Source organism: Dasypus novemcinctus, chromosome 11, assembly GCF_030445035.2.
Source record: "Dasypus novemcinctus isolate mDasNov1 chromosome 11, mDasNov1.1.hap2, whole genome shotgun sequence".
NCBI classification, from domain to species: domain Eukaryota; kingdom Metazoa; phylum Chordata; class Mammalia; order Cingulata; family Dasypodidae; genus Dasypus; species Dasypus novemcinctus.
The window spans coordinates 23,752,905-23,824,993 of record NC_080683.1 but is presented as its reverse complement, the minus strand read 5'-3'; the positions used below and the strand labels follow the sequence as shown (position 1 = coordinate 23,824,993).

Genomic DNA, 72,089 nt, shown 5'->3' with positions numbered 1-72,089 from the left:
AAAGTTTTCTCACTAATGGCATTAGGTATAAATGACTTTGATTTCCGATTTCCCCCCTATACTGTGCTTTTAAAATGCATGACATGATTATGTATGCAATGGGAATTGAAAATTCCCTTAATATCCATGAGCATGTATTTATACAGTCTTTAAAATTTAGAATTATATAGGTTGCCTAAGCACTAGATTCAAACACACAAACATAAATGATGGCATATACATACATACACATACATGAAGATATTGCAAGGAGAATGGAAAGTAGCAGTGAGTACGGAAGTTCAAGGATGCAACTCCCTGGAAATCCCATCTATAGAGCATGCGTATGTTTAAATTATTCTAAAACTTCTAGTAAACTATGCAATGACTCAGAATTGGCACACAATACATTAAACCCAAAGGATATGTTTTGGTTTGAAAATTGGTTTCTTGTGTCATTTAAAATTCAGAAACACATTTTCTATTCCATGCCAATCTCATTCTATCCCCATTATTATGTAAAATTATTTTAATGGAATGAAACTATGTAGATCAAGCTTAACTTTTCATTAAGTTATAAACCCTGAAAGCAAGATGTTATAGAATGGAAACACTGATATTCCACCAGGAGAGTGGAAGAAGTAGCCTTTTTAACATGTTATTTTAGGGGCTAGAAAAAGAACTCCCGTGCCCAAAAACTAATGAATTTAGTTACCAATCAATTTAGCAAACACATTTGAAGTGCCTCCTATTTACTAGTTGCTGAGTCAACAAATGTGAATAAATCACAATTATTACTCTCAATAGGATCACTGTGTAATGAAAACAACAGCTACAAAATAATGTGTTAAGAGTAATAATAGAGATCTATGCAGAAGATTATAGGATCAGCAAAGAGAGTTCCCTAAACCTCCTGGAAAGGATGGGGAGATTAGGGGTGACTTCCTGAAAGACTCCCTGAGATGAGTCTTAAAAGATGAGCAGAAAACAACCAAGCAAAGAGGAGGGAAGACAGCCTTACGTATAGGTAGTGGCATACATATGAGAACAAAGGTAGAGCCAGCATGTTGGGTATAGGCTACCAGAGATCATTCAGTTGTTAGACCATAAGGAGAAAGGCAAGGAGGAGCAAGGGATATTAAATGCCAACATCTCTGCTCAAGCAACAGACTGTTTTAAGTCCAGTGCGTGATGGATAACAAAGCCTATCTTGATAGAACTGATGTATCGGCATCTGAAATGCAACAAGTGGTAATAAGAGGCTTAAGACATTAGAGATAAACTTTGCTCCTTTGTCATTTTGGTTAGGCAAGTCCTAAACAGTTGTAAAAACAGATGAACAACCTTTCCATTAACATCAAAAACAGCATCCACAGATGATTAAGCTTGCCTACAAAATAAACAGTGAAGCCACAAATACACATTCAATCTCAAAACAATCAGCAGTGTTATAATTAATACAAAATATTCTTTTGATGGGTTCTATTCATTCTCATCATAGACAAAATTGTCAAAGGTATATAATTTCATATCCCTCAAATCATTATAATGAGACAAATCTCCCTGGATATCATATTCCTTAATTTTTCCATGTTAAAAAAAAATGACAGTGCATGAAATTACCAATGGTAGACAATTTCATTTGTTATCTTAAATTCTGGTGTCAGTCTAATGATAGATATAGAATTGAATAGACATAATGATAACAATATTTACAACAGATTCCATTGGAAAGCCAATCTATGCCTGATATCTAAGAATATGTGATAATTTTGCTCTTACTTGCCATCTAATTTTTGTAGGTTGCCAGGGTTCTTTTTTAACTATTTATTGTGGTAATGTAAACACAACTCAAAATTTCCCATTTTAGCCACTTTCACTTGTACAATTCTGTGGTATTAATTACATTCACATTGTTGATACCATAACCACCATCAATTACCAAAACTTATTCAACATCCCAAAATCTCTATACCCATCAAGCAATAACTCCTCAGTTTTCCACATGCACACTCCTGGCACCTGGTAAACTGAAAACGACTCCCTTTCTCTATTAATTTGCTTATTATAGGCATTTCATATTAAGTGAAATCACACAATATTTGTCCTTTTGTGTTTGGATTATTTCACTCAACATGCTATCTTCAAGTTTCATCCATATTGAAGCATATATTACAACTTCAATCCTTTTTATGGCTGAATAATTCTCTTGTATGGTTATACCACATTTGTTCATCTAGTCAGCTCTTGATGGGCATTTGAGCTGCTTACACCTTTTGGCTATTGTGAATAATGCTGCTGTGAACAATGGTGTCATATACATAGAAGTGGAATTGCCAGGTGATATGGTATTTCTATGTTTAACTTTCTGAGGAACCACAAATAGTTTTCCAAAGCAGCTACACCATTTTACTTTCTCACTAACAATGAAAAATGTTTCCTATTTCTCTGCAGTCTTGCCAGCACTGGTTATGTTCTTTTTTTTTTTTAAGGCAAACTCACATTTATTATGTCTGCAGAGATAAGGAGCCAAGGCCAGTCCAAAGTGACTCAGACCTGACTCCCCGGGCTGCAGTTTCACTCTTGCTTAAATATCCAAGTTACTACTTAGCATTTGCTTTGATTATGCATTAGTTTTTATACATATGGATGAACACACATAGCTGGTTATATAATTGTATGATTAGTATGTTCAGGAAATCATGCTTGCACATACATTGCATGATCAAGAAAGGGACGGATAACTCCACCCCTGGGTAAGAATTTTACTATGTTAATTAAGCAAGTTGAAGTGAGGACAGCAAGGGGCTGCTTCTGCGCAGGTCCAGCCAACTGGTTGAAGCTGGTTTTCATACTTCATTGCTTCAGCAGGATATTCTTGACCACTAAAAGCAGAATTTGGCCCAAAGAGATGGTTGCATTTCATTACCTTCTGATTTACATATAATTCTTTTCTTTGTATCCAGAGATGAGGGAGGATGAACACCCCCTATTATTTTTAATAACAGCCACTCTAGTGAGAATGAAGTAGCATTTCATTGTTTTGGCTTGAATTTCCTGATAACCAGTGATCTTGGGCATATTTTCATGTGCTTATTGGCCATTTATGTATCTTTTTTGGAAAAATGTCTATTCAAGTCCTTTGTCCATTTTTTAATTGACCTGTTTGTCATTTTGTTGTTGAATTGTAGCAGTTCTTTATATGTTCTAGATAGTATACTCTAATCAGATACATAGTTTGCAATGGTTTTCTCTGCTTTGGTAGGTTGTTTTTTTCATTTTCTTGATAACGTCCTTTGACATTATGGGTGGCTTGGAGTTATACAGTCCAGAAAAACATGTTCTTAGTCTTAACCCATTCCCATGGGTGTGGACCGATTATAAATAGGACCTTTGAAGATATTATTGCTTAAGCGGTGCCCAGCTGAATCAGGATGGGTCTTAATACTATTACTGGAATTCTTACAGTGAAGACCAGAGAGAGAGAAGCAACAAGAGAAGCAAGAAGGAAGTCAGTGGAATCTAGAAGAGAGAGACAATGCTCTTCTGTACACTACCATGCAACAGAAAAGCTAAGAAACCTCAAAGATTGCCAGCTAGTCAGAAAATACCAACCCTGGGAGGAAGCAAGCCTTCCAACCTCTGAAACCAAGAGACAATAATGCTTAAATTTGTACAACGTTTCTATTTGGGTTGACCGTAAAAGTTTTGGTAATGGATGGTAGTGACTGTAGAACAACATTATAAACATAATTAATAGCAAAGAATTATATATTTTGATGTGATTAAAAGGGGAAATTTTAGATTGTATGTTATCAGAAAAAAATCTTTTTAAACATAGGACTGTATAAACAGTGAACCCTATCGTAAACAACAGACTATAGTTGAAGTACAGTTATAAAAATGTTCTTTCATGAATCATAGCAAATATACCATACTAATACAAAGTGTTAATAATAGGGTGGTATATGAGAACTCTGTATTTTATGCATGATTTTCCTGTAAACCTAAAACAAAGAGCAGATATAAGAGTGAGAAAAAAAGCCTCTTACCAGTGTCTGTGTACCCAGTTGATCGCAAGGCTCAATTCTATCTCTGGCCTTCCCATATTTCATTTGTTCAGCCTTCCTTTGTATTCCTAAAGCCAGTAAATTCCTTTTATGTGCAAACTAAAAAAAAAAAAGAAAATCCTATTGCTAAATCAACTCATTTGTTTTAGCAGGCAAGAAACTAAAACACATGAAAGTTAATTTTGATGAAATTCGTTTTATCTGTTTCTCCTGTTGCTCAAGCTTTGGAGTTTTAAGCAGGCCAGAACTATAAATATAGGTAATCACTATAGCCTAGTACTGAGGAAGAAGGTTTGGGAACTCAGACAGACCTAGATTCAAATTCATCCTCTGTCACCTTTTAGCCCTGTGACCTGTACTTACCTTCCCTACGCTTGGGGTCAACAAAAAAGACTCCTCTCAGAAGGATCCTCACAAGTCCTGCCAGAGTCAAGCCCCAGAAGTCCCAGGAGTGGCCAAAGCAACAGTCCAGCCTATTCTATCCTTGCATTCACTCTCGCTACTTCCCAATACCGGACCCCTCTCCTGAGCGGCTCCCTGGGACCCAACACTTAAATAAACTACCTCCATCCAAACCTCTGTCACAGGTTCTGCTCTCAGGGAAACCCAGCTCGGACCACCCCTCACGTATGTGAAGCCCGCGGGCCTTAAATACAGAGGGCAATCAAATGCTGCGTTTCTCACCACACCAGTCAGGTCCCCAAAGAAACTACGTCCTCCTTCAAATGGTTGGAACAGAACGAGAACTTCTGTACTTGGTATCTCTTATGCTTCTCAGGACATTTGGTTTCCTCCAGATGTTCCGTAGGAAGCCAGGAAAAACCCCTCTCAGGCCCACCACTTTGATTTCCTTTCTTCGTAGTGGGAACACGCAGCTCCACGCATGCGCACACCTGAAAGACCAAGTCACACGCCCCACGGGGCAATTTTAGACCCCTGCAGCGGGGAGTTGCAGGACAGCGTGCCTCTCTTCTGCCTAGAGTGAATTATACACGGCTCTTGCGAACAGTTTCCACCTTGCACAAACCCCGGCTGCACACCATTTGAGTGCTTTCCCTTCCTCCTGGTTTTGCTCTTTCCCCTTCACACTTACTCTTGTTCCTTGGGTTCACTTCCCAAAATAAGCAACCCGCTTACAAGCCCTCCTCTCCGGCTTTTCTTTTGGCTTTTCTTACCTAGGCTAAGAAAATGCCTGTCAGCAGATTATTGGGCACAACAAATAGCCTGGGGGAGTGTTGTAGCCTCCGGCTGTCCCAGAGAGTAGGCCTAGGGAAATCAGGTGGCTGGAGCCCTGCCTGACTCTTTTCAGGAGTGGTCAAGCCTTCCAGGCCTGAGCTGGCCAGGCTCACGAGATGTCAATATCCCTTTAAAATATAGCTAAAAGCCCTCATAGTTGCATTTCAAACATGGTATCGGCACCCAGATCAAGCTGTTGCGCTATAATCAAGGTACATCAGCCAGGTTCATATTGAAAACCTCCCATCTTCAGGTACTTTAGAGGCAAACTGAGAAGTTAATGACCAAAGTAAAAAAAAAAGTCTCATCATAAGAGGTACCTCAGACTCCATTACGTATTATCCCTGGGGTCTATTACCACATCAAATCCCTACCTAGGGGCCTCTAAATAAAAGGAAAAAAGCAAGATTCATTACTCTGAAAAGTGTTGGTGTCAATATAATATTACAGATATTATGGTTTATATGTAGTTTTATATACTTACAGTTATTAATAGAAACATTCATAAAGGACTAATAAAGTCTTTAAGTGATTTAGACAATCGAGAATAATATGGTAAAACTGAAATTTAAGTACAGTAAAAGTACAAAAGAGACAGAGAAAGGATATAGCTCAGCCAGCAGTGGGTTGCTTATTAGCCCCTCTGAATCACTAACTGAAGCACAGCAGATGGTCTGTTTACAAGCAACCGTCTTAGTGTGCCAATCTGCTATGACAAATACCACACAATGGACAGGCTCAAACAGTGGGAATTTACTGACTCAAGGTTTTGAGGCTAGAGAAATCCAAAATGGGAGCATTTGCAAGGCTAGGGTCTCACCCCAAAGTCTATAATATCCTGATGCTGTCTGCCAGCCATGCCTAGAGTTCCTTGGATTGTATTCCTATCTCGCATCACACGTGATGCCATCTCCTTTCCCTTCGGAATTCCATTGACTTCCAGCCTCCAGCTCTTCCCTTCCTTCTCCTCTCACGCCTGGTTTCTTTCTCTTTATGACATCAGTGAAGGCCCACCCTCATTCAGCTGGGCCACACTTAACTAAAATAACATCTTCAGAGGGTTCACAGCCACAGGAACACAGATTAAGACTGAGAACATGTCTAAATTGAGGTGCATAATCCAGTTTACAACTGGGAATTAAATTCGTTCACCACCACAATTCAGGACAGAGGGCTGTGGCCTTGAAGAAAGAAACAGGAGCCCCACAATTCAGAACCAAATACAGCTGCATCACTAATAATGTACGTCATTCACAGCTGCTGTGGGATATAATTTGTAGAACAGTTAAAGTAGGGGCAGTTTTTATTTGGGTTAGGGGAGTGGGATTCAAGCAGGGAGGGATTTCGTAAGTTAATATTAATTTAAATGTCTGTAATTTGCCAGGTATTGTACTAAGTGATTTACACGCCCTACTCATTTAGCCCTTTAGAATATCCTTACAAGGTTAATATTATAAATATTGTAAATATTTTCCAGAGGAGAAAAATGAAGCTTAGAGTTTAAGCAACTTTCCCAAGACCCAACAATTAGTAAGTGGTTGCATCAGACAGGCCTCTCTGCTTTCAGAGTTCCTGTTCTTTTTCACAACATCAGTCTGCTCATCTTTCTTTGCAGGAGTCATGGAGAATTATTGCCAAAGTTTTAATTTATATCCCAGCTTTCATACATGGAGAAATAAATGCTTTTGCTACAAGGATGCACAGGTGTTATGTGTAGCATCTAACTAGCTTTGTAACAAAAAGAACAATGTTTGCGTGCTCCAATATTGGCACCTGCTTTTAGAAATGTAGGCCTAATTTCTGAATTGAATTAAATTACATGGAAACAGCCTGAAATAAAACTGATTTAATGACTTTTGAATGCAAAGAATTTTGGCGAACATTATAAATTAAAGAAACTCTCTGAAGAGGAATAAATAGCCAGGGCTGAGAGAGAAAGCAAACACAGAAAAAAGAAGTGGCATTTCCAGGCAGAGACTACACAGGGAATAAAATTTAAGCTTCAGGTCTTCAATGATTCTTTCTACCTCTAAAACCACTCTCCAGAATATGATCTGGAGGGCTCTCCGCTCTAAGCCAAGCTCTTTGGAGACAACTCTGCATCTTCCAGCTGGATCAGCTTCTTCCCTTTCTTAAAAAGTCTCAGCTCGTCTTTGAAATATTTTTGACATTAAAATACAATTCTTTCTCCTCTCTTGCCTTTTCTCTGAACAGCAGTCCATAATTATTCCCTCACCCACCATCCATAGCCCCCTAGAATATCTGCATGTATAATGTCTCATGCATGTGCTCAACAGAAAATGTTTTCTGTGCATAGAGAAAGTCTTGGAAATCTGACAAAGTCTTCAAGTTTCTATAACAGAATTTTAAGCACAGTATCTTTTTTTCTGCATTTACTATTGACCCCAGGCATCTTCTGTGGCTTTAACGTCTACAAAATTATTATTCAATTTACATTCTTAGGGTTACATGAATGCCAGTTCCTCCCAAGCACTGCACTGCGGTTGGCTTGTCCTGGGATACTTGAGTTGCCTTATTCCTATTTCTCTTACAAACTTAGTAAAGACTTTTAAAGTTCATGATTTTTATTAGCCTCTTGGATGTCATGTTTTACAGAGTGCCTTATCCATGGTCTGGAGTTCTATCTAAAGAGTGTGCACGGCCACCTGCCTCGTTGACAGAAGCAGCTTTGCTTAGGGTGGTAAACCAATTGGGAAAAGCTCCAGATAGAGGAGAATTTATCACAATAATAATATAGTATGAAGTTATTTGCAAAGAAATATATTACCAGATAAATAGCCAGTGTGGATATCAGGGTGGATTAGTCCTGTATGCCATTTAAAGAAAGAAAACTATTTTGTAATAGGAAAATTATTTTTATATCTCTGATCTCACCTGCTGCATTTCCCTTCCTTTCTGCTGATAATTTCACACACTTTTATGAAGAGCAATTCCAGACTCCATTATTGTTCCAAGCTCTGACATTCTCATAGAAAATGAAAAACTGCCATAACCTTCCCTCCTGCTCATAAAGTCCTAGAAGAGGTGGATCAGACCTGAGAATCTTCTGACTTAAGGTATTTTTTATTCTTTTACATAAATCCCTGAGGCAGGAATAAGGAAGAAGTATTTCAAACCCAATACTAAATATTTCACTTGGAATTGCTCCCTGAGAAGAATGGAGCAGCTGCCAATTAGCATATCTGTAGATCCTCTGAACAAACTCAGTAATATTTTCATTAATAAGTTGATAGAACAGAGCCCTCAGCTGTCACCTGAGTACATACCCCAACAGAATTTTTTTAAAAGGGCCAGGTGATTATTATTTCTTAGAATGCATACCTAAGACAGAGAATCTCAGAGCTGAACAGGGCCATAATGCCTAATTGGTCTGCCTCCGCTTCCTCATTTTATGGGTGAAGAAACCGGGGCCCAAGGTGGTCAGGAAAGCTGTACAAGGGCATGTGGCCACTCAGAGGCAGAGCCACTGGAACCTAGGTATCTTGATCCCTGGTCTGGAGCTCTTCTCACATTGATAAAATCATTTCTTTTATTATTTTATTATCTTCATAGCTTAGAGATTTAAATAGTGATTTGATTTCTTTTTTCTCACAGGTTTAATTACACCTAGTAATGACATATCATTGTTCTTTCAGGAACCAACTGAAACAACTCTAATGTGGCAATGTTACTTTTTTAAAAATGATGAGGAAATGTTAACATCATCATCTTAACACTTACTCTATACTCTCAAAAAAAATCTTACAATAAGAAAATAGGACAATATGTTGGGCCATAACAGTATTTTGTTTCCATTATTTTATATTATTCTTTGATTCAGGAGTGCAGAAAGCCAGCCCCACCCCACCCCCACCACCACCACCACTTTTATCTGGTCCTCACTTCCATGTGTAGTCTTTGACCTGTAACAGGAATTCTTTTTTTTTTTTTTTGAGATAAATTGAATTATTTCATAAGCTTTCTGTGGTGAACAACCACCAAAAAAAAAAAGCCATATATTCAAGAATGTTTTGAACGTTCTTGAAAATTTGAGCAGCAGTGAATTTAGACAGGCAAGAGCTAATGTGAGTCTATGAAAATCTTTTGGGTAGTCTTGAGCTCAGCAGCTCCTCCCTATACAAGTTTCAGAGCAGCAAAATTTTGGGAGATCATTTAAGATAAGCCAGGAACAAAACCAAAACAAAGATGGTTAAGTGAGAAAAAAAAAACCTTTTAGTTAAGACAAGCTACACTGCTTTGCACTACCATTGAAAACCTTTGCAAAGAAAAGAAAGGGCTGGCAACCAAATCGATGGAGTATGCAGCCAATTTAAGTCAAACTAGCCTCTGACCCTAGACAGTCAAGAAATGATTCTCTATCTATAGTTGCCCAGGGCACAGTGAGCACCCATAGCTCCCAATCTCCAAAATGCCTTGACAAGAAAGGGAAGCCAACCAACCACAGTATTTATCCGACTCTCCGAGGTACCCTTAAAAAAACAACTCTAAATTCCAGTATTCCTGGGACTTTGAAACTCAGAATGAGACCAAAATAGGTCAATGTCAGAGACAGTCTTTCCAAGGTCCTAAGAAGAGCAAGGGAGTCAAACAGGGAAACGGAAGGGGGTAAAATATCCTAGTGCAAATTTGCACCTATCAGAAGAAAACATCTATTTGGGCTTCAGGTTTAAAAGTAAAAGGAGTTTATCTCTGGACATTTCACTCAGTTTTGCCTACATAATAGGAAGTTCTTAAACACTTAAAACAATTTTTACCTTATTATTTCCTTGGGTTTTGGGGGGGAAAGGGAAAATCTTACCAATTAAATTATCAATCTCCAGGAAAAGAATTACCATTTATTATCTTGTTGGGTTCAATTAAACTTCTGCTTGTGCTCCGTATGTCATTGTTAGAGCACGCTCAGATATATCCTTAATTGCCACTTCAATCTTCTGATACTTCAGACATTGCCCATCATCTGCTCCAATTATTATAGAAATGGTCTTATTTATAGCTGTCAGTGTAGACAGAACTCTTTATTGGTAGAAGTTTTAGTTATTCTTTTCTTTAAATGTATTTGCACCTCTAGAATGCTAAATATTCTATTATTACTGTAGGAAAATAATAAAAAATTAATATCATATGGTTAATATCATATTACCAAAACCTAGGAAGGAAATGTGTTGTACAAAAACCCTGGCTCGTATTTTTAGATTAAGAAATTATATCTGTGAATTCTAATAGTTTCCTAATTACCATTTGATGACAGACTTGAGACTTCAAATCAATTGGATTTTAGTAGCATTGGGACTGAGATGCTGTGTTAATAGGAACAATAAAGTAGCCCCCTCTCTTAACAACATCCTCTCCTTTTAACTTAGTGCCAAATAAACTCAACTCCTGGGATGAAGATTTAATAGGAAAAACAAAAACAAAAATTTCCCAACAAATAACAGCAGCAACACTTAAAGCACATCAGGAATTAAGATTCATGTCAGCCACTAGATTAGTAATGAATAAATAGGGCTCACTAATTTTTACTGTGCTTGCAGTAAAACAGACCACACAAGCCTTCTCTTCTGGAATCTGTAAGTCAAGCTTTAAAATCCTCACCTGGCTTTTAGCGCCTGTAATGACTTAGGAGTCCAGGGATGTCTAGAGGAAAGGGAACTCAGCATTTCCTCAAACACACAGTTGAAAATAATTTCCCTCCTGTTAGCTACTGTGACCCAGAGGACAGCTGCAGGCCCAAACACCCGAGGTATTATTCTCTACTCATCTATTATCTACATTAGCTTTTTTTTAATGTGACTCATCAATTACCCCTATACAAATTCATCCTCCAGCCCTAATGATTGATATAAATGTTCCCCATTCGTGATAACATAATTTACAGTACTAACTTCCTTTCATCTACAATTCTGTATGGGTTTTTGACTTGTACTAAGATCCCACATCACTTTAATTTTTCATATTGAATTCATTTCAAGAGCCGCACCCCGGGATCTCCTCACATAACATCTCATTTTCAGGACAATCTGTAAACACTGTGGCAAGCTGTAAGCCAGCATCATAGGAGGCTATGTTTATGGAGACCCCAAGGAACTGCTGCTGCTAAAGGGAGAACCTCTCCTACCATGTGGCTGCCCCCACGTTTGTGACAGCTCCTGCTAACGGCTGAGTTCTGACTGATGCTGGTACAGAACTAACTCTGATATAGTAGAAATCACTGTTTGGGGGAGGTTTGGACAGCTGTACAATCTTCTCAGAGAACAAGGCAGGGACCAGAGGGTTTATACAGAGTCAAGAAAATCGAACACCCTCCCTCCTCAACCCCCAAATTTTCACCAGCATTGTACTATCCAGTTGTGTATTGTGTTATGATAGAAGTTTTGACAGCAAAGAATTTCAGGAGAGACCCATGGATTCTGTGCATTTGCCACTTCTTTCTTATGGTTCAATTCTAAAACTGTTAGTTTAAAACAACAACAAACAGGCATTCCTTGAGATATTGTAATTTGGATCTATCTCATGAAATCACTGGGAACATATGACAGCTATTTAAGTGGGCATGAGACAGTTAAATAACAAAAGCCTCTCAAGGCAGCAAGTGAACAGCTTTTAACCAAAGGCTGCTGATGTCATGGGGGTCGCTGATAGCAAAACACAGGAAGTAACAATAAAGTAAATTACTTCTGAATAGTGGGGGAGACTTTTTTTTAACTAGTGCTCAGCCTGAAATTTGCTCTGTTTTTCACACCTAAAATCTGGGAAATTTTCTCCATTGCTACAGCAAAGGAAAGACGTTTCTAGTCAGCTGTAAAAGTAAGCAAGTACCAAATGGAAAGCTAGTCACATTTCCAGCAGTGACATGAATCCTTAAAAAACAAATAGCTAAGGCCACAATGGTGAGTCGATAAGGATTTTGCACTTCAAATGCTAAACTTTCTTATGGCAGATAGACTGAGATTTCTCCTTAATCCCTAACCCTGACCAAAGTAAGTGACCATGGGCCACTGTAAGAAGGAATGCACCACCAAGGGCACAGATCAATGTAGACACCAAGTGATAACGACAAAAAAATGAGTATCCAGACCTGAACCTAGGTACATTTTCTAGTCACTGCTGCTGCTTCACTGGATTTACTAAGAAGAAATTGAGAAAAAACACAGAACCACAATATCCTTATTTTCAAATAGTATCAGGTTGTGTTTTTTTTCTTCATTTATAACTGTACTTAAATTTCATGATTTAGAAACATTTATTTCATTCTATTATAAGCATGCAATTGTTCTTAATTTTTTGTGTCTTTATAAAGTATCTTAAGTATTTTAAATAACCCTATTTGACCATGTTTAAACACAGGAAACTTATGTTTTCAGTCAAGATCTTTGTGTCCAGGTAAGCATGTTTAACAAAATGATGTCTGATCTAGGCCTAACCCTATGCAGATATATCTCACTTTATACCTTTACACAAAAAAAACATAGTATTATCTTATATATTACAAATATGTGAGTTTTGCTGTTTGACCAAACAGAACCTTCAACACTACCCAGCTTTTTGCATTTAATGTGAAGAAATATGACATTATCTAAGCCTGTTACTCCTATCCATCAATGAAAGCTGCAAAGCTATTAGCTATAGAAATATAGCCTAAAAACATATTTCAGTGTTCTTCTTTCAACAACAGAAAGTCCACTCTGAAAAAATAAATGACTTATCCACCGTTTTAAAAATGTATATAAAAATAATTTCAGACTTACCTGAGTATTGTAAGAATTGAATAAAAACACCCATATTCACCCAGATTCACCATTTTACATTTGTTATCTTCCTTCCTCCTTGTCTTTCTCTCCTGAACCATTTAAGAAGTATACATCATACCCCTTCCCACAGTACAGTTATCAAATAAGGAAACAACATGGACATAATTCTATTTCCAACATATAAATCCATATTCATATTTCATTGATACTACAGTAAATATGATTTTCTTCTTTGATCCAGATTCTACTCCAATATCACAAATAGCGTTTAGTTGCAAGTCTCTTCAAACTTCCTTCATCTAAAACAGTTCCTTGGTCATTCTTTGTGTTTCATGACGTTGAGAGTTTTGAAGAATATAGATGACTTATTTTGTATAACATCCCTAAATTGGGGTTTTATGATATTTCCTTGTTAATCAGATTCAGATCATGCTTTTTTGTGTGTGCAAGAATACAATGTAAGTGGCATTGTTTCCTCAGGATATCAATCTGGAGGCACAAAGTGCTGGTAGTGGTAGCTAGGTTTCTCCATGACAAATTAGCACTTTCTCCTTCAGAATTAATAAGTAATCAGAGGGCCATACTTAAGACCATAAAAATATGCTATTACTCATCAAGTTGTACCCATTAGTTTTAGAATCCATTGGTAATTGCCCAAGTCGATTTTTACAATGATGGTTACAAAATAATGATTTTTTCACTCTATTATTCTGCCTACATTTATTCCTTGGCATCCAACTATCAGGAAGACCTTTCCCCTCTCTCCCTTGGATTGATTGATTGATTTGACTTATGGATGCTTATATTTTCCATGAGTTATAACCCATTATAACCCATTACTATCCTTACTCATTTTGATAGGTAAATTGTCACAAATTTGGCTAACCTGGGCGTTTTCATACTGTCTCCTTTATCAAAGTTACCTTAACTAAAGTCCTAATTAAAAATAATTATTGGAATAATGAAAATGCTCTAAAAATAGTTGAAGTGCTGAATGCATAGCTATGCTATTATACTGAATATCACCAATTGTACACTTTGGGTGGATTTAGGCTGTATTAATATATACCAATAAAACTGATTTGTAAAAAATTAAATTATAACATTTTTAGAATATGTATTAAAAAATTAAAAGAAACATGCCCAGGGTTCTGGGGAGCACTGGTTTAGTGTGATAATCATTGAAATTATGTGGGAGAGGATAAAAAGGGTTTGATTTTCAAATAAGTTTGGGCCGTTCTTGTTAAACAAGGATAAACAGGCTTATTTATTACATAATTTATCTGAGCACTTAATATGCTGTATTAGTCAGCCAAAGGATGCTGATGCAAAATACCAAAAATCAGTTGGTTTTTATAAAGTGTATTTATTTGGGGTAGAAGCTTACAGTTACCAGGCCATAAAGCGTAAGTTAGTTCCTTACCAAAGTCTTTTGCCACGCGTTGGACAAGGTGGCTGCTGATGTCTGACGGGTTCAGGCTTAATGGGTTCCTCTCTTCCTGGGGCTTGCTTCTCTTTATGCTCAGGATTCCTCTCTTCCCAGGGTTTCTCTTTCCTCACATCCAATCTCCTCTGTGTACTTTCTTCCCAGGGCTCCAGCTCAAGGCTCCAACATCAAAACTCCAACTGCAAAACTGCAAATCTGTCCTTAGCCATGTCTTTTATCTGTGACCTACTGACGTGGCCCAATCAAAGCCCTAATCATAATTTAATCATACACAGGTACAGATCAGTTTACAAACATAATCTGATATTGATTTTTGGAATTCATGAACCATATCAAACTGCTACATATGCTAATATGCATTATGATTCTCTGAGAGGGATATCCTATTAATAATTTCAAGTCACAGAAACATTTTTCCATTGACATTAGAATTAGGTTCTTATTGTTTGTGAATGATAAACTCATTAAATCCAAAAGGAATGTTTCCACTTCCAACAACTAAAGTAAAGTTCTATTGGGGGTGGGTGATGGAGTGGGGAGGCAAATACAAAATGTTGACCCGAATCTAACATGTTTTGTTAGGCAAGCATCCTTAATGTTAACCAGAGACTCCCTCTAGGATCTACTCATTACCCACAAATAAAATAACCTGATTTCTAGACTAATATCCCTGAAAGGACAAAGACATGGAAGTTTTCTTAGTATTATTTGAGTCCAAAATAAGCATCAAGCATGCCTCAAGACAAGATGAGAGGGCAGTGGAATTGGCTCAACTGATAGAGCGTCCGCCTACCATATAGGAGGTCCAGGGTTCAAACCCAGGGCCTCCTGATCCATGTGGTGAGCTGGCCCACGTGCAGTGCTGCTACATGCAAGGAGTGCCATGCCGTGCAAGGTGTCCCCACATAGGGGAGCCCCACGCACAAGAAGTGTGCCCTGTAAGGAGAGCCATCCAACACAAGAAAAGTACAGCCTGCCCAGGAGTGGCACTACACACACAGAGAGCTGACGCAACAAAATGACACAACAAACAGAGACACAGATTCCCAGTGCTGCTGACAAGAATGCAAGCAGACACAGAAGAACACACAGTGAATGGACACAGAGAGCAGATACTGGGGTGGAGGGAGGGGGGAAGGGGAGAGAAATAAATTAAAAATCAATCTTAAAAAAAAAAAAGATGAGAGTTTTCTCTAGAGCAACCAACCCACACACTAATAAGTAATGGATGAGCTCTACTTTGGTAAATGTGTTTTCCTTGATGTTTGAACAGTGGATCTGGAACTTCAGTGTATCTTGGAATTCCCTGGGTGCTTGATCCATGAGATTCATATACTCTAACCCAGAGACTCTGATTCTGTGAGGCCCAGGAATATGCATTTTTAACATTGAGTCCCAGGTGATTCTGATGCAGGTGGTCTTTGCCACCATTGAGAAACTGCGCTGCAGGTTCATCTTTACTACCAACAAGGCTGGGGACAATAAAACATGTCATTCATTTTCCTGCTCTTGGCTTTGTATGTAACCTTAGTCAAGTCAATTTATGCTCTCTTTTCCTACACAAAATACGAAACGAGGGGTCCTTTTCACTTCTTTTTCATTTCATAAAGGAAAAAATTCAGCTTCCAAGTAAACTAATATTTATAGAGCTACAACTGGTGGCGGACTTGGCCCAGTGGTTAGGGCGTCCGTCTACCACATGGGAGGTCTGTGGTTCAAACCCCAGGCCTCCCTGACCCTTGTGGAGCTGGCCCATGCACAGTGCTGATGCGCGCAAGGAGTGCCATGCCACGCAGGGGTGTTCCTCACGTAGGGGACCCCACGCGCAAGGACTGCGCCCCATAAGGAGAGCCACCCAGCGCGAAAGAAGGTGCAGCCTGCTCAGGTGTGGTGCTGCACACACGGAGCACTGACACAACAAGGTGATGCAACTAGAAGAGACACAGATTCCCGTGCTGCTGACAACAACAGAAGCAGACAAAGAACACACAGCAAAATGGACACAGAACAGACAACTGGGGGGTGGGGGGGGAAAGGGAGAGAAATAAATAAATAAATCTTTAAAAAAAATAATAAAGCTACAACTGAACACTTGCTCATATATCAATTCGATTTGCCATCACAGCAATCACAGAAGGTAAGTGCTGATATCGTAAGTTTTTAAATGTATAAACTGAGACATAGTTTCTTAAAGCGCAAACACCTAGTAAATACATTTAAAGCCAAGTGTCTCTAATTAGCTAGTGCTTCGTACTTCAAGAGTCTTGCATTTGTACTCTTCTTCTTGGATACTTTGACACATGTATAAACCTGGCATGTCAGGACTTTGCTTTATGATTCACTAAAGCAAGAAAATCATTATTTCTCAGAAGTAAATACCATCTCTATCCAATGGGTAAACGACAGAATAGCTGGCCTGCTTTGCAGAGACATAAAGATAATACAATCATGTAAGAAAAAAGGGGTGGATGGATGGAAGGAAGGAGGGAATGGAAGGGAAGAGAAGGGGAGGACAGGAAAGAGAGACAAAGAAATGAAGAGGAAGAAAGGTCAACTGCACTTTGATGATACGTTATTTTTTATTTCTCATCAACTTAAACCAGCCTAAGAAATGGCATTTCTTTCCCTAATTTGATTCTACATTCCTCTGAAGGTAGAAGGCTGTGTTGCTTCACCATTTATATTCTCCATAGTATCTAGTACATTGCCCTATATGTAGAAGACTTTATTAACTATGTTTAAATTAATTGAATCATTTGGTCAGGCTTATAAAAATATTTGCCAACAAGATGTAAAGTTTCTGAATCTTTTTTTGGAGTTTGACATTTCCCTTTTGTTTAGGAAAACCATTGCTCTCTAAATCATATTTCACTGTGTTCTGAGATCTCTATCTTTGAGGGGTCAGAAAGGCCACTTCAGAGTAGATTCAGCCTTACTACATAGATCACGTCCACTAAGACAACTGTATGAATATCCTGTTTGTCCATGTGTAATTGCATGGATATGATCAGTTGCAAATACTCTTCTCAGTAAAATATATCCTCAGAGTTTCTGGTGACTTTCTTCTCTCATTTTCATTTCAGTACCATCTCCATCCCATTGTCCAAGGCACAAAGAATATTTTATTATTAGTTCTTCCCCTAGATCCAAACAGGAAATTACTTGAATTCATCATTTATATTTTGACTGAAATTCATTCACACTAATCTAACTATAGGTTTGTGTTTTTTTATTTTATTTTATTTTTTTATTTCTCTTCCCTTCCCCTCCCCCACCCCGGTTGTCTGTTCTCTGTGTCTATTTCCTGCGTAGTCTTTGTCCGCTTCTGTTGTTGTCAGCAGCACTGGGAATCTGTGTTTCTTTTTGTTGCCTCATCTTGTTGTGTCAGCTCTCCATGTGTGCGGCACCATTCCTGGGCAGGCTGCACTTTCTTTCGCGCTGAGTGACTCTCCTTACTGGGCGCACTCCTTGCGCATGGGGCTCCCCTACGCTGGGGGGGGGTGGGGCACCCCTGAGTGGCAGGGCACTCCTTGCGCACATCAGCACTGTGCATGGGCCAGCTCCACATGGGTCAAGGAGGCCCGGGGTTTGAACCGCAGACCTTCCATGTGGTAGACGGACACCCTAACCACTGGGCCAAGTCCACCGCTCATAGGTTTATGTTTTAAAACCTTTCATCTGTAATAGTAAATGGAAAAACTATGCCTCATGTCAAGGAAATTTCTGGCATCAAGAATCAGGCAGAAGAGATATTTAGGGGGAAGGAAGCCTCTTCCTTGTCTCAGAATCTTATTAGATGTCTGGTTGACTCTAATTTAAACTTTGTGTTATAGGGCTAAATTAGGAGCCTAATTTAAGGGCCAAAACTTAATATTTTAGGGTCCGATATATTCAGAAAGAACAGTGGTATCACTAACCATTCCATTTACTTGCTCATTCCTTAATCCCTTCTTTCCTTTATTCCTTCTCTCTGTCCTTCTATCTTGCTTTCCTTTTCATTGTCATTCTCTTCATTCCTTCTTTCTCTGTACAAACAATTTTTTCTTTCATACTTCTAAATCCTGATACTTAGATGCCAGAAAGCAGAGGTCTTTCTCAAAAAGCAGTGCCATCTCCTGGACTATCACCCCAGACCTGGACATAAACTCCCTTTAGGTACAAGAGGACTGGAGACAAGCACACACATCACTTTAAAAATCATCCAATTCATTCTTTCCTCATCCATCTAAATTACTGTAGTCAAATTAATAAATGCGTATTTTATGTTGTAATTTTTAGGACCCTATAGTGTGGCAGGATGTCCATTGCAAATTATTAAGAGAAGACTTCCAGAGCGTCGGTTGAAAATCTCTTTTTAATTTCTGGTCCCTGGACAATTCTATTAACTTTTCCCAACCTCTCTTTACTCAGCTGACAGTATGGGGGCATCATATTCCAGCATACTTGTGGAGGATTATGTGAAACAAAATATATAAAAAGAACCTATAAACTTTTAAAAGCTAAAGAAATATAAACTATTGTTGTCATAATACCTTTCAGAAAAGATTTGTCTTAGAGTTTGCATAAGGCTCAAACCTAATCTGCTTGTAAATGCATTGGTTGTGAAGATGCCGATTAGAAGAAATACATACAGTGTCTCAACTGGAAGGATAAAATTTCAAGATACTGAAAGTATACTGATTATCTTCTTTGTACATCCTGGGAGCCCTATATCTGAAACTGAAGATTTGGTTGACTTGGTGATCTTTTTAAGGAAGAGGAAGAAGGAAATGGAGAAGAGTGGCCAATATATATGTTTTGTACATTTACTTTACTTATTAAATCCAATTAAAAACACAAGATAGAACATCCCTCTGACAGTTGTGACTAAGCACTGTGAAGATTTCTAAGGCTACTTCTACAGTATTCTTGATGACCTAGTGTCTTTTGATGAATGTTAAGTGTTAAGTTGCTTGTTTTTCTTCCCTAAACAAAGAGCCCAAATGCATTGTCTGTGCTTTGCTTTCTTTAATGCCACTATTGTGCAGGGATTGGCTCAGCAAGCTAGAGGAATAGCATGTGGATTCTGAATACAAAAAGGCAGCAGTTTCCACATGCAGCTTCGAAAAGACAAGGCTGTCCTCACACCCTGCATGGGATGGAATGAAATCGTGTTTTGTCCAAGATTTTAAAAAGCCTGGCTTGCCGGTCCTTAAAGGAGAAATATATTTCCTACAAAGGTGACATCTGGATTCCCTTCCTGCTTCTGCTACTACTGCTGCTTTTACCACCTTTTTCTATTTCCCCATTTCTTTGTTACAACTGTCAAAATTCAAGTGCAGAAATAACATTTTATAGTGCCCTCTTGCACTAAATAGTTCGTAGGAGGAGGAAGCTTATGATTTCTCTAACGGATATAGTCATCTCATTTTAAAGGGTTTAAAGGCCTCACCATTTCTTCCAGAAATTTTAATAAGCATATAGAAATAGCCAGCTGGCTAATCCCGGCCATATCCCTCCTCCCAGTTCATTTTATTGAAAGATCCTGTGGTCAGGAAATATAAAGCTTTCAACACATTGACCACAGCTAGGATTATAGCCTCATATGCTAGAGCTTTTTCCCACTGTCTTTTTCTGGGTGTGGGCAATACCCAGCAATCCTCTCACTGGTGTTGAAGTCACCTTCACCCTTCACTCACCGGGGAGAACTTCGAGATTGACTGCACTAATGAGGGAGTCTGGAATTGAGACATTGCATGTAAATCCATCAGTGTGATTAAACTTAGCATGCACACTATGTGTGCTGGGTAGTTTCAAAGAGCCTGGCTATTAAATGGCTTCATATTTTTATACCTTTTGGCACCCTCATAAAAGGACTTAAGGAAACAGAAATTTTCCTCCACTGCTACAGATGGACTTAGGCAAATCTATGCTAAGAAGCTGTAAAATAATTTGAAACATCACTGGTTCATTGATAAATCAAGTCAGTAGCTCTGCGGAATGCTTTTAAAGGTATAAAATATATACATTAATAGGGCTCTATGTATATATAAAGTTATATATATGGCTACAAAATCTATTAAGTTGCAAATAAACTGCAACCTCATTAATTCAGACTCCCTTAAATCAGAATTTCTGATTCTACCAAAGGTCTGGCTGAGCAAAAGTTTGCCTTTACCATAACAATGGAGAAATGATCTGTGGAACAAATTCCCAGTGTAAATAAAGATTCCAAGGAAAATACATAAACTGTTTAAGAGAATACAATATTTTTAGTAGCCTCAAGCACTAGAAGAGCACCATTTACATAAGAATCATTGAGAGTTTAATTATAAAACATTCTTATGTATTAATCAGAGTAAGCACATTGAGGACATCTCAAAGGAATATTTAATTATTCCAGGTGCACTACTTCTGTATACTTGAAAGAGGTAGAATGCTATCTTTTTTAATATTCTATAGTTCAAATTTCTCACAGATATAGGCACGTCTTTGTCCAGTTGACATGAATTAGTGCCATTAAAATATACATAATGCTACAAATCCATTAATATGCTAGTGTTTTGGAGTGGAGGATTTTTTTGGAATTGAAGTACTTTAAGACAACTTAACGTTTGTGTATTTGTGTGATGTGCATGGATGCATACTTAAATTCACATTCACACACTGCAGTAAGGAATGGTAGAAAGAGGACTGAACTTATCCGCTCTCCCACTTTCCAATTAGGTGAGCTTTGGACTCAGCCTGAATCTGGGTTTCCTCCCCTATAAAATCAAGAGAGACACCTTTGTACCCATCTTAAATAATCTCAAACTTGCTGCAAGAATCAAATCAAATGATATTTAAATTAATAAAAGTACTTCATATAGTGAAATGCCAATGTAAGTTATAATTACTTTCTCTATATAATGAATATGTATGTTTGATTTAAAATGAAAATCTCACAAACGAGCTGGGTTTAGGAAATACTGGATGGGCCCATCCACAGGACAGATAAACCTGCTGGTTCATCTGCTTTGAATATAGCCAGGACTTAGAGCAGTGGCTAGCATGTAGAAGGCACTCAATAATTATTTTTTGTACTATATTGCCTCTTGGTGAACTATCAGATAATTTTAGATAGATCAGCAAATGCAGTAACATCACATTTGCCCTCAAGGACAAAAGACCATAAATTTCACAATGTAAGGGATCAGGTCTGTCTTGTTTACTTATGTATTCCCTGATCCTAGAACTCAGTAAATGTTCAGTGAAAATCTACTGAATGAATGAACAACTAGCACGTGCCACATTCTATCTAAATTGACTAAGGGAAGTAGATGTGACTCAAGTGATAGGGCCTCTGCACACCATATGGGAGGACCCAGGTTCAATCCCTGGGGCCTCCTGGTAAAAAAGAAGAGAAAGCATGCCCATGTGGCAAGCCAGTGCCTGTGTGATGAGCTGAGTGCCCGTGCAGTGTGCCAAGTGCCCACACATCAAGTTGAGTGCCCACACGACGAGTTGAGTACTCACGTGAGTGCCTGTGCGCTGAGCAGAGTGCCCACATGGCAAGCCAAGTGCCCGCACAGTGAGCCAGTGTCTGTGTAAGTGAGTCTACTCAGCAAGATGATGATGCAACAAAAGAGAGATGGAGGAGAGAGTCAAGGTGAAGTGCACCAGAGACCAGGAACTGAGGTGGCACAATTGACAGGGAACCTCTCTCCATATCAGAAGTCCCCAGGATTGAATCCTGGTAAATCCTAGAGGAGAAAGATAAGAAGAGAAAACAAAAAGAGAAATAGATACAGAAGACCACACAGTGAATGAACACAGACAGCAAAAACAGTAGGGTGGGGTTGGAGAAGAGATAGATAGATAGATAGATAGATAGATAGATAGATAGATAGATAGATAGATAGATAGATAGATAGATGATAGATAAATTAATTAAGCCATGGTCTTTACACATAAAGTTTATAACAGGAGGCAGCCCGAGAGCCAGATATGTATACAACTATAGGACAATTGGGTAAGTGTCATGTTATTAACAAAGTGTTCTGAGTGACCTAAAGCAACAGTTTCCAATCCCGTTTGCATATTAGAATTACTGGGGGATCTTTTGAATACATATCAGTATCCCAAATTAAATAAATGAGACGATGGACTTGGACAAGTACTTTTTAAATGCTCCCTAGGTGATTCTAATGCACAGTCAAGGTTGAGAACCATAGGCAATGAGTTTAAAAAGAGAAATTATTATACAGGGAGTTAATAAAGAAAGTTTCCTCAGATGTGGTGAACTTTATACTAGGTCTGTTTTTTCCCCATGATCCACTGAGCCAGAAAAATGCTAAGATTACTCCCCCTTTCACATTTCCAACAGAAATTCTCCTCCCCCAGGGACTGTGAAGATCACCTCCTCATACCTACTGCTCTTTCATCCCCTTTGAAGTTCTTCTAAATCCCAAAGATTTATGTGTCATCAGAGACTTAAGAGCCCTATACACCTCACAAATATCTTAATCAGGAGCAAGACTGGATCAAAAGGACACTGTGCTTCCCAAGTTGATGAAATGCTCACTAATGTCTAGTTTTCTTCACTGTGGTGGTTCTACACTAGTGGTAATAAGCAATGGCATGTGGTTACCTAATTTAACAAGGGATGCCATGATCTGAGAAGCCAAGATATTACCTTTATTAGTTATGTTAACTTAAAACATACTTCTCTTTATAATAACAAATAAGCAACCTTATTTGGGAAGGAAAACAATGGGGTCCTTTATCTTATTACTCTGAACCTCCAATTCCAACTCAGATGGAGAAACAAGATTTGCCTTCTTCTTCCAAACTGATACCAAAAGAATATATTGTAAGAAATATGTTTTTAAATTCTGTGCTTCAGTCCTGTAGGATCATAATTTTTTAAGCCCTTGACCATCAAATTACTAAAAGATGTGTGGGGGTGGGGGGTGGGAAGAATGGCACCAATTCCTAGAAGACAACCCCAAGCCCTGAGATCTGGTGTAGAAGAAAGAGCATTTGGAAATCAAAGTTCAAATTGCTGTTCTGCGAGGAGCTAGGTGCATGACTTTGGACGAGCCATTTTCAAAGCATCTGTAAAATGAAGGAAGTGTTTAGGCTAATGGTGTTTAAAGAACCATTTCCATGCTAACATTCTATTCTAAATTCAACATAGTAACTACAGTTTCCAAATGCATCCAAGGCAAGCAAGAGAATATGGAGGTTTGAAAAAAAAAGCCAAGCTTCCGCCTCATGCTTTCAGCCTTTGTTTACAGATGACAACATTCAAAATCACTTAAGGTTTGATCCCACCCTCATCACTTTTGGAAAAGGTCTTCTACTTGTCACACAAAGTATCTTAGTGCTAAGACAAGTTATGAAGAATCCTGGAAGATTATATATATTACTTTTGATCAGTGTGGGCAGCCATATGGACTTTACTGGTGCCTTAGAATATTTCCTCCACAGCTATTGCTATTTAAATTAAAAAGCCACAGCTCATGTATTCTATTACTTTTCCTAAGTAAGGGTATGACTGGGTAAAATGAAGGTGCTGCAAGGTGGTAGAGGGCAACATACAAAAGGTACTATTAGCATTACTTTAGTAGGTCCCACTATAATTATTCAAGAACTATAAACCCATGGGAAAAAAGAAACATGAGTAAAATGATAGGATATATCAGTCCTAAACACAGTCATACTTTCAGACCCACTATCACTGGATCCAAAAAATCTATTCACTTCAGCTATACCCTGACAGACCTAACCAGAGCTGAGAGAATTCATGACCACTATTACCTATATAAACTCAGAGAAGGTGCTTCTGGGAGAGCACAAATTCCTCCCTCACTGCTATATATTTCATTGGCCCATCTCTCATATTAACTAATGACACCACGGATTTCAGGTATTGCCTCCAGGACCCCTAAACCTTCCTTATCTGCCCCATGTGGCCAGGTGCTTATGGATCCAAAGACCTTCAAGGAACCAGCTAGGAAAGGAATATGGCATGCATTTGATCAGCATCATGAATTATATTATTAAACCAACCCAGGGTATGAATGATGGCAGGTCCAAAGAAGAATTAAAATCACCCAAATCCTCCCTATAGCTGAGAAGGGCCACAAAGGACCTAACTAATTATAAGGTTAGAAATCATGTTTTCAAGTTCCCATCTGGAGGCATGTTTGTTTCTGGCTGTGTAAGTTTGCTCCCGAGTTCTTCAATGGCCTGTTTTGAAAGGGTGCGACTGACTGAAACAAATGCCTCTGTTTTAAGGACTTAAAAAAAAAAAAAAATCATTGAAAACAATGCTGGGATATAAATGTCTGTGCCCACAGCCAAGATAAAAAATGCAAAGTCTGGGCCACCTTGCCTTTAATTTTCTAACTGCTGTTTTGTAAGGCTGTGTCATGCTTCTCAGTTCAAACACGCTTTGGCTCTTTATTATTCATGGACCTTTTTCTCAGTCAGTGGTGTTGAATAATAAAACAGCCCAGGATCAAATGGGCCAATTCTCCACGCCTGACACCAACTGCTACTGTTCGCTGGGCTCTGCCAAGCGTTGCCTCTGATAATGAGTGGGATTTGGTTAAACAGTAAATTAATGAATAATGAAATATCCAGGTTGATCAGTTAGAGAGCACGCTTGCTTTGCCCTGGGCTAAACGCTTGGGGCAGAAATTACTCTCAAACGGCACTTGCCTGGCTGCTGGTCTGGATAACTATTTTACAGCCTATTGCTTGACAGAATGTTGGGGAGGGGGGAACCAGTGGGGGAGAGGCAAAGAAGAAGGACAGAGTTATTAACGGCACAAAAGGGGGGGGGGGAGGAAGAATAACCTAGTTATCACCTTGTAGGTTTCTAAACTGCATGTATAAGAACAAAGTCACAAATATGATCTGGGGAAGTCAGAGTTCCAAAATTCCCAACACATGTTTAACATCAAGAAGAAATAATGAATGAAAACAGTCTTCTGCATGTGACTATGCACATATGTGCCTGTGCACAGACGTAAATGTAGAACAATTCAACTACAAACTCATGTTTTTGTGTACATGTTAAAGTGATGACATGCAGGGAAGCCATCCAGTTGACAGGAAAACTACCCTCATTTCAAGGTCTCACGCTCTGATTCTTAGACACACCTCCTTCTACAGACTATAGAACATTAAAAATAGGAGGGCTTTACCAAATGACCTCCATTAGGGAAAAAAGTTTTACTGCAACTGAGACTCCAGAATGTGTATTGTGTGCGTTTATGTGTGGGTGGTCACTTTTCATCCTTAACTTCACCCAAGAGTTTTAATTACATATGCATTTTTAATAGGTTCATTCATTTAAAATCAGATGTATGTCCTTTATAAGAAACTAGTTTTGATCATCAAAAATCCACAGGAGAGTACATTAGGACAACAAGTACTTAGAAAACGTGTCATTTCACTGTTGACATTTGTTTTGGAGGTAAATTTCTCTAATATGTTGTCTCTGGAATATCTTAATCTTTCAGGTCTTTGACTCTCTCAAATATACTTAAGATTGGTGGAATTAACAGTTTTATATATTGAAGTCTGAAAACTTTTCAACTTCGTGATGTACGTCTGGTGGGTATTTGTGTTTTGTCAAGTTGCTTGTTTTTCGTTTTTAGGTGGAAGAGCAAGAAGTGTCTTTACAAACAGGTAGGTGGGAGAAAAAAAATGTATTCAGAAACCTAACTTAACAGTCCTTACAGCAGAAAATAAACAAGGCTAGAGAGAAGTGGACATTGTCTTCTTTTCCTGGTATAGAGGTGGCAAATAATGGAATTGAAAAAAAAAAATGCCCACAGATTAATTCATAAAGATGAGGAGGAGTGGAGCAATATGAATTACTATAACTTCCATGTAAAAAATTACTATACTCCACTCAGCAAGGCTTCTATGACTACTATTCCACTAGTTTCATCCTACAAAGCAGTGTCATGGACAAAGATCTAACCTCTCCCCTGGCACCCAATCCTTCCTGCTAAGAAAAAATAAAATCCTCTAATTGTCTTTATTACTGTCAGACATTGGCCACCAAACACAGATGTTCACTATGGGGAATTAAAGGAAGGGTAAAAGGTCACAGGGACCCAGACCAGCTTGATCCTTCTTTGGATTATTTGGTCCCATTGTCACAAATGGCCCTTATCTTTGAAAAGGAAAGAACATTTTGATTGAACATAGAAGTGAATGAGTCACTCAGTAGCCCATTTTGTTGGTAGGGCTCATGCCCTCCACCCCTCTAAAAAACAAAAGGGGAAATCTGGGAAACCCAAAAGAGAAAGCTTGTGTTTCTGCCTCAAATCTTGGTCATTCACCATCTTTAGGAACCCCCCCCCCAAAAAAACTATCCTATCTTGAAAGCAAGAATCCTAAAAGGAAAAGGAGGAAGAAAAAAAAAAGCCTTGCCTCAACACATAGCAAAGAAAATTCACATGATTAAACAGTCTTTTCTTGTGGTTATGTTTAGTCCTGGTATTGGGTGAGTTCCCATATTGTTATATAGTGTATTGTGTGGGTGCATGCATAAACAGCCCCAACTGCAAACCCAAAAGGGGTCTCTCACCTAGTCACTGGTAGAGTTATTTATCAGGGAGAATAACATAAAATTCATCCCGGTCCAGGATTTATATTTTGATCTGGAAGTTAACACTGGCATTTTTCAGTGATGGCTAGCTAACGAAATGCTTAAGTGTTAGGTTTTATACTTGTTTCATTTGTATTAACTGGGATTTTCTCAACTATTTTGAACAACCGCTCCCCTCCCCTTTCCAAACCTAGAACAGCCGACCGCTTAGCAGGAAAATCCACAGCTGGGTAGAAGCTATCTAAAACCCCATTTCCTTAGAAACTCAGATTACCGGTCACCCTCTTCTTACCCACGAACAGCCACCGAGCAACCTTTTCATGTAATAAGGTACTCCTGCTCTAAGCCCTCGCGAAGAGCTGCCTGGCCTCTAAGTGCGCATCTGGACTACTGGTTCCAGCGCTCAGAACCCGACGGTTCAACACCGTAAGGGCTGAAACTCATTTGCTCAACTCTGTCCCCCAACCCAGTCTACTTGATAGACCCTTCAGATTTAGGTCCGAATTTCTGGCCTGGAAGAAGACCTGCGTGCTTCCCAGTCCCAGAGAAGCTTCTTTTCTCCCCTTTCCATGTCTCTTTACCCCACTGCTCATGTGCCAGCTTCTTTCCTCCTTTCTCGGGCCATGTGATAAATGTCTGCACAGGTCGGGTCAATATTCCACGCACATGTGCCCTGGCCATGCCTTCCTCCCAGTCATGCAAACGGCCCGGTGAACAGCGGTGGCTAATGACATCTGACGGCCACTACATCCTTGAAACGCTTGCAGAGATCTCCGCGAACCGGCACGTTCGGGACGTTAACGGGCCGAGTCACAGATGACTGCCGGAGCTGCCCTCAGTACAGCCTGGGCAAGTCACGCTTTGCTAAGTCCATTGGCCATTATGCTGCCTAAAAAAAAAAAAAAATTAAATAGCATTTTTATGCAGAGGCCTTCCCCGGCACCAAGTATGACCCCGACTTGGGCCTGAACGCCTCTTTCCCGAGTCAGCTCCAGAAAGCTGCAGCATTTCGGGGAGAAGAGTAAAAGAGTATGATGGGTGGGAACCAATGTTTCCAACATGTGGGCGCAAAATCGCCGCCTGACCTTAGTAGATCGTGATCGGCGTAGAACGTGTTGAATTTGTGTATCAAAACTGCTCCCTCAATCTGAGCAGAAACAGCTTTTGAAAAAAAAAAAAAGCTGCCCACACCGCAAACAGGACCTGCATCCCGAAAGCGCTTATCAAAAACCCGCCCGGGCAGGGCGCGCTGCAGACAATCGCTGGGGCTGGGCTTCCGCCCAGGGGCGCAGCGGCACGTGGGCGGGCTTGTGTGCGCGTGCGTGGGCGTCCGCGCGCGCGCGCTCCTGCAGGGCCGGCCTGGCCGCCTCGAGAGCGCGCCCGGGAGCGGGCAGCCGGCGCTGTGTGCGTCCGTAGCGCGCAGGCTGGGACAGCACAGACGTAGGGTGTGCGCACACGGGCCCCGTGCCCGGGCTCTGAGCATCACTGAGTGATCACTGAGCATCACTGTGCACAGTCTGCAAATTGCTGTCGGCGACTGCGTTCTAGAAACCTGGGGGAAAGGCGATGGGAGTGCGCGAACCGAGGGAGGGGGTAGGAGGGACCCTAGCGAAGAAAGTGGCTCGGTGGAGACATACGCCTGACCTCGTCTTGAGGAAGCCGTTGGGGTTATTTATGAGGCCTGATTTAAAAGTAGTGCCGTGCAGGGAAGTGAAAAAGGAGCTCACCCCAAGCTATGAGAGAAGCTACTGTGGCAAGAATGCTGTTTATGACCGTATAAATCAATGTGGAGCTTGTGATGGGAAATATGGAGAGTGAGAGTTTGGATAGAAACAAGGAAGCAAAGTCAAGAAGGAAAAATGTGTCTTCGCCCTCCATTTTCGGCCCACACCCTTCGCCCCAGCGTAGTTCCTTCCTTCCCCCAGCAGGCCGCGATTCCAGCGAGGAGTGCGGGGAGGGGTGAGCACGCGCCCTCGCGGCTTGTGTCTGTTCGGGTCTTCCCCGAGTTTAAATGAGGCTCGTTAGAGGGCTAAGGCAATACATGTAAATACACAACTGGGAAGATTTATGGGAAGGAGTTCAATTTTATAGGACTGTATTTATAGAGCCAGCGCTGGCTCACTTATAAATAGATTAATGGGAAGCTAAAATTAATGGACTTGTGAGCTGCAAGTTTAATTTCTGAGGCTTCATCATGACAGACAACCGCCCTAGAAGTCCAAGCGACGAAGGCAGCGTGCGCGGGGAACCCGAGTGTGCGCTGCAGAGGGACAGGACTCTCCAGACTAGCAACTTTCTATAGCTCCAAGCTCTTGCGCCCTGCCCGGGTTTCCTGAGGAGCGACCCATGGGGCTATTACTTGCAAATGACTGGACCCAGTGGCCTGAGCTCTCAGCTCTCAGGAGCTGCAGTTAGGTGAAGAATGTGGTCTTTTTTTTTTTTTTTTAAAGAAGTACCGAGAATTGAACCTGAGACCTGTACATGGGAAGCAGGTGCAAGCTACACTTGCTCTTATGGCCTCATTTTTTAAAGTGTAGTGTCTTCCTCCTGGTGTTATTCTTAATTAGGACCCTTAACTCGCTAATTCGAGCAAGCAGGCGTGTGTTTCTGGGGCACCATAAGGCGCACACCAGGCCTGGCAGCCTCCTGGCAGTCAGGCAGCAGCGACTCTTCCCCCAGGGTGACCTAGGGACCCCTCTCTGGGTTGGTGATAGAGTCGACACCTCGAGGTTCCAGCTTCAGCTCTTCTCCCTCCCCTGTCTAATAAGGCAGTAAAGAGGGCGGGGGTGTTGTGACAAGCAGCCCAGGGCCATTTTGTTAGGCCAGCCAGTCTGGAGCTTACCTCTGAGTAACAGGTTGCAGGTCTGTTTCTCCAGGGCTGGGGCTGACCCATAGTAAAACCTACCATGGAATTTGGAAATTATCCCCCACCCCCTTGGTATAATCCCAGTGAAAACCAATCATTCACTCTGCAAAGCAAACGAAAAGGAAAGTCAGTGTAGCACAATGAAGCTGGAGACTAAGGCATATGCCTTAGTTTTTTTCTAGCTAAATAGATCACATGCCTTCAAAATTCACCCTTCCCTTGTTTTGCTTTGTTTCCTTGCTTCCTTCCACTTCCATCCCTTCCCCTCCCGCACCTCCTCCTCCTCTTTTTTTTCTTTTCTTTCTGTTTTTGGTTTTCCTTTGATTCGGTCATTTGTAGTTCAAGCCATAATCACACACATGCCCTTTTGTAAATTAATTGAAGAAGCCTACATGGGGGAAATCTCACATCAAGTAGATACTGCTGTCCTGTCTGCCTTTCTTTATGGGGAATTCCAACTGGGAATAATTCTCCTGAAAGGCAGAAAATGGATATGGGAGGCATATCATTAATTGACTGAGCACCAACTATATGCTAAGCATTCTCAAATGAGCTGGGCTTATCAAGATTTAACATTACTAATTCTCCTTAGATGCATATATATGTTTCTGTTTCTGTTTGTTTAATAATTAAGCTAGGCATTGGTGACATTGGAAAGGACCATAGGAGACCCACAGTTTACAGATAAAGACCCTAAAGCCCAAAGAGAATCCCCAACTTGCCCAAACTCTGTAACAATTTGGATGACTTTGCTTTCCTGGCCTCAGGGATGCTGCCCAAACCTGGGATGGAATACAGATTGAGATATTTGATCACTGCACCCTTTGAGGGCTGGGCCACAGCCCATTAACCCAAGTGAGAAAAGCTCTGCCTTTCCTATGCAGCCTCTGGCTAAGGTAAAAGCCAACCTCCTAAGACACTAACTCCTCAGGATGAGTTAAAACCTCCTCTGTTTCCTTCTCCTTTGTTTATGGAGAGTCTGGTGATGAGGTCAGGTTTGGGTTCAATGGGGAAATGCGCCAGTTAACCGCCCCCCTCTCTGGCCGGGCCCCCAGGTATAGTGTGCAGTAGCCCACATCCAGTCCCAAGGGCATCTCTTCTGGGCCATCTCCTTCAGGAAAACAACCTCGAATGCCACCCCACTGGAGAGGAGGGTGAAACATCATCTTTGGCTTGACCCCACAACCTGTCTTTTTGTTACCTGAAAAGTGAACTCGACGCCTCATTACCTAAAGGGCAAAATAAACCAAAAGATGCCATTAACATGAGCTTTTATTGCAAATCTGGCTAGAAATAGGAGAGAAGAGAGTCAATTTTGAATTTAAAAAATTGAAAACACCTCCTAGTGAGAACAAAAGTGCCCATTTTCCTAAGAATCAAAATTTATTGTATTTCTGTTGTAACGAAAAGATCGGCATGTGTTTCAGGGAGTGGGAGGGTTGGGCATTGTCTTGGCTATACCTTTTTCCTGTCTGTAAAATTAAACAATATCATATTCAAGAAACTAAAGATGAAAACACAACAAAAACACAACAATCTTTTTATTTATGTAAATCAGATCAACACTGGACAATAAATCAATTTCTACCCATTACCATAACAGCTTGTCTATAAAGAACAGAAAAATTCAAATAGGATTCTACCTAGGGTCAAGCGGTTGTTTTTTGTTTTTTGTTTTTTTTCTTTAACCACCCATTCACAGAGGTATAGATTCACAGATAAATAATCCCAAACTACTTGCTCGCCATATTTACACATTCCCATTAAATTAAGCATAAATAAATATATACAAACTTAACATGGATACCCTCCAGAGCTCTTCTTGTGAAGAGCCAATAGATTGATATTTCTCGATTGTGTGGCAAAAACATTGTGAGTGAATGAGAGACCAACTCAAAAGAGGAGTCGATTTTGGCATTTAAAGAGAATGTTCATTCCACTTTTTAAAAGAAAACAAAATAAATTTTGATATTTCTTCTTTTTTCACCCCAATAGATTAGCATACATCAGCAGGGGAGGGGGAAAGCTTTGGGGTTCTTGAGGCAACATCAGATGGTTTAAGGTTATTTCCTTTCCACATAATGTATTACACACACAGGATATCTGATGTGCTGACAAATTCTCTATAAACATTCTAAATAGGAACGTGTTGCCCTTTTAAGTAAGGCTTTGTACTGGAGGAACAGTGTGTAGATAAGTTTGGGGTTTCAGGTTTTCCATTTGGCCAATGTTTTCACAGGATACGAAATAATTGCTTGAGAGAAAGCTCTTTCCTTGGCCAAAGAAAATAAAACTGCCAGGTCTTTGAAAGCCTCTTCGGTTCTTTACGTGGGGATGAAGAAAGCTAAGGATGTGGAAGCCAGAGAGAAGGAAAGAAAATGCAAGATGATTGGTGGGGGAAAGAAGGTTACCTTCCCAGTTAGGAAGAGAAGTTAAAGATCCCTTCCATGCGGGAATCCTCACCCAGACCAGTCCTTTCCTTGCTCCCGAGACCCACAATAAATATATGGGGTGGCAGGGTTGGGCAGAGAATGGTCAGGAAGCATTTGGAACCTCCAAAGGAACTTCCAAAGTGGAAAACTTGAGAGCAGAGCTGCCACATCCAGATTCCTTCTCTCTATCTTTAGCTATTCTGGTTTGGGACTGAGCATATATGGGGTGGGGGTGGGGGGAATTGGGCAGGGCGCGCAGTATGACTTACATGTCTACAAAGTGCAGGGGTGGGGGGGGGTGGCGTGCAGATCTACTACCCACCTGTTTGGTCTGAAAACAAAGCTAAAAAGGACTTGCCTTAAACGTTTTCCTTGATTTAAAAGGCAAACTATCACGTTAATCCTACTGTTTATTGATTTATGGGCCCAAGGAAACCAAATCTTTTAATAACTCAATTATCAGATAAGCACAGCCGGCCTAGCTAAGGAAATTGGGGTGGGATGGGATGAGGGTCCTGCATGAAAGATGCAAGGGAGGGCGGGACCTGGGCTTTCTCCCACCGAGGAGTGGTCATAGGGAGGCTTTTTCTAGCTGGGGTGCTAAAGGAACGCAGGAATGAGGGCGGAGGGCGACGAAGGAGGCCTGCATAGCCAACCAAGCAAGAGAATTTTCATCCCATCACCTGCCTTGAGGAGCCTGAGGGTGGAGAAAGTTTCCGTCCTGGCGGAGGCAGGGAAGCTTCCGATACCCTGGACATCTCCAGGCCGCGCTCCGGGAGCAGACACCTGGGGTGGCCGCTGGTGGCAAAGGGCCTTAGGCAGCTCTGGGACTCGTCCCGCCTGCAGCCTGCAGGGCACCGCCCTGTTACCTACTGGAGCATGGGGCTTTCTCGGTCGCCTTAGCCCTTGGGGTGGGACCGAGAACGGGAACGACCCGCGCCGCCAGCGGCCCCTCCAGCGGCTGATTTTATGTCCTCAACACGACTGGGCCCGAGTGGCCCACGCGCTCTCAGGACCTGCACAGCTAGAGCAAGGCGCATCCATCACGCCTCTCGCACGTCACACGCGTGGGGCGCGTTGCCCTGCAAGGAAAGGAGACGACGGTTTTCAGTGTGGTTTCTCCTGGCCTTGTGCCACCAGAATACATCTAACGCAAGAGCCAGGCCCTAGGACAAAGGTCCAGGCTTCTGAGCTGGGGAGAGATGGCATGTCTAACCTCTCCGTAATGTCCAGTGCCCTGTCTTTGCACACCTCTTCACAAGTCTGGGCCTTATGGATCTAGGAAGTCGAGGACAGGGTGTGTTATCCCCTTAACCTGGACTTGGGCCTGCCTGGTCGTCTGAAACAAGCTCCCAACACCCACTGACACACACACACACACTCAAAATGCCCAAAAAGTCTGCGCATGAACTCGGCAGGCTCCTAAGCCCCAACCCAACCCCCAAGGGTAGATTGGCTTGGTCTGAGGGGGTCCTAACTGTAAATCCTGCAGAATGTCTGGATCTTTATCTTCAGGGCACGTTACAAAGATTCTAAGATCCTAACAGTCTACTTTGTTTAAAGAGGTGCGTGTATCTACCACTCAGCCTAGAGACCTCTCTCATCACCCTCGCCCATACCCCTAGGGAGTTCTCATTGCTTTGGGGGGACAGAGGAATGGGCTCCAGATCTTATTTCATGTTAACACTCCAATGGAGCCCGAGAAAGGAGTTAGGCTGCCAGAAATGAGAGATATTAAACGTATGAAACTATCCACTGGGAATAGTCCCAGTGTATCCAGACGGGAAAATTCAAAGCTAAAATACATCTCCTTTCAGTTTGCATTATTTTACCATTATATGCCAAAACAAGTGCACGTCTGCGAGGGAAAAATGCCTCATTCATAAAGCATCTTGTAAGAAAGCAATTATTGCAGAAACATGGCAGCTTGCGCCCCCTCCTCCCCACTCCCACTCCCAAAGCAGCTTCTTTCTGTTAAAACAGCAAGCGCCAAAAAGCCCAGGGAAATTGAATCTATTTTAAAGGCAGGACAATATTGTTAGTATATTGAGCTCCAAGAACCCTTACTCTTTCCCCCAAAATTCATTTGGGAGGCCAGCTCCCCACTCGGAATTCAAGTGTTGAGGTATCTGTTAGCAACTAGATTCAAAGCTGCTTCCATCTCATATTGGCCACTTTCTAAATTATTCCCCTTGAGCTTCTTTAAAGAAGTGCACCTGCAGAATTCTGACACACAGGCTTTGATTAAAAGGGGATCGGAATTTTTTTTCTCTGTACCTTATGGATTGTGTAGGAAGCCCAAGTCCTCTTTGAAGAAGCTCATAAACCATGCGGGCAAAGCTTTGGAAAACAGAAGAGAATGAAATGGTACATACCCCTCCGAAGGAATTACATACTAATCAACGTATTCATATTTTGTGTGTGTTTGGTTTTTTACTATAGTTCTTTAAATTGGTAGATGACACAAATATTACAACAAATGCAAGTTTCTCTATATGCAGATGCTGGCAAGGCTGGGAACTAGTAACATTTCAGAAACGAACTGATGACAAGTCTGAATCAACTTATTGGTCCGGATTTTCCTCAGCCGCGAAAGCCCCTGCTCCGCCGGCACCAAAAGTTGAAGGCATCGCCCGCATCTCTGCGGGCCTCCCGCCCCGCCCGCCCTCCCCATCCCTAAGCATTCAAATGGCCAGGGAACGGGGCACCGGTGAGTTAAGAACGCAGGGCTGGGCGGGCGGGGGGACCGAGGGGACCGAAACACAATGCAGAGGTGTCTAACCACACTCATTTCATCCCGGAAGTTTCCCGTAACAGCGTGAGGAAGAGAGGGCAATGTAGAAAACGGTGTCTGGGAGAGGGGTGAGGTGGGGTGGCCGAGAGGGGACTGCGAGAAAGTTTCCTAAAAAAAATATTAAAAATTAAAAAGTTCGTGCGTCTCAGTCAACCAGCTCTCAAAGCACTGACACCAACAATGTTTCTCCGATTTTCTTCCAATAAGTTAGTGTTTTCTCATGTTTAGTCTTATGTTTATTTTCCAAAGGGGGGGAAAAATCATGGTTTTCTTTTATTATCAGTATTACTAATTTCTAAAGAACCGAAGTGGAAAATCCAGGCGGTTGTCTCCAAGTGTATCTTGAAATAGACACTGAGAAACGATATTGTTGCTCCGTTGTACGCCTCCGTTTTTTTTTTTAAAGATATTTAGCTTTCTTTTTTAAAAATTTTGTTTGTGTGAGTAGTCTACCTAATATAATTCTTCCAAAGCCAATCCAATATTTTAAAGCTAAAATTAAATTTTTTTGTTTTCTTTTTGTATTTAAAACATTTTTCCTTTTTTTTTTTTTTTTTTTTTAATTTTTCATTTCCTGTGTTTCTCCTCCTTGTCGCCAGTTTTACTACCTGGGCCTTCCCCAGACGTGTGCCTGTTAGTGGTGGTGTTGTTCAAGAACATCTTGTCCATGCCTTTGAGCGCCTCGGTGAGATAGTTCTGCAGGGCCGTGAGCGCGGCACAAATGGCTGGGGCGCCGAAGCCGTGCGTGATGAGGCTGAAGTGCGTGAGGCAGCTCTGGATTCCCGGCTCCAGGATGGGGCTGGGCCGGCTGTTGCCGATCGGCGTCCGGTCCTGCGCCAGCAGATCTGTGAATTCTTTACAAAGTTGCCTAGAAAGGGGTAGGGGCACAACAGAAAATCACCCTCAGTGTCGCTGTCACTGGCATTAGAACGAAGACGCTCACACAAACCCAGAGAGGCGCCCGGTCATCGAAGAGCCAAGACTAAGAGGGACAATTCTGCTCGGTTTCCTTTCCCATCCCTCTCCTTTCCCCAGCAGCTGGGATTGGAAAGAAAGTGGGGGTGGGGAGGCAAAGCAACCAACCCCTCCCCAACACCACCACCACAAACTTCTTCCCCAACCCCTTCCCGCCAGTCTTTTTCGCTCCATTCCCCCTGCACAGACTCTGCTTTGGGAAATCCTCCAGGCTTTGGCGTTTGATTTTGAATATTTAATATTTTTGAGCTCTGACATTTCTTTTTAAAAGCCCCTTCCCCCTCCACTCTCGTGCCTCTCCAACCTCTTGGTGATCAGATGCAAAAAAAAAAAAAAAAAAACCTGAAAGATTTAGGCCCCTCGGCCACAAGCCTGTCCCGGGCACAGGAGCAGATTGCTCGAGCCTTGCATGGCCCAGGGCAGTAGCTGTTTATTCCAGAAGAGGATGCTGATTCCATTCAAAGCAAAAATCTGTTTACCTGCAGTATTTGGGGAGGGAGGTGTTTTCTTCCTTTTTTCTTTCTTTCTTTTAAGTGTTGGCTACTGAAAAAATCTTTGTACAATAGGATTGTTATCAATATAAAAGGATTCCCACAATGGTTTAAATGAAGATACCGGGGAAGGTGGCTTTTTATTTGTTGAAGATTTTCATTTCCTCTAGGCACCTGGCATTTAGAGGAATCTCCAACCCTTAGAAATCCTGCATGCCCAACTGTGGATTAGGCCTATTTGAGAAATGTATAACATAGGCCAGGTTGGGAGGGTATTAGCCCTGAGGGTCAAATGGCTTGGCTCTACGAGTGGGCAGAGATAGAGCCTCCCAAAGGGAACAGCCTTCTCAGCCTTCTCCTGTCCGCCTACCTCCATCCTGGCTTACAGGGGCAGTGAGAAAAGCAAATCTATACCACTCTAGCCCTACAGCCCCCATGGGATGACCCAGCAGACACATGGTGATATCTGTCCTGGCCAAAGGTTAACAGGGCCTACACCTGAAGACAGGCGCGAGGGACCCCAGGGCATCCACTCCTGGGGTGCTGCCTACTTTGGAGAGAGGCAACGGCTAACCTGATGGGAAATACCTCCCTCCCTACATCCAGCAGCTGAAAGATTGTTGGTTTTAAGGCTCTGGGCAGAGAACACTAAAAGACACCCTCTCTCTACCCTCTTGTTTCCCCATTCCAAACACACGCATACATCCTGGCATCTAGAAAGAAAACGGTACTGATTCAGACCTAAGTAGGGTATTTCATAGCCAGAGGAAACCTCAGAATCACCTGTAGAGTTATGGGGGTAGGAGTGGCGTTCAAATACCCCCAAAACCCCACTCTCTGTGACTCAGTTTCAGGAGGTTTGGGGCTGTGCCCACACAAAGATACTATGAAAAAGCTTCACAGATGATTCTGAAACTCACCCCAGATTAAGAAGTGCTGGCCTAAGAGAAGTCCCAAGGTTTCGAGATGGGTGGAGTGAGGGACACGTCTGTTATAAGCATCTCTAATGGCAAAGTTATTTGTGGATTCCTGTTATCAGATTTATATAGTCTATTGTTGTCCTGCCCCTCTCTCCCCATTTCCCCCCTTCCTATTCTATAAAGCACAGATTGGTCCCCAGCCACCAGACACTAGGGGTCAATCGACTGACAAAGATCTGTTTTATTATTAACTAGCACAGCAGAGGAAAGCCTTCTCAAAAGAGGGTGGGTATCAGGTTTTGATCATTGGGAGAACAGGTTAAAATCTTTCTGTAAGTTTGTACTCATTACCAAAGTGCCAAAAAGGAAATTCTGAACTGGAGAGAACAAATGCTTAGAATCAAACATTTTAAATCTTCAAAGCCCAAACCAGGGTCTGTAAGCAATTAAAGTACTGGGACATTAATATTTTTTGACCCTGCGGAAAGGGGCAATCAAATTCCAATCACGTCTCAAAAACATCTGGACAAATTTGAGCAAATGATTTTTCAGCCTTCCATATATTTCTTTAAATTACGCTGTCAACGGAACAAACCGCGTCCTCGAGCACTAAATAAATGAGCGCCGCTGTTTGGGCCGCGCCTGCGAGAGAGAAACGTGCGGGCGCACCCAGCGCCGCCCACTGCAGGCCTGAGCCGGCCATAAAACACCAATAATATGACACCGTAGCCAAAGACAGGAGTAAATCAAATAAATAGAAAACCCACTGTAAAAGTTCAAATGAGCTCTAGACCTAAATTTAGCAAGAGATTTACTATTTTCCCCTCTGGAGTTGCAGTAAATTTTACAAGTCTGTGGAAGATGACAAACAGCAACGTTAGAAGCGTAGTAATTAGAGCTATGGGTAGAGATGGGTACACGTGGGTGACACGTAGACACTCTGAGCGTGCACACATAACCATGTGCGTATGACAGAGAGAGATGTGAAACCCAGGCAGAAGTATGCATCCAGGGATTCAAGGAAGAGCTGAACAAGGACCCACCCGGAAAGAGTCTGCCTGACTTTGGCCGGGTGTTGGAAGAGATGTGTAAATCAAATTAGTAAAGCCAGCTTCCCCCAGAAACTTGGAAAGGAAGAAGGGAACTGCCACAAGCCCCCCAGTCCACCAACTCAGAAGGCCCAGGGATGCCGCCAGAGCTTCCTGGCCAGCTCACCACAGCCTGCAGAAGCTACCTCTAGACAATGCACTGAGCGCCATTCCCTTCTCTGACCGCAAAGGAGGTCTGCACCGCCCCCTCCCAGGGGTGGGCCCAGCAGGGTGGGATGCAGGGCCGAGGGCCTGGGGCACTCACTTGGTGGCCAGCAGCATATTCTTTCGGGAGTGCAGGTCGCTGGGGTCTGTGTGCTGCCGGTTCAGATACTCAGACACAGCTTTGGCGGGAAACTCCGTTTCGCAAATGTACCCAAAATCCCGAGCTAAGTGAACAGCTTCCCCTGAAAAGATAGCAGCCAACAAGATCGTCAGCATCCAGCTCCTAAACGTCCCGGGGCAAGAGATCCACCCTGCCCATCTCTATTAGCATTCACAGAGGAGACTGGCTGTTAGGGACAAAAGCAAAGGTGAGACACTTGCTCAAAGAAGAAATGATTCTCAGAACATAATTAAAGTCAGTGGGGCAAACGTGGCTGCTGCCCCTCTTCCTGGCTTCTCTCTAATCCTCTTTCCAGTCAAATCCTACCTAGCTGATCCCTGAATAGTTTAAAGGTGTCTGCACCCCAATCTTTGCTTTCAGGGAACGGTAGGCCCGTAAGTTCAGAAACCACCTTACAGGTGAAACTAGACATTTGGCAGCATATTCAAGTCAGATCCCCGCCACCCTTTTCAAAGCATCTGCTACACCTGCTGCTTTAAATAAAATGCAAGTCACCTTAAATCTCCTATAATTTTATTAGAAAAATTCTTATTAATAACAAATATATACTAATATAATCCATGTTTACATATGTCCATATACATCTAAGAAATCACACATAAGATGTATGGATACAAAGTATTTTTGTGTAGCAATGAAATAATTCTCCTTGTCAGTTTTTCTAGTAGGCAGGTTTCAAATTTCTTCCCTTCAGAGGTTCCTGTCATTCTCCTCTACTTAAGGACTTTCTGCTACACAAAGATGACATGGCAGCTATAGAAAGCACAGGCATTTTGAGGGATTCCTCAGCTTATGTGGAAGCCCCTTTTAAATAATACATTATAACCCTTTAAACCACAGCCCTAGGGCTCCAGGAAAGATCCTAAATATGAAAAAGAGATATGTTGAATTATACCATCGCTACATTATTTTTAAGGAGCATGACTAACTTTTAACCATCATTATCATAATCACAACAAAAGACTTCAGGCATGGTGCTTACAATGATTCATAAAACTGAAGACTGCCAAGCAAATATTGGAATTTCCGTGGGTTTTCCAGTTTTCCTCACTTCTTGACCCAAATGCCTATCTTGGGCCGAGAGTACCTTTGAATGCTTTTCAAAATGAGGACTGTGATATTAGAAATTCCTGAAGGGCAAAAAGTGAAACCCCCAGGCTGAGAGTCAACCATTAATAAGTCTGGCCTGGAAATTCGGTGACTGCTGTCCCTGGAGGGTAGATTTGGACCGGGCAACTTTTCCTTAATGATGGCAAAGTGCAAGCCTTATAACTGTGATGAGTTTATGGTTGTTGCTTAAATATTCTAAGATCCCCTCCTCCAAAGACCAGCTCCTCACGGGCGTGTCACAGTATTAGATCCATAAAAGTGGAAGAAAAAAAAAGACCTACACACTACTATAGAGAAAATTCGACAACGTCCTCCATTAGGACCATCTGTTTGTATTTCTTTTCTCTTTCCCCATTCCACAAATTCAACTGTACATCCTCTTGTTCTAGACTGTGTAGACAATCTTATATAAATATCACCTCAACCGGGGAAACTGATGAGCACATTAGAACATGCTAATTACAGTTAAGGGCCTTTAATTCACAAATGATGGATCCACATTAAAGATCATACCTGACTCTCCATGCTTCCCAACCACCACCCCAATTTTCTCCTAGGTATCATTGTCCTTATTAAGCTATATTTCAAATGATAGTAAGACCCAAGTAATTAGCAGGAGATAGGATCCAGGGAGTGGCATGAATTTTATCATAACCATTAGGAGTTATGAATGCAATAGTAGTTTCGTACGTGGACAGCATTTTTCTAATACTTGCAACACAGAGGTGAAATCTGGGGACGGAATGGTTGTTTACAGGGTGATTGGCTCTTGCACGAGTTCATACAGAGGGTGCATTGGATGCTATGTCCCACACGCAGTGGTAGAGATGACCCTTGGCTGGACCTGAGCACTCTTCAGAGGACAGGGACCCTAACAGAGTCCCTTGGCCTCTCTACAACTGCTCGCTCCCTCTAAGTAAAAGGACCTTTGAACCTCCCTCAAGCAGCCGCTTGACATCCAACTCATGAGGGCACAACAATCGCAATGATTTCCAGTTAATCATGAAACGTGTAAAATGTCAGCCTTCAGCCGATAGTTCCGCTTAGCCCCTTCATGAAATGGCCGCATGTCTTGCTTACCTTCCACCAGGGAGGTGAGTAACGTGACATTTGCCGCTTTGCGCCTGCCCGCGGGTAAATTCAAACCGATTTTTTCTAGCCTTTCTCGCAAAGATCTCCCCCCATTTTTCGATTTGGCTCTGAAATTGCAAGAATTAACATTCTGATTAACCTCAAGTGTTCCTGAAACAAAGTTTAGACTTAGCAATCTAAAGCCCAGTGGAGCTTGAAGAGGTTTTAACTTGAGGTTAGCACATTTCCCCCCTTCCTTTTGGTTATTTGCTGATAGTTTGCTGAGGTTTGCTTAATTTCTGCAATACAGAGCATGAAAAAAAAAATGAATCATTTTATTTTTTTTATCTCCTGAGGGGTAAAAAATGATACCAGGTGAGAATAATTAGAGTGTAGGTTGTGGGTTCAGAGAAGGTAAAAGCAGCACATGCAGAAACACACACACAAGTTCCTTCCTTGACATGGAGTCAGCGTGGTGAGCAAAAACTGAGCAAGCACAGCCTGGCTGAAAAAACGAAAAGTCTATGGTTCAGGGGAGAGAAGGCATTTGCTTAAACAGGTGGGCTTTGCAAGAGGAAGGGGTCAAGAGTCTGTATATAATGGACTTGGGTTAAAAGGTGAGGAAACATGAAACTAATGATGATCATCACAATAACTATAAAACTAACCTTTTCCGAAATTATGTGCCAGGCACTGTGATAAGTACTTTATATTGATTATCTCATTTAATCTCACAGGAAGTTGTACACCCTCCCTCCCCTCCTTCCCCCTCCCCCCCCCCCCCACACACATTTGCTTAGTACCCAGGGTGATGAATCAAAGGAACTTCCACCCTCCAAGACTCAATAGGACTGGAACACTGAACCAAAGTAGACCAAAGCAAGAGGATTCAAACTGAGAACAGCCCTGGGTCACGCCCTTTCGTGTGTGCTAAGGCTTGGGCAAAAATATAAGGAAAAAAGGAAACAAAATAGTCACTGCGACCTTTTTCCAGAATATAGCTGCTGTCAGGAAAGAAGGGGACTTTCAACCCCCAAACCCGGATGGATTAACTTGTAAAGTTCATCTCCTACAACGTTATCTTCATATCAGGGATACTGCCAAAAGGCTTAGGCGCTGACGGGAACGGATTGAGAAGCTTTAAATCTTGAGAAAGAAGCCACCTCCTCTCCCAATTTCCACCTGGAATCTATGGATTGTCTTCTTCCAATAGTGGGGAACACTTGAATGGTCCCAAGGAATGACTATTAATACTTCTAAAATGCTATTATTGATATTATTGGTGCTGGTACTGTTGTTATTAAAGGAAAGATGTCACCAATCTAGATCAGAGATTTTCACACTGCGGAGCACAATGCATTAGGGGGTTGTGAGGCCAACGTCACCGCTCACCAATTGCATTTGAAAAACTATCTTACCATAGAGAAATACTAGCCTGCATTGCAGGTATAAAGGGGTTGCTTCATGAACCTTTTATTTTGCATGAGTATATGTATTTGTCCTGGGTCGCCACCTTAACACGCGGCTCTCGACCAAAGGATGGTTGAAATGGAAAGCCCTTGAGGCGTCGGGGGAGGCTGGAGGAAGCGCGACGCATGTAAAGCGGGCCGGGCTAGGAGGGCGAAGCTGCGCGTGCGCGTCGCGAGCCCGCGGGCGAGGGTCGGCGGACCGGAGCCTTGACGCGCGCGGCCCCGAGCACAGGGCGGCCGCCTCTCTCCGCGCGCGCAGTGCGTGCCTCGCGCGCCCGTCGCCCAGTTGCTAGGCAACCGCGTGGGCCTCCACGCTGGGCTCAGCGAGAGCCCTCCTCCCTCCGGCTTCCCCCGAGAAAAGCTGGCGGGAGGGTCTTTTACCTTCTGAGGACGCCGCCGAGGAGAGACGCGTTGAGACATTCGGGGGGCGAGAGTCTTCTCTGAACTTCCCCCACAGTTACTTTGTATTTTGAAGTTGAACTGAGAAGGGACAAGCGGCCCGGGACCGAGCAAAATACCTCGCCGGTGTTGACGGACATGCCTCCCAGGAAGCCATCTTTATTCATCATCAGAGAAGTCACAGATTTGGGAGGAACTGGAACTAGAGAAAAAAATAAAATATACCATAAAGGTGACCGGGTTTCGATCCTGGTGACCGGCTGAGAGAATGTGTGAGGACGTGCGCAGAGGCGAGGCCACAGCACAGGGGCCAAGGGGAAAGCTGGGGGAGGAAGTGTTTGTTCCACCGGGGCTGTCGTGCGTTCAGAGCGCTGTGTACAAACGAGCGGAAAAGCCATCACTGTTCTGGAAACTTATTCTTTATGAGTGCAGACGTGAGTGTCGCTTGCCACAGCCCCGTCCCGTACAGTTCACAAATCAAGAACACACGCAACTCCGATCTTGAATTGTGCTGTGAAAACGGACAAATCCTATTCCATCAAGTATTAGCTGTGTGACCTTGGGCACCTTACTCAGCCTCTCTGAATCTTAGTTTCCTCATCTGTCACCTGAGGATAATAGTGCCTATTACATTTGTTTCTGAAACCCAAAGGTGATTATCACCATTCAGTGATATAAAATGGTAAGAACAATGGTCTTTTAAGGGCATCCCTCGCTCCTCGCGACTGGACCAACATCTACGGTCCTCACCGGGAGGGTGGGCCCTATCAGGTGACGTTCCCCCAAACAGCCACCATTGGGTGGGAGAGTTGGACCCGAAGGAGCTGCTCATCTCTTTAAAGCGGGTCCCATTCTTTTCCGCATCATAACAACAGATTCATTTAGAAATGAACCCAAATGCTGTCTCCAGTGAAAGCAATTCTGCAGTGACATGAATTTTGTTTACAAATTAACATAAAGGACCGGCTGGTGATTGTTTGGAACGGTTATGATTTACAACAGGTGCCCTGATCAATCAACCAATCACTTTAATTCATATGAGCGGTGGTCTTGCCTTGCCCCAGTTGTTTCATTTCAGCAAGTAATTGATAACAAACCACACTCAAGGTATGTTTTATGCAGAAGTTAATAAGAGCTGACAGCTGGTTGCCACTGCTACCCTGGTGCATTCAGCCTCTCCAGCCTGTATTTCTGTTTAATTGTGTTTCAGTGTCATCTGCACGTCAGGAAGAGGCGGGGCTCAGTGGAATCAGATGGCTGGGGATGAGGAACAGTGGGCGGTCAACCTCCCGGTTCCCTGGCAGTCTTGATCTTAGACTTCTACACTGTCCAAGCCCATTGTCTTTCTGTAGTCTCTAAAGGCCATTGGGCAGGTGACTTCTCCTGACCTGCCCGACATCTTAGCTTCTTCCACTGAGATATGAAGCCCCAAAGTCTTCAAACAGTATTTTTTGAAAACCAGTACAGGGAATATATTGAAACATGCATCTGATGTGAAAAATGATGCACGCCGTTTTCTATAATGCAGTCTATAATTCTTCCTTTAATGAAGACATTGTCCCATCTTTTAACCCTGGCAGGGGCAAGATAGTCTCTGTCTATCACCTAGTTCTGAGAATCCTATAGCTCAAACAAGTTGCTAATTACATAACCACCTTGTATGGAACAGACTAACCAACACTGAGTATTTTTTAACAGCTTATTCTATCGCAGATTCCAGCATTCAAACCTCCACGACTGCTTAAGGAGACCCCTCAAAGTCAGGTAGGTGTCAAAGCTTTTATTCACTATGAATTACATTCTGGCTGTTTTCAAACATCTTGTGGAAAAGGACTTTGCTAGGGGAGTAGATGGGGCGGGGGCATGTGTGTGGCTGAAACATTCCCTTTTGTTATCTCTTAGTAAGCTTTTTCAGATCTCTGAATTTATCCATCGAACCCAAGACCTTGTTCCAGGCAGATGACTGATGTTAGGTGACAGTGGATCTTCTGCACTCTCATGGGGGCTGCAAAAGGGGGTTTCCTCTTTCCAATTTCCCCCATCATGTTCTCATCAGTAAAGCTGTTTCACATTTGGGGGTGAACCCGTGAAAAGTCCCAGTGTCAGTCTTAATCAGATTTGAGTGTCAAAGGCACTGGAGTTAGCAAAGGCACTGGAGTTAGTCACTTAATCGACAGTGATTGGGAGGGAATACCCTATCATGTAATTCTCTTACACAACATCCACGATCTATTTCACTGTCTTTTTCTCCACAGCAGTCCTGATCTTCATGTTTCAGATTCATATTCAAGGTACCATAAACAAATATTTTACGGTAATTGGTATTATGTAAGCTTGGAGAAACTTTCCCCCAGATGTAAATGGCCCTTTGTAGTTTTAACATGGTGTGAACTGTAGAAATAAGCTGTATAAAAATCTAATCCTTTATACTCAGTAAAATTGTTCTTTACCTGTACATATTATTTAGAAAGGCTATTTTAACAACAAAAAAGCAAACAAACAAAAACACAAGCTGAAAGTACTAAGTTGGGTTCCTAATTCCCACACTTGATAACTGAGTATCTTCTGAGGATTGGAATTTTACCAGCTTCTCACAGTCACAGATGCCAAATCTCTTGAAAAGCCAGGCCTTTGGAGACACTTTATAACCTGCCCTCTAATTTCACTATTGTTAATTGCCTGATTTACCTGACAAGAGCTATTTCCTTTGGGGAATGTTTTTCACTCCCTCCTGTGGGCTGTACCTCTCTGCATATACATTATACCTAAATACCGCCATTCCAGTCAGCTTCTAGCAGCACACTGCTATCTGGGCGTGTGTGTGTGTGTGTGTGTGTGATTTTCCCCCCAGAGACACACAGACTATTTGAACCAACATGCTTTTGATTATTTTCCCATTTTCTAATTCAAGTATCACAATCCTTCCCACTCTTTATCCTCTCACCCCCAGATTCCATACCACTCTTCTCCTCTGGCCCCAGTATTGATCCCCTAGGTTAGACCCCACGCATTTCTTGCCCCAACTTTCCTTTAAGTCCACAGCTCTGTGATCATCCAGCTTCACCTCCACTCTCACACCTGCTTAGCTCAGCTGCTTAACCTCATATTTTATTTTCTTTGTCTTTTCCCTTCTGCTTTCCTCCAGTTATCAATAAACTGAGAGAGCAACGGGGCCCGGTTGATTTGTTAGTAATTATGAGCACACTGTTCCTGCTCACGGAACCCAGAGATGACTGAGATAGGTTTAAAGCGACAGCAGGAAATGGTAAGGAAATGGAGCATAGCAAAACTCAGCATGGAGCTTTCAGTTCTTTACATGTTTACAATTTTCTGTGCATACATTAAAACTGGGTATTTTTGTTTTGTTTTGTTTTGTTTTCATTTCCACTTCAGTTCTCAGTTAGATGGCATGGCCAACTTCTGGATTTAAAACACCCACAAAACTTACTCCCCTTCCTTTTTTCCTGCATCACTTTGGGGAGAAGAAAGAAGGTTTACAAACAGATCAATATTTCTTTACAGTGACTGGAGTTTTATTTAAGAAAGAGGAAGGAAAAATGTTTAGAGAAAATATTATTCATTCGTAAACTATATAGAGCCAAAATGTTAATAAGCTAGCTCTTAAATTCCCCTCTTTAAACTTAAGTGTGTAATCGTAACTTTGAGATCTTTGTGTCTGACTGTAAACAGACCTTCTGTGGGTCTGATCTGCTAGTGGAGAGAAGGGCAGAAGTCAACCGCCTTATAGATTCAATGGGTAAGTCCCTTTGAAAAGCATTGCTGACTTAGGTTCAGCATTGGTGCAGAGTGCCCCCAAAGTTGAAATAATTAGTTCTCACCAGCAGAGCACTGCTTTCCTCACACACCATTTCTCATCTACCTGAGGGCTAAATTTTATTCCACATGTATAACATGTATACAAATGTGGAAACAGAAATAAAAGCAGTCCCATAAAAAAAGCTGGAATGTAAAATTAAACTACAAATATTCAGTGTTGGCATCTGTTAGAGGCAAGTGTAAAAGTGTAGAAACTGAGTTGGGTCCCATCACTTACTTGCTGTGTGGGACCTCAAGAAAGTCATGTATCTTCCCTCTGCCTCAGTTTCCACACGTGGGGGATTGGAGAAGAGTGTCTAACCCCTCCGGCTTTGAAATTCTGTGAGCTCTGATCACTCCTGGGGTGGCTGGAATGTACATCAGTGTCTCTAGTGGGCTAAATACCTGTTGGGCTCCAAGTTAGCTCTGGAAAACTGAACCTCTTCCTTGAGAGGACACTCAATACCTTCAGAGGCTCTGACGGACTCGGTACTTTTTACTTTCTAGGTTGGAAGGAAGACTCCCAACAGAACCCATTGTAATTGAAATTTGGCAGTTTCTTAAACCTGCTCCCCCACCCTCTCCAGAAAGAAAATCCACACCAATCAAAGTGTTTTTGTGGGGAAGGGGCCAGAACTAACGGGAAAAAAAGTGAGAGAGAACTGAGGTTGAACTGAAATTAACTAAACAGGATATCCCTAAGACCAATGAAAATGCCCCACAGTCACAACATTTGGACCTTGGACTCCAGCCATGCCAACCTTTCCAAGAAATCCCAGCATATTTTCTGCTGCCTAAGGTGTCAAACAGATTGCATCTTGACCTGTAAGAACACCAAAAACTTCTTCCTAAAGCCTAGGTGAGCCTTATTTTAGTTAGGCTGCATGATGGTGACAGTGATCATCTATATTAGCTGGGCGCTTCCCACCCCCCCACCCCCAATTCCTAATCTTAATGGAACTGAGAGTTAAGAATGATTTTTTAATGTCTCGTTGGATTTTTAGACTGTTAATGTACCGCATCCTTCTCATTATTACTTTATTGATTGCTCATTGACCAGCCCCCTTCAAATCGTATTAACCACCCTCTGCCGGTTTAGATTAGGAGAGTTTAAAAAGCACCTTTCATTACTCCTCCACTCCTGCCAAGGAGTTGAGACTCGGCAGCTTAATGGGAGCTCTAATGGGGCAGCTAAGAGGAGAGGGGCCACGGTCCCTGCCGATTGCATTAATAGCTCAAAGGGGGCCAATACAGAAAATTAGCCGTAAACGAGCTCTGGAGATCTTCAAATGAAAGAGCCATTTATCACGCTGGCTACCTTCACTCCACTCGTTTGCTCTCTCTACTGGGAACAACTCATTTCCTCTTAACTAAATTACTTCAGAAATGTCAGCCAAGCCCAGATAGCAAACATAACAAGAGAGGAAGCCTGTAATCTATGGGGTGATATCAACACAAGTGAAAAATTGGACTGGTTAAATTTTAGGTGGGGTCTCTGCCACCACTGAGAAAGATGGAGATAAAGAGAAATATATCTTGTGTGTCTGAGTCTTCTGGCTTCAGAAGCAAGAGCCAGGGACACCCAAACCTGGGCCAGTTGCTGGCCTTCTATTAACGAGGTGGAATTTTTTAAACCTCTCTGAAAACCCGTTAGAAAATAAATTAAGCAACTGAGTCCCCTGCCAGTTGTTGAAATTTAGAATATGTAGTTCAGAAAAACTTCTCAGCTCCTCTTTTACCCAACCTCTTGGGGACATCCCTCATAAAGGTTGGGTGGATGGCAAAGATGGGAGATCAGAGGGCAGGAAAGGGGCCAATGAACCTGTAACCTTATTTTAAGTGTTTCATAGTAATTTCGAAAAATAAAATGAACCACATACCTATTTTGCCCATGGAACTCTTAAAAAATAAAAATGTGATTTTAGGATCTTTTCTTCACATAATAAAACAAATAACTCATATTCAATAATGGAGTTCACCTAACATTTCATATCATAGGACACCCCCGAATCAATTAAGGTGACTGGCATACTACTTGGGTGTTTTAAGCTGACCTTAAAAAAAAGAGACTTTCTGGAAACACAAAAAGTATTCCTGTGTTGTCAAAACAGAACCAGCAACTCTAAATCAATATTCTCTTTTTCTTATTTCTAGAGATACCCTTATATATGAACATGTCACCTTTTGCTGACAAACACCCACAAGCCCTAAAATCGAAGGATCCCACATCTAAGAATATTTTCATCTCTGTTTTGCTAAGCAAGCTAAATTCTAAATATTTTTTATTAGTCTAGCTATTAATCACATCTCTGATTGGTCACTGGTTGGGCATGTCCCACTGCCAGGCCAAATGATGTTGTTAGGATACAGAACTCTGAGCTAAGAGGTTCTAGCTTTCCTATCCATGAAAAGGGATGGGGGAACTAAACAAACAAAATAGAGGGGAACAGATGTGGCTCAAGTGGTTGAGCTCCCTTCTCCCACATGGGAGGTCCCAGGTTCAGTTCCTGGTGCCTCCTGAAACAAAAACAAAAACAAACAACAAGCAAAACAAATGAAAAAACCAACTCAGGGAAGCTGATGTGGCTCAGTAGTTGAGTACCAGCTTCTCACATAAGAGGGCCCGTGTTTAATCCCCAGGACCCGATACCTAAAAAAAAAAAAAAAAAAAAATGGAGACGCTCTCCACCCCAAATTGCCCAGCAATCAAACCGAAAGAGAAGACCCAAGAGGAAGTAAGCTGTTAGCTCGGTCGCAAGATTAAGCACCTAGCAAACCCAAAAGCTGGCATTAAAAACCGAAACAATACTGTCTAATGAGAAAAGGGAGAAAGGTTTGGAGCAACGCTTAAAATAACTAGATTTGTCCCAAACTTACTCTTCTTCCTCAGGATATTGCATTCCAAAGCCAAATGGCATCATTTCAAGTACAGTTTCCATCACTCACCCCTCAAAGAAAATTTAGAATGCCTCACCCTTTTTGGAATCCTTTTTCCACAACCCTTTTTCTATCCCAGCTTGACTCTGGATCACTTTCCAAAGCATCTTTTCTTTTAATTGTTTTTGTGAATGTCATGCGGCTCAAATGAATCATAAATGACTGAAGCCGGGGCTTGTTGACACCAAACAGAAGGACAGGCCTTCTCCAGCATCACTGAGGAAGGGTTATAGTAGTTAAATCTGTATCTACTAATACCAGTTCCCGCAATAATTAAAGATTGCACTGTTTACACATTTGAGCTCCTAAATTTGTGGCGTGTGAGTGACTATTTGGGCCTTTCGGCAGCCACCCTAATCGCCAGGCATTCTCTCAGTGTCTGTCAGAGAAGAGGGGAAAAATTAAGCAGCTGCAATACGCCCGAAATGAGTTATTGTAATTACATTTAATTAGTTTAATTAGTTAATTATTTTGCTTACAGCTGTACAAGAGACTGCAAACATTTGTTAATATCACATGCCCTTTAACAGTATGGGGTGATTCCACAGTCACACTAAATCATGAATGCATATGTAGGGAGATTTAGAAATGTGCATAGGCTGTCTCAGCTTCTTAGGATGCGCATATTTAGCAACACATTTGGCACAATTAAAAAATAAGAAGTACCATCTCATAAAGCACAGAGAACTGGGAATAAATTTACCACCTCGAAATCCAGTACAAAAACAAGGGGAGAAGGGGCTAGCTGGCTCAGCGACACAGAGGTTTCCTCAGCAAACTCCGGTTATCAAAGAAATACGAGCACATTTTGAAACCAGTGTTTCCTGGTCAGTTCCATACATTAGGGCAGTTCAGTTATTTAAGGTATATCTCGAATGACTACCAGTTGTACCATGAGAAGAAGGGCAATGGCCTCTGTCCCTCTGTCTCTTTCCTCCAGGCTTCTGTCTGTGTTTCTCCCTCTTGTTACCCTATTTCAGTCTCTCTGCCGTGCCCTTTCACCCAGCCAGTAAGTCACTTGTCCTATGATTGTTAGCAAACGTTTGTGTCTTATAAAATAGCGAATTCCCTGAAATTGAAATCTCACCATAAAGATATTAATGCACAATAAAACTTTGCTTACTTTGGGGGATATAATCCATACCTTTTTTTATGACAGACTGGTCCAATAGATTCATGCCGCTGTTATTGGCATCTTCAACTGACTGTGAATATAAAAACATCACTATTCAAATTGACTGGATATTAAAGAATTGCACACATAAATCATGTCATTCCAAACTGGAGTTTCTGTTATTTCCATTTATATTAATTCACAAAGGGAGGTTTTATTATTATCCTTATTACCTACAAATCGACATAGAAATTAAATTCACCTAAATTATAAATTCTTCCAGTGGAAGAAGGGGTAGAAGGAAACTGTGAGAGGCATCTGGGATGCAATATTGGTTTAGTTCTTATATAAACATAGATATCACAGACACATATAAACCTTTATATTATTCTTATGAATTGTGAAAATTTGGCAACAGCTGAAAGATTTTCACCAATATTATTAAGAGCAATTCTGCTTTCCATTCTATGCCAGGGCATCTTAACCCCAGAGCCATTTTACAAATACATAATTGTTTACATTATGGGATTTTAATTAAAGTCTGAGCAATTTGGAATGGAATGCAAGCAACAACACATAGGAACATGTTTGCAAGCCGCCAGGACCGCACACCCACTGCAGTCCGTACACATCCCTGTATGCATGTGAGCTTCTAACTGCAAAACGACAATCCCTCGGAGCCTGCACAATTTACTCCTCTTCCTCCCAACCCTGCTGCTACTGCTACTACTTCCCAGCAAGGAACACACCTGTTAGGAAAGCAATAACTACAGACACACATTCACCCACAAAGACTCATATCCTTCCAGTCAGCAGCCAGGTAATCACAAGGAGGACTCATCTTCTGTGCCAGTTTCATCCCAGAGAAGGAAAGTTTCAACCCTGCACGCTGGTGGCACTTCTGAGAAGAAATAGTTGTTGGAGCAAGTATCTTACTGCAAGCTGCACAGAAACAGCTCTGGCTGTGCATCCCAGGGTGTCCAAAAGCAGTGATTTTTCTACCCTCATGAAAATAAATGCTAGGTTTCTCTGAAATGTATGGCTGCTTTTCTTGGTCCTTTGAAACTTAAGTTTGGACTAATTTGCCACTTGTCTTATAAAGAAGTAAAACAGCAAACAGGATTTGAGAATAAAGTTGTATTTATCACAATGCCTCCCACCCATTCATGTTGCATCCCCAGACAGGGTATGTGTTCATCACAGGAAACAGAACGTCTACCCAAGACAAGCTCGTATTAGAAATGAGATGATCTAATCATGGACGGGGCATGTCAATTTGTTTTAATTTTTAAAAGTCACTTTTATGTCCTCAGAAAGGTGAGGAAAATTATTCTCCATAAGACCCATTTCCATGTTTCAACTTGCCATGTACAGCTTAAGTGACAGTAAAAACAAAAACAAAAACAAAAAAACCCACAAGACTTCATCCTAACTTATTCGAAACTTCCCCAGGGGGCCCAAGCATGCTCATATGAGCACGCATGCATACACACATAATTCTCGCCTTTCTGTGCTCACGTATGTAAAGGGGCGATGTGTCCACGCAAGACAGAATTATTTGCCTGTGCCAGTGAGCGGGTGGACCCGCGCCTGGGCCCATGCGCACCCACACCTCACCCTCACGTCCATACGTAAATATGTATATACGCCTCATCAGCGACGTGGGGTAGTTGTGGTAGTTAATGAGAAGGCTCTTGTCTGATTTTCTATCTAATTACGGCCGCCTGCTGGGTTTTTGTACAGGATATTCACGCAGCATGCTGGCGCTTAATCGTCACAGGGAGGATCGTAAAGATTTAATTAGGACTGCATGCGGAAGCGCAGAAAAACAACTCAGAGTCGTAATTACTAGATTTCTTTAGTTAAAAGTGATACCAGGGGTTGCTTTAAGACACTAGGGTGTGTTTGAGTATGTGTGTGCATGTGTTTGGGGGAGGTTGACTTAGCATCCTTCCGTGTTTATATTCATGGGTGGTAGAGGTGATGGAAGGTTAGAGATAAGAGAACAAGATTGAAGAAGGAAAGGGGTGTATATGACAACTAAAAAGATCCCAACCCAGGTGTCATCACTCTCTCCGTCTTGCTGTCTGGTGCTGTTCTCTGAGTTTTCAACTCTCCCCGCCACCGCGCCCCCCGCCCCCCGCCCCAACACACACCCCACACAATGGGTGAAATGTAGCATACCCAGAGCCCAAATAGCGATCTGCTAGTTTAACAGCCCCTGTGAGTAAATTGAACTAGAAATTGACAGGGTTTTATAGTTTCATTTTAAAAAAATATTAGAAGCATTTGGTTAATTAGCTCTCCTCCTTTTCTCTTAGTCAGGACGGTGGCCCGCGTCTGTAGGGCCGGGTACAGCTTCCCATGCCCCGACCCCCCGAGTCCCGTGCGCGGCCAGGCGAGTGCCCGTCGCAACCTCTGCGGCCCACGGGCCCAGCTCCTTCGGGGTCTGGTCCGCAGCTCGGGCGGATGCGGAACAAGGATACACGAGGCTCTTAAGGTCGGACAAGTGACCTCGAGCCCAGGCCGAGACACTGGCTGGCCCTTTGTAAAGGCCGGACTTGACCAGTCGGCGCAGCGTAGGGGCGGGAACGGAGAAACCCCGACGGGCTCGCTAACTTTCGTCCCGGCTGTGCAGCTCCCTAGCTCGGGCGGGGATCATCCCGGATGGAAGACATTAAGCGCAGCTTCTGGATTCTGGGATCTCGTCCTAGGGACATCTCCTTCCCTGTCTTTCGTTGTCACTTTCGTGTCACGTCAAGCACATTTCGTGCCCAGAAGGCCTGTCATCGCAGTGGAGGCCCTGTCGTCTCCCTCCCGGCACTGGCGCGGGGTCCCTTACACTGACGTTAGGCCCCAGACGGTCCCGCGCGCCTCCCCACCTCGCCCACCGAGCGACTGAGACTGGCCGGCAGAGGGAAAGGGGGTAGGGCGGGGAGCCCCCGCGGCCGGCCTGGGCCCTTCTCTCCTCTCTCTCTCGGCTCTCTCCACCTCCGCCGGGGTCCGTGTTTCCTACCGCAACTGCTCGGCCCACCGCGCTCGGCTCACACAAACACTCCGGAATCCTCTCGGCGCTTTAAAAGTGTTCTCCCAAATGCACGCTGCCCTGGTGCTGTTTTTCTTTCACCCTTCACATTTGCCTAAACACTCAGACACCCTCACAATTCTACCTTTTTTTAAAAAATCGAAAACCGAAACAAAACCTGCCCTCTCTTTTGGGGGAGAAATCCTGCGTTCGGCTGCCTGGACCACACCGCTGGCAGGGTGGGGGTGACACGGTGGGGCTGGGGGCTAGCACCATCAGCATTAACCGTGGTGAGGTGATCCACCTTCATTATTCCGCACTTTGAACCGTACACAGGAAGGTTAATTTAAAAACTCCTCCGTCCCCCCACACACATATTACCCCCAATGCAATGAAAGAAAAAAAACTGTTATATTTCCTTTCTCCTAGGCACTTTCAAAAGCAACGCTATCTGCAGACAGGTAGAGCCAAGCTCATTGAAATCAACAAAATTGTCACTCTTACTCTGGGCAAATCAAGCCACAAATCAGATAATTCCATCTTAAAAACTAATAATAACAGAATTTCCTTTGAAACAATAAGCCACCAAAGACCACACACAAGCAACATTTGATGCTGTCACCATGTTTTCACTGTTTAAAAATATTTTTTTCCCCAGCAAGGTGAAAAACAAGGACTTGTGCACCCTTTTCCCTTTCCCATTTCATTTTCCTTTGCTTCAGAAACATGTCCAGAATGCTCCATAGTATATACAACTCTGCCAATGAGACCAAAATGTCGATTAAAGACCTTTCAACCATATTTATCTTTTCTGGAGACAATTTAAATAGGGGGCAGGGGAGGAGACCTGTTCAGAATCACCCAGACAGTTTTTAGGAATCAGTTCTTTGATGTTTCTTTGTTTAGTTTAACCAAGTATTCTCATCCAAATCAAACTCCATTGTGTAGGCTGCAGATGGGATAGTGGGGAGGGGGGTTGTTTTGAGCCTTTTGTTTTGAGAAATAACACGTGATACCTCTTCATCTGGCAAGGTAGGTTGGGGAGAGAAGATGGTCAGTGGAGGGGGAGGACTGCAGAGGGAGAGGGAGAATATTGCCCCCCACAGTCATTTAATGGACCAAAAGCAAACAGAATCTCCAGAATGGTAGGTGTCCTCAAGGACTCCCAAAATGAATTACGGTTATCTGTGTCTCTCCCTACATTCCGTTTCTCAGGTGATGGCTAGAACTCACTTCTCTTGGGAAAAGGGCTCAATGACCTATGGGACACTCAGACCAACACCTGGCCTGGATGAACATAGCACATGTCTTTCTCCAATGTGCATTGTCATGCTTAGCAAAATCTTTTCAAATCCAGCAGGAGCCTTTGGAGCCCCAACCTCCCGGCGGTCACGTCTTCACTTGCCCTGTCAGAAGGCCAGGCCCACTACGGGATGTGCACCGCTGGAGGGGGAGGGCGGGGCCAGGACGCCCGGCTTCTCACACAAAGCGCTGGAGAATACGCAGAAGATGAGGAGCTTAGACAGACAAAAACATGTAGCCATGATCCTGCTGATCCTAAACTAGCCAAAGACACATGCTCCCCCCTCCCCCATGACTTCTGGCTTCCACAATTCAAGCCCCAGAAGTGTCACTATACTATAGAGCCGATCACATATACATAAACATATTAACAGTTAATATATGTCGTGTCCAACTGGTACCGCTCTAAAGACGGGAAATTTCTCCCCCAGAGTGACAGAGCTACGCCTCCCCCCTCCCCTCCCCCATCTCGGGGGCATTCGTTATTTGTTTATTGTGTTCTTCGTTTGTGGTTACCTGGACGTCTTCCATGCCAGGGTGGCCGAGGCCGTGCAGTGAGAGGCTGTCACCCATGCCCGCATCCAGCCCGTGGTGCGCCGAATGCAGCAGCACGTCCGGCCGGCGGACCGAGTGGTAGTCCCTCCGCGGGTCGAGGCCTGAGAGTTGCGGCAGGGCGGCTCGAGGCTGGGGCAGGAGGGAGCCGGCTTCCGAGCCCACTTCTTGCCGCTGCCGTTGTCCCCAGGGGTGCTGCTGGGGTTGGTGCAGCGGGTTCAGAGAGTAGGGGTCGTTGACATGAGAGTAGGGGTCCTGGCTCTGGTGGTAGGGGAGCGGCTGGTAGGGGGGCGGGAAGTAGGGCGGCTGGAAGTCCGACGACGGGGTATGGGACAACGGCGGGGCGCTCGAGTAGGGTCCTTGGGACACCGAGCCCAGCTGGGAGAGCCGGGAGCTGTGGCTCGGTACGCCATCGTGCCGATCCTGGGAGTGGAGAGAGGGAGAGAGAGAGAAAGGGAAGAAAAAAAAATACAAGCGACAGATGGAGAAACCCGGCTTTCATACGTTCTTCCCGGGATAGGGGAAATCAGAGTCTGAAACTTAGACCCCCAAGTTGACTGAGAGGGCCACATGATTCCAGCAATTCCAAAAGCGATGTTTTGGGGGCAAAGAAAACGGGGGGGGGGGGGGGAATCACCCACTTAACCAGCGTCTGATCCTTCTTTTGGGAGTACAAAGTTGGCAGAAAGGAAAGGAGGAGTGTGTGTGTGTGTGTGTGTGAGAGGGGGGCAATTCCAATGCCTTAATTAGAAGTGTTGAAATCTTACATATGGTGTGGGCATTTTAAACTATTTCTTCTGACTTTTACAAAGGCCCAATGCACAACAACAAAACTTCATACTATCCACTGTCCTACCTCTTTTACTTAAAAACCAACCAACTTCTGCCTACACTGGCAACACAGCCTGCTGTCCAGGAGCTCCCCATACACCCCAATGATTCCAGGAGCTCAGAGGAGTCTGCCTTGATCAGAGTTCCCAGTCATCCCTCCCTTCACAAGAGGAGTTAAATAACGTAAAGAGGTTTTGATTGAAACAAATTTGAGCCCGTGTTAAATTGAGTTGTGGTCCACAGAAGTTATTTCTAAGATTGCTTCTCTATATCTGACATTATTATACTCCAGAGTGTGAACGTGAAGGACCTAGGGTATGGAGTGGAGAAAGATAACTTATTCCTCCTATCTGGAATGGTAAACTTAAGCAAAAAGAGGGAGGATGTGTGTGTGTGTGTGTTGGGTGTGTGTGTGTAAATTTCTCCCTCTACTCTATGGAAATGCCATGGTAAAATTCCCAAGGTTCCTCTTTGCAGAAATAGTAACCTAAATTTCCAAACTGCAATGGCAAAAAAAAAAAAAGTTTTTCTGCTCAGCCTCCCCCCTCCCCAGCTGACTCATGGAGCTCAGACGGAGAACACACAATGCAGAGAGAAGCAGCTGCAGCCTCGTCCAATTATGGTGCTAAATTACCAAGCCAAAGACACTCAAAGGAAAAGAGAGATAGAGTGAGACACACATACAGAGACAGAGACAGAGAGACTGAGAAGAGGGAGCATGCAATTCTGGTACAATGTGAATCCAAACTCACCATGGATGAATAGGTGTGGACTAACATCTGGAAAAAAAAGCCTGGTTACTGCTCAAAATCAAACAATAATTAAAAAAAAAAAACAAGGAGTCCAGCGGAGAAGCAAGCTGGACCCAAAAGCCAAGCTTGAGGTATTTCCAGGACAAGCCATAAAAAATTTAAAAACTGCCCCCCGCCCCCCCCCCCCCCAACAAGATTCTCGATGCCTGTCACAAACAGACAGAATTATTCATCTGTCTCTACCAGTCTTTTTGGCCTCTTTTCTTCTGCCGTTCTTCGGGACTCCAGGCGCAGTCCTCTTCCACCCGAAGCTGGGCTCAGACTGCTTGGGCGCCCCTTCCTCCCTCCGCTTGCCTACACCGCCTCATAATAATTGATATTCATGACTATTAATATTACACGAGTACTTTAAAGGGAGAATGGAGGACAAATGGAGCGTGAAGCAGCAGCGAGCGCAGAGCTCCCCTACTATTGTAAATGACGTTCATTCAGTGGAGAATTACTAGATGTAATCAGACGAGGGGGCTGGCAAAGGCAGACTGGGGAAAAAGTTTAGCAGGAAAGAGGCAGAACTTCAATTAACTGAGCCGAGGACACGCGTAAAGCAGCCCCTGCTTCTTTGGACAAGGCGTGGAACGAGACCAGCGCTAGGGGCTTGTATAGAACGTATTGTCCTTTTTGTACCTGGAGTGAGACTTTCTTAAAGGGAAGAATTGATCGCCCCTGGGTGCTTTGTGTGCTCAGATTAAAAAACAAAACAAAACAAAACCAAAACGGCTGGTGCCTCACCATTTCTAGGGGCAGAGAAAGTAAACCGGAGGGTCCCGCTTATTCACAGTGACGTTTGCAGACTTTTACTGAACGTAAGGGAGCACGCTTATTTATTAAAGGACAGGGGCGACATGGGGGCTTTGCATCCCTTGTGGATTTCCCTCTGTAGTGTTCACGCAGTCTACGATTTTTCACCTCGATTCAAATGTATGCAATCAATCTTCAAGTACACTAAATTTGTCCGTTCCAGGCAAAGCCAGGGGCAACAGAAAACCTTTTTGGATGTTTCAAGAACCCGTTCAACTGGCCTGACTGCCATTGCTGTTAAAGTTCAACCTTCCTCCCCGACTTAAATAGGCTCCTTCCACCGCGGGTTCTTCTCTTTTCTGAGCAGAAAATTTAGGTAGACAGGAATACCTCTGAAAATCTCTCTGTCTCTCTCTCTCTGTTTGTCTGTCTCTCCCACTCCCTCCGTCTCCTTTTTCTCTCTCCTCTCTTCCGTTTCACTCCACCCCTCCCTCTTCCTCTCTCCCTCCCTCCTTTCTCATCTCGCCAGTTTACTTTTCATAATCAAAGAACGAGTTTTACCGCGATTACTTTTTAGTAATTTAGTACCGAAATCCCTTTACGATACCCCGAACTGTTTATACCCTGGCCCCATCCCCGCCAGTGCTGTACCCACTTCGGGGCTCGCACATTCTTTAGGAGACTTCTAGACGTTCCACTTATCATTATCCCGCCTGTTAAAGAAAGAAAAGGAGGCAGGACCGAAACAAACCCCACCAGGCGCAGAGGCGCGGCCCTTCCTTACAGTCACTACACAACCACAAAGAGGGAAGGAAACCCCAACCGTCATTCCGCAGAAAGACGAATCTTCCTCCACTCTCTCTTCTTCCCTCCCTCCTCCCTTTCTCCCTCTCCCTCTCTCCCTCACTCTCTCTCACACACAAGGAGCCAATTCGGGGCTGACCAAGGCTAGGGGGCACTGAGGCACGGTGCTGCTCGTGGGACACGACCAGGTGGCGGCGGGGCCCCCAGGGGGCTCTTTGGAGCCCCAGTCTGTCCTAGAAAACTGGGCCAGGGACTGAGGCGTCGGGAAGGAGCTCGCGGACCGCTGCTGTGAATTGCGCGTTCCTAGTGTGTGCAAAGAGGCGCCCCGCCCTGCTCGCGGGGGTGTTCCCGCGGCGGCGGGAACACGATTCTTCCCCCGTCCGTTTGGGGAGCCTCGGTGCGCTCTACCGCGCCCGCCGCGCCCGCCCTAACACTGCCGCGCTCGGGCTACCTTTCCCCTTCTCCCCTCTTCTCGACAACTTTTCTCTTTACTGCGGAAACCCTGCACCGTTCGCAGGCTTTGACGCTCCTCCCAGCCCCACCCCGCCACCAATTCCTCTTCCCCTTTCCTTCGCTAAGGTTTTCTTCCTTTCTCCTCTCCCTCGACGTCCCCGCGGAACCTTCGCATCCCGCCTTCTCCGTGCGCCTCATTCGGGGTCTCCAGGGCCCTCCCCTTACGTTCCGGAACGAGGTTCTGCGGCCCCCGCCGGCCGACCCCTTCCCGCCCCGCGGACGCCCGGCGCCCCTCCCAGCCGCCGGGTGGCCGCGGCAGTGCGCGCCCGGGAGCGAAACCCGCCCCGCCGAGCGCGGTCCCCGGCCCCGCGCAGGCAGCAGGCGCCCTCCCGGCTGCGCGCCACCTCTGCGGCCGCGGGCGGAGCTGCCTTACCCTCAGCGAGAGGGAACTCTGCGCAGCGAACGTGGGTAGAAAATTTCGTTAAAAACGCTAAAACGTGGGGTGGCTGAGATCTCTGTTTGGACGCACAGATCCTCAAAGAAGCAAAACACACGAAAACAAAACAATAAATAGTTTTGTACGGCTCCTTGGTTTGTGGCTCGATCTACATTCACCGGTATCTATCTTTCTCGCTCAAATTTTCCGTCCTCCACTTGAATCCGTGTTATTGATTCCAGGAATTTAATTGAATATAAAAACTAAAAGTCCGTGTCTGTCACAGATGAGGCTTGAAAACCCAACTCTTCCCCATACTCCAAACGAGGAGAGCCCCTGCCACTATCAGAGTCCTTATTTTTCTCTAATAGTCTGCCCACATTGAGTTGCACCGCATTCCCCGCCAGAGCCTAGGGGGGGGGGGGGTTGGAGAAAGAAAAATAAAAGAAAAAAGAAATCTCCTAAGTTAAAGTTACAATATTTCAACCTTAAAGTCTTTTTCTTTCTTTCTGTTTTCCAGAAGAGCGAAGTCTCCCCAAGCCAGCTTTTCTAAAAGTTAGAGAAAGCTGAGAAAACCGGCCGGCAATCTGCGAGTAAATCGCTTAAAAATATATATCAGTTGGGGTGTCAAGAAGTTCAAATTCCCTATCTGCAAAGCTCTAAGATGCATCTGGGGGTGTCAGCTCACCTCATAGATATCTTCGTACTTGACATTCTCCACGAGCTTCCAGAGCATGATGGCAGCCTGGTCTCTGGGAGGTGAGTGCATTCATGTGAGGAGCAGATGTCTGGCTTCTCAGGACTCCGCTGTCTGTAATGATCCATCTATAATTGGAAATGGGGGATACACACCAAATCCGACGCTCCTCTCCCATCGCAACTTATATCTGTTGTCTCAAACAATAGGCTGGAGAAGTAAGCCTCAGCAGAGAGAAAAACATTATTGCATACGCAGGAGTTAGTTGCAGCCCACAGACATATATATTATAAAAATGATAAACATGTATTTACACCCATACACACTCATATTTAGTTATATAAGCAAGCACCCATGGATCAAACAGATATAGACTCTAAAGGAGTGTTTAAAAGAGAGATAGTTGTTCAGGGTGATTAATATATATATTTTAAACCTCTATATTAAAAATGATGAATCATTGTAGCTACTGACTAAAGTCTTTACTATTCAGTAATGAGAAACTAGGGGGCCATCAGACCCCCATTTTCTATGGAGATTCAAAAAAAGGGACCATTATCGGTATTTTTAATCATAAAAGCTACTATTCACATGTTTAGGGGAGAGATTTTGAAAGCTGGATTTTGGGATTTGAAGGGCGATCTCACTGTGTTGATGGCTATATGACTTTTTTTTTTTTTTAAACCTGTATCTTGAACAAAAAAGCCAGCTCATTACAGCGACTAGTTTAATATTTCCTGGCCATTTTGCCCCATACATTTGGAAACTTAAGTACTGTATAAACACTTCTGTCTGTACTGTTTATCATTTTAGGGATTGTTTGCGTGTGTTTTCAACGGACTCCATGTGCCATGCTTTTCTAGGCTGGAATCTTCTCTCTCTCTCTCTCTTTTTTTTTTTGGAAGTTATATCAGATGCTGTGAGCACGCATACACGCAATGTTAATTTTGCGCCTCCTTTGCAAAGGCATAGATCATTTTATATTTGCATCTGTTGTCTATAACTTTTAAGAGGCTTGAATCATGGCGAGTCAAGAAATAGTCACCTGAACCTTCAGAAGGTTTAAGCAGAATATCCTCCTGCAAAGAGATAGTAAAAAATCGTTGAAGGTGTTCAGGTTTTTCGGGGTGTATTTTTTAATGGTAATTTTTATATTTATTTCCCTTTTTAAAGAACAACAAGAACAACAGGGACTAAGTCAACCAAACCTCGTAAATGGGGCCCCTTAGGGCACAGGATTTCTGGATTTCATCACGAAGTGAATATTCACTTCTTTCTCCTTACACCAACCTCGGTTTGTTCTTCCTCCTTTCAGGATGCTGAAGGATCTCCGAAGCCAGAGGGCGAGTCCAGAGGGCGATCTTTGCCCCCGGGGCAGAAAATAAACGACTTGAGGGAGTGAGAAGGTACCGGGGCAATTTAGTATGGAAGTTATTAAACCCGATAAGAGGGAGTCTGCAAGGGGCGATTGTCTTTAGATCCACCACTGCTGTGCGCCGCCTTGTGCGAGCAGCGCTGGACGGTCTTGGGGCCAAAGAGGGCTCCGAACTACCGCTGTGGAGATCGATCCGGTGAAAACCGAGTTGACGCTTCGTGTAGTGCACAATGGACAATTCTGCAGGTTAATTTTTTAAAACAAGTCAAACGAAAGGAACATGAAGGTGTTTCAGAAAGAACGCCAGAAATAAAACATTTCTTCATTTTCAGCTCTTCAAATATTTGTTTTCTTTTCCCCTCACTCTCTCCCTCCCTTCATCCTTTATTCCCATCATCCTTTCTCTCTCTCTGCTTTCCTTCTCACTTTCCTTTCTTTCCGCTTCTCTCCTTTAAATATTAACACCTTAAACCATGCCGAATCTATACATGGTTTCCAATGAGCATTAGTAAGATTTTCTTCTTTGCCCCAGAGCAGGTTTGGAAATGGTACATGCCCGGGAAAGCAGTCTTTCTAATCTGATTGTGCGGTGGGATTTGAAAATTGCCCTCTCTCAGAACTAAAATTAGCCCCAGATCGATACTTTGTAAGATAGATATTACAGGCTAGCAAATTCAGATTCTCCAGACACAAATTTACTAATGGTAATACTTGTCCTCTTCTCTTCAAATCAATAAATTTATTATCTAAAGATCATTCCAACCAAATTAAAAGCTTTTGGAAGAATCTTGTGTTACTCTCTCTAAATGGCTTTTAACACATTTTCGGACTTTCAGGTCTTTCTGGTATATCATTCATTAGTCTAAAATAAATAAACTCTATACGAAACTTTAAAAAATAACCAAGAAGAATAATTTTATATAAAAAGCTATTTAATGATACATAATGTATTGTGATTGTGTAACTATTTCGGAATCTTATTATGTATCATTTCAAAATTTGCATACGTAATTTTATCTGATATAAATATTAGAATTTTTTGAAAATTAGAAACATCTTGAAATATTTGGTTACGATTTATTTAAATTCTCTCGGAACACTGAAAAATCCGATTTTATTAAGGATGAAACATAAATTAAAAAATATAACACATAACGCAGACAGACATCTAAAGAAATCTATAATGACAAAGCCTGAGTCAATTTTTCAACGTGGACATTATTCGAAAAATCCTAGAAATTGTAAGGGAAACCTTTTCAGGGAGCCTTCCCCACGTCATTGAACGGGCAACAGCGCCCTCTGTCGGGATTTTGTACAAGCAACTCTTGCACGGCTGCTCCATTTGCTTTTCGGCGAAGATTCCTTTCGGTTCTCTTAAATGTGTTATTGCTAAAAGCATTTTAAAAGTTTCAATTCTTATTAACTCTCCTAACTTTAGAAATCATTATCCCAGGATGTAAAAAGTTCAAACACCTAAAAAATATTTTAAAAGGCTTAAAACTGTATTGAGAAGACTTCCCTAACTTGCGCTGGCCTCTCTTAACGCCGGGTTCCAACTTCAGGTTCGCGTGAACCTCCATTCACGTGATGCGCAAAGTTCCTCAAGACCTCGATACACGCAGATGCAAACGCGAAACAAATGCTAGATTCTGAAGGGAAGTTAAATGAAGTAAAAAAAGGAAAAATCCTTTGCTCATCATATCGTTTTTCATTTTGTCTTGCCATATGTTCGCCCACATCCTCTGTTTTCAAGGTAGGCACACCCTCCTCTAAGCGGAAGCGCACCGGTGACATCCCCGGTCGTTAAGTTAGTATTTTCATTTTCATGTAATTTATTTCCGTTACTACAGCGGAGACTAAGTCAATAACATTCTCCTTTCCTCAGCCTCAGTTTTTCGGTAAACGTAGAAGCCAATAATCAACAACAAATGCGCCTAGTAAGGAGCCCTCTGCTGGCGGTTGATAGAGTAGGTTTATAACTTTTTCTTTTTAAAAAATGTTAAAGAAAAACAACATTATATTGAACCAAGCTTCAGCTATGAGCACTCTCATGTCTCATTCTTTCTTTCTTCTGAAAATCTAATTATGGATTATCTCAATTTCGTAGGTTTCCTTCCCCCATCCGTTCCCTTGGCACCTGTGATTTGAGGCCTCAATATCCCTCTCCCTTTGCGGCTGCCTGATGGGCCACCTTTACTTTTCCTATTACACAGTCAGCTTGGCTTTCCCAAACACAACATAATAACGTGCGAAAAGCCACGATTATTAGGTAAAGCCAGGGACCTGACCTTTCTCAGTCCTGGGTGTTGGGACAAGAGTTCTGAACTAGGGTGTGGGAAGGATGGTGAGAATTCATTAAAATTACACTCAAAAGGATATATGCAGGGAGGAGATGTGACTTAAGTAGTTGCGCGCCTGCTTCCCACATGGAAGGTCCTGGGTTTGGTTCCCCATAATGCACAAAGAAAAAAACAGACAAGAAAAAGCAATGAGCAGACAACAAACAAAAAAGCAACAACAACAGCAAAAAATGAGCACAAACAAGGAGCAGAAGAGAGAGCCATGGGGGTGGTGTGGGGAGATATATATGGTACTGTTGCTTTGCAAACAACTAGTTTTAATTTCTTACTACATCTCAAGTCATTGTGAGCTGGGTGTCTGGAAATTGGAGGCTTCCACAAGTTAGACTTACATAAGCTCCTGGTTAAAAAGTGGAGGAGGGAACCTCAAATTATGTCTTCTGACTACAACTCAGCACTTTCCCCACAGTACCATGATGCTCTTTTCCTTTCTCCCTCAATTCCCTTCTTCCTTCCTTTTCAAGTGAAGAATGCACTATTTTTGGATTATTGCCTTCTAGGGTTATCTTTTTCCTGGTTTTATAAATTCAAAGGAAGAGAGAAATGGAGACACTGACTTATTTTGATATACCTAGAACTGCCCCCACCTCTTGCCCATCAAAAGCATTTTTGGGGAAGCGGATTTGGCTCAAAGGATAGAGCATCAGCCTACACATGGGAGGTCCAAAGTTCAAACCCAGGGCCTCCTGACCTGTGTGGTGAGCTGGCCCATGCAGAGTGCTGATGCTTGCAAGGAGTACCATGCCACGTAGGGGTGTCCCCCGCTTAGGGGAGTCCCATGCACAAAGAGTGTGCCCCGTAAGGAGAGCTGCCCAACATGAAAAAAGTGCAGCCTGCCTGTGAGTGGCGCTGCACACACAGAGAGCTGACACAGCACGATGACGCAACAAAAAGAGACACAGATTCTGGGTTCTGCTGACAAGAATACAAGCAGATACAGAAGGACACACAGCGAATGGACACGGGAAGCAGACAACTGGGGGTGGGGGAAGTGCAGCGAAAGGGAGAGAAATAAAATAAAATAAAATCTTTTTTTTTTTTTTAAGCATTTTTGTTGGGGAACCAATGTGGCTCAGGGGTTGAGCACCGGTTTCCCACATACGAGGTCCCAGGTTCAATCCCTGGCCTCCAAATGCAAAAAACAAACAAACAAAAAACCACACAGAAAATAAAACATTTTTGTTGACCAAACTGATTGATAAAACAGTACAGCTCAACATTGTATTGCGACTGTCCTACTTCTTATTTTCTTAGCTTGTTGAAGCTTTTATCATGATCATATTTTTTTGGCAAAGCTTGGTTATATATTTTTAACACCAACTTGGAAATAGTTATTGTTAGATGTATAGACTGTACCCTTGGATTTATATGACGTGATATCATGTTGGTGTCAGTGATTTGAGTATAAGGAAACAAAATAGGAGGGGTTACTATTTGCACAAGTGTTTAAGAAATTAAATGATGTTGGAAATATCTTTAAATTAAAAAAAAAAGATTTTAAAAGTTTATTTTTTATTTATTCCCCAGCCCCCTGCTGCCTGCTATCACTGTCTGCTCTTTCTGTTCTTTTGCTGCATGTTTTTCTGTGTCTTTCGTCTTCTTGTCTTCTCTTTAGGAGGCACTGGGAACCGAACTGGTACCCTCTCTATGGACCCCCAATATGGTAGATGGGAGTCCAATCACTTGAGTCACATCTGCTTCCCTGGAAACATCTTTAGATTGACTTTTCATTTTTATACAAATTGAGACAAACGCTGAAAAGGAAACGTTTCTTACTATAACAATAATACTTAATCAGTGATGCATTTGTGAATTTGTAAAACAATATTCAGTTGAAATCACTTGTGACCCTGTAAATAACTATAACTGTGAAAATTTCCATTTTCTCTTGGGCTTTTGAGGCTCAGTAGTAGCTTAGTTATCGCAGATGTCGTGAAGTTCCTAGGATTTTTTTGTTTACTTTTGGGGGATGTGAAGTCAGGCAAGGAGACATAATAACGAAATGTTTGATTTTTCAAATGTCTTTCTCCTGGAGATAAAAGAAGAATGGAAGGGGAGTGGTTTGGAGTAAATGATGCAAACAGCCATAAGACAATTGTTTCCAATGCCAATGGATATTTCATATACAAAATGTAAGAGGTGTGTGGCTTCTGTGCTGTGACTAATGCAGAAGGACAGGTATAACCATCACGGTGGACATTTTCCATGCTATTGCTTTAAGAAGAAGCAATATCAGAGGAGGAGAACACTAAACAATTTGGTTTTAAAATGCACCAATGCATATCTGTAAGGAAAAATTTGCAAATAAAGACTTGGAAAGATGTAGAGCAGAAATATAACCTTTAAAGCATGAATAAACACATACAATGTACAACATCAGAGCTGAAATTTCACTTAAGTACAAAGAAGATTAGGAGGAATTAGTATTGCACTACTTAAAATTCACATTTATATATATTAATAAAAATAGGTAATGATATTTGTTTTATAACTATTTCTTTAGCATAGGATGATTTTTAAATTTATTTACCAGTTATCAACTTTGAATGTCCTTTAACCATTCCAGGTCTCAATTTTCTCACTATAAAATAAGGAGAATTTCCTGAGTGATATCCAAGTCTCTTCCTTAGAAATGGGCTTTTTGAAATTTATGAAAGCATCAAATAGTAATTAATGAAAAGTTTAAAATAAGCTTCCTTTCTGAACATGTTGCTACAAAATCTCATTTCTCTAGGACCCTCTGAAAGTGAGATTTAAAAAATAGGCTCCAATCTTTTGATCAGATAATAATAATAAAATTAATAATAATAAAGGTTTTTGGAATATGCCTTGGAAGAAAACAAAGGAAAATAATATATCTTGAGGGAAGAAGATATCATTTTAATAGTACCTAGTGGGCATTTGAAAGAGTTCAAGCAACAAAATCTAGAAAAATTATATCCTAATGCAATAAAGAGAGTTTATATTGTGACCTTGAAACTATAGTCAGTAACTTTTGACCTGTCCAAGGAAAAAGATGGACGTGTGACACCACAAATAGGGAATCATACTATTTTTCCCCACAGAAATGATAGTTCAGGTTGTCAGAGTGCAATTAAAAGTGAGCTCTAGAAGAGAAAGAGAAAATCTTTATGAACCAGCGTGAGTTTAGAAAGAACAAATCATGCCATGTGCTATCATCTCCTTTATTATAGATTTACTAGACTGAGTATTGGAGACATAATGTGTTTCCAAAGACAATTCACAAATTTCTCATTGACTCTGCCATCTGGGTGGCTGATGCCATGCTAATTGAAGGCTATCCTACCTGTAGATGAAGGGCATTGGCTTTGGAGTGAGACTGACATAAACAACTCCCAGATCTGCTGCTGATTCTCCTGGACTCCCGGAAAATTACTTAACCTGTCCAAATCTCAATTTTCTCACATGTAATATGTAAATGGAAATAACGTGGGGGTGGTCATGAAGATTAAATGAGTATAATATATGTAAAATGTTTAGCATGGCATCTAGCATAAACCACTCAGTATGCTTTATCTACAGTTATCTCAGATATGTAGCTATTTGAACAATTTCTCTGAAAGGGGCTGATTAATTCCTGAAAACCAATTTGAATCCATAGCTTCAATGGTTTGTCACAGCACTTTGTCCTTCATTTTATTCTTTCTAACATTAAAAAAAATAGGCGAGAAGCGGATTTGGCTCAACTGATAGAGCGTCCACCTACCATATGGGAGGCCCAGAGTTCAAACCCAAGGAGTGCTGTGCCACACAGGGTTTCACCTGCTTAGGGGAGCCCGATGTGCAAGGAGTATGCCCTGCAAGGAGAGCCACCCCACACACAAAAAATCACAGCTGTTCAGGAGTGGCATCGTACACACAGAGAGCTGACACAGCAAGATGATGCAACAAAAAGAGACACAGATTCCTGGTGCTGCTGACAAAAATGCAAGCGGGGGTGGGGTGGGGGTGGGGGTTATATGGAGACCTTATATTTTTTGAATGTAACATCTAAAAAAAAAAGAAGGGAAAAAATGCAAACAGACACAGAAGAATACATTGAATGGTCACAGAGAGCAGACAATGCAGGGGAAGGGGAGAGAAATAAAATAAAATAAATTTAAAAAAATTGGCAACTTGGATAAAGAAATGGAAGAAATGTTTATTATTTTTCAGTGTTAAATATTGGAGCGGATAGTCAATACATTGGATTACAGGATAGAGATACAAAAATATTTTGATAAGATAACATTCTGGAACAGATCTCAAAAGGTATAATTTAAGAAAGATAAAATTGAAAAATAAACATGAGAATGAAGGAGGGCCCATAGATTGGCAGAAGAAAACTGCAAAAAATTTACAGTTTTCCACTGTTTAGGGTCATTGTGATTTCTAGAGCATGGTAATAGCATCAGCATCATGCCCAAATAACTTGTGGAATCCCAGCTTGCTTTGGTAAGATTATGTGCTCAGGGCCAGAGAAGTTGTTTATACCACAGTTCTCTGTTGGTCAAACTACATAAGAGGCATTGTATCCAACTGGAGTGGCCTGCTTTGTGTTACTGATGTGATGGCTGTCTTCCCTTATTTGAGGATGTGCTTGGAAATAAGAGAGAAGACTGAGGAAAAAGTTGGCATTTTTAGGACTTGGAGTTGTCCTGGGTGATACTGCAGGGACAGTTACTGGACATTGTGTGTCCTTCCATGGCCCACTGGCTGGCCTGGGGGAGAGTGTAAACTATAATGTGGACCATTGACCATGTGGTGCAGCAGTGCTCAGAGATGTATTCACCAAGTGCAATGAATGTCCCATGATGATGGAGGAGGTTGTTATGGGAGGAGTGGGGTGAGGGGGTGGGGGGTATATGGGGATCTCATATCTTTTTAATGTAACATTAAAAAAAAAGAACATACTGTGCCTCCCCAGTATAGGAGTCCGGAAAACAAAAAAGAAGGTTGACATTTGCTTATTCCCTTTTGTATTTCCAGCAAATAGTAAAGTGGCTAGCCCAAATGTGCTCAAAACATTCTAGGTTAAATAATTCTCTTTTGCTCTAAAGATACAGGATAAAGGTCAATAGAGAGATGTTTTAACTCAGTGTGAGCAAAATTTTTTTTCCTAAAACTTTGATGTGCTGGTCAAGGTTAGCTTTAATTTTGGTGCAGGATGAAAGCACAGCCTGTATGACCTTTGTCAGGGATGGGATAAGTCTGGACAAGAGTTCTGTTACAGTACTGAGGTATTGTGATTTTACTCCAGGTGCTCAATTTGATATTGCACCGTGAGTTCAGTGGATTCATCATTATAATGGCATGGCATTGGGAAGTGGATGTGGTTTAAGCGATAGGGTTTCCACCTACCATATGGGATGACCCGGATTCTGTCCCTGGGGCTTCCTGGTAAAAAAGAAGAAGAGAAAATGTGCCTGTGTGGCGAGCAGTGGCCGTGTGGTGAGCTGAGTGCCCATGTGGTGAGCCAGTGCCCACACAAGTGAGTCGTGCAGCAAGATGATGACGTAACAAAAAGAGAGATGACGGGAAGAGTCAAGGTGAAGCACAGCAGAAACCAGGAACTGAGGTGGCACAGCTGACAGGGAACCTTTCTCCACATCAGAGATCCCCAAGATGAATCCCGGTGGGTCCTGGAGGAGAGGGACGAGAAGGGAGGACCAGTGGCGAGGTAGATATGGAGGATCATGCAGCGAATGGATACAGACAATAAAGGCAGCAAGGAGACGTCTTTGCGGAGAGTCGCCGTGGTTTCCTGCTCCAACAGTGCTTGTACCGAACCCAGCGCTCGCCCCTGTCAGCCAGCCACCCCCAGCTGCTTGCCACCGTCTGTCCAGTGTGGCGCAGCCACCGCTTCTCAACAACCACCTCCCTGTCGCAGGTGCGCCAGAACTACAACCAGGACTTGGAGGCCGCCGTCAACCACCAGATCAGCCTGGAGCTCTACGTCTCTTACGTCCACCTGTCGATGTCTTACTACTTTGACTGTGATGATGTGGCTTTGAAGAACTTTGCCAAATATTTTCTTCACCAGTCTCATGAGGAGAGGGAACATGCTGAAAAACTAATGACGCTGCAGAACCAACAAGGTGGCCAAATCTTCCTTCAGGCTGTCGAGAAACTAGAACAAAATGACTGGGAGAGCGGATTGAATGCATGGAGTGTGCATTACACTTGGACAAAAGGGTGAATCTGTCACTACCGGAACTGCACAAGCTGGCTACTGACAAAAACGACCCCCACTTGTGTGACTTCACTGAGACCCATTACCTGAATGAGCAGGTGAAGTCCATCAAAGAACTGGGTGACTACGTAACCAACCCGTGCAAGATGGGGGCCTGGATTCTGGCTTGGCAGAGTATCTCTTTGACAAGCATGCTCTGGGAAGCAGTGATGGTGAGAGCTAAACCTTATGTCGGCTTCCCCAGAGCCACGGGGTAGTGTATGTGTGTTGAGTTTACCTTTTCTATAAGTTGTATCAACGTCTACCAAGTTCTTTCATTGGTACCATTCCTTCAAATAAAGTTATTTGGTACCCCCCAAAAATTTAATAATAATAAAGGTAGCAGGGCAGGGGAAGGGGAGGGGAAGGGGAGAAAATAAATAAATCTTAAAAAAAAATAAAGGTGTGGCATTGAAAGATATATGTGGAAGATCCCATTATTTCTGCATCTGTGTAAGTATTATCTGTTTGGGAAATGGTATGTTTTCTGAGTCCATGTTTCCACGTAATGCATACATTATCTGATTTCTATTAGTAGAAGCAACATTATCGGAATTATACTCAATATACTTATTGGTCTGTCAGTCTCTGATTGTTTTGCTTCTGTTATTATCACCTTTCCCCCCATCTATAATAGGATTTGTGTGGGTGGCTTTATAGAATGAAGAAAGAAAATGTGTTTATTTAGGGTATGGATAAAGGGCCTTTTAGGCCTTCATCTGCAAATGTTTTTGAGAGACATCTGTTTGATCCCTAAAAGAAATAAATCCTTTGTGGAAGATTTATCGAATGATGACATTCAAAGCCAGACTCCCTTTTAGAAAGTTTCAAAAACCTTTGAATGATTTACATCAGTACACAACTAATAGAGAAACAATCCTTACCAAATTTCTTTAATGGCAGAGGAATGTGAAGATTCTTTATAAAAATTTCACTAATATTTATAAAGAAATTATGAAGCATGATCTTTTCCTGCTGGATTATAAAATATTTTATTAGCCCCAACATCACAAAATAAATGAAGAGTGAAACATATTTGAAAACCCAACTAAATAATGGCAGTCAGGTTTTAATCATATCTTTTACCATTTTTTTCTTGAAAATTTCAGTCAATATGGAGTGTTCATGAAATATGGAGTGTTCAGCATGAAAATTATCTGTAAGTTTACAGGGAGTTGAAATTGGAACTTGAGTTAGATTGTATTTACAGCTTCTGAAGCCATCTGATGCTTTTATGAGGCCCAAACTTTAAATAAATATTTATCAAGGGCCTAATTTCTGCACTGCATTATGCAGCTATAAAAATAAATCAGAAAAGGAAATTGTTCAGAAGGAGTTGACTGTCTTAGTAACAGAAATGAAACATTATGGAATGAGAAGTGTTTGTGACTTTGACTATGAAACTGCATTGAGTGATATTTTACTTTCTAAATTAAATCCTAAGTAGCTTATCATATTCTATGTAGTGCTTAAATGCCCTGGTTCTGACCAATTTTGCTTTGAAGTTTGTTGTTTTAAATAAAAGTCATAATTAGTGATTAGTCAATTAAA

The 72,089-nt window shown here is 42.4% G+C and overlaps 1 protein-coding gene, 1 long non-coding RNA gene and 1 pseudogene across 4 annotated transcripts; 2 read left to right on the top strand and 1 right to left on the bottom strand.

Annotated features, from left to right (window-relative positions):
- Positions 1–31,483: 31,483 nt before the first annotated feature.
- TFAP2B (transcription factor AP-2 beta) lies at positions 31,484–60,785 on the bottom strand. 3 transcript variants are annotated; one of them, XM_004468914.3, is made up of 8 exons: positions 60,563–60,785; positions 57,384–57,410; positions 55,765–56,223; positions 50,952–51,012; positions 43,037–43,256; positions 41,196–41,314; positions 38,925–39,066; positions 31,484–36,053 (listed from the first exon to the last, which is right to left on the bottom strand). In XM_004468914.3, the coding sequence occupies exons 1-8, from the start codon at positions 60,641–60,643 to the stop codon at positions 35,753–35,755; spliced, it is 1,410 nt and encodes a 469-aa protein (XP_004468971.1). In that variant the 5' UTR covers positions 60,644–60,785; the 3' UTR covers positions 31,484–35,752. The 3 variants fall into 3 exon arrangements, with proteins under 3 accessions (XP_004468971.1, XP_071074616.1, XP_004468972.1); XM_071218515.1 differs by lacking the exon at positions 60,563–60,785 and adding an exon at positions 57,627–58,152; XM_004468915.3 differs by lacking the exon at positions 57,384–57,410 and having other exon boundaries at positions 60,563–60,783.
- LOC139439990 (uncharacterized) lies at positions 59,861–62,247 on the top strand. The gene is made up of 3 exons (XR_011650071.1): positions 59,861–60,055; positions 60,395–60,633; positions 61,887–62,247. It is a non-coding gene; the product is annotated as an uncharacterized lncRNA (long non-coding RNA).
- Positions 62,248–69,473: 7,226 nt separating this feature from the next.
- LOC101446010 (ferritin heavy chain pseudogene) lies at positions 69,474–70,722 on the top strand (annotated as a pseudogene).
- Positions 70,723–72,089: the final 1,367 nt, after the last annotated feature.

Excerpts from the sequence above, each read along its gene's own strand:
- TFAP2B (XM_004468914.3), bottom strand. The coding sequence starts at position 60,643 with ATGCACTCACCTCCCAGAGACCAGGCTGCCATCATGCTCTGGAAGCTC. Across the intron at positions 41,315-43,036 it reads CTCGGCGGCGTCCTCAGAAG|AGCCAAATCGAAAAATGGGG; the intron begins GTAAAAGACCCT and ends TTGCAATTTCAG. Across the intron at positions 39,067-41,195 it reads ACTCACCTCCCTGGTGGAAG|GGGAAGCTGTTCACTTAGCT; the intron begins GTAAGCAAGACA and ends CTATCTTTTCAG.